The 71308-nt window shown below is 45.0% G+C and overlaps 3 protein-coding genes across 3 annotated transcripts; 1 reads left to right on the forward strand and 2 right to left on the reverse strand.

The window, feature by feature from the left end:
- Window positions 1-2333: 2333 nt before the first annotated feature.
- Window positions 2334-33269, reverse strand: st7l (suppression of tumorigenicity 7 like). Its single transcript, XM_061257209.1, has 15 exons — window positions 33101-33269; window positions 32001-32083; window positions 31598-31757; window positions 31203-31257; window positions 30896-31011; window positions 27117-27195; window positions 26427-26515; window positions 25750-25850; window positions 24794-24908; window positions 24639-24711; window positions 23192-23294; window positions 15867-16017; window positions 14920-15012; window positions 14523-14662; window positions 2334-4614 (listed from the first exon to the last, which is right to left on the reverse strand). Exons 1-15 carry the CDS (start codon window positions 33267-33269, stop codon window positions 4519-4521), a joined length of 1623 nt encoding a protein of 540 aa, XP_061113193.1. The 3' UTR covers window positions 2334-4518.
- A 688-nt stretch (window positions 33270-33957) lies between these two features.
- Window positions 33958-53779, forward strand: LOC133139280 (F-actin-capping protein subunit alpha-1-like). The gene is made up of 10 exons (XM_061258713.1): window positions 33958-34075; window positions 42991-43054; window positions 43786-43837; window positions 45457-45520; window positions 46405-46611; window positions 47353-47432; window positions 48949-49027; window positions 50351-50422; window positions 51906-51968; window positions 52355-53779. Exons 1-10 carry the CDS (start codon window positions 34037-34039, stop codon window positions 52493-52495), a joined length of 861 nt encoding a protein of 286 aa, XP_061114697.1. The 5' UTR covers window positions 33958-34036; the 3' UTR covers window positions 52496-53779.
- A 3511-nt stretch (window positions 53780-57290) lies between these two features.
- Window positions 57291-65906, reverse strand: LOC133138665 (NADH-cytochrome b5 reductase 3-like). Its single transcript, XM_061257605.1, has 9 exons — window positions 65771-65906; window positions 64169-64318; window positions 63594-63666; window positions 62879-62985; window positions 62058-62187; window positions 60507-60590; window positions 59827-59912; window positions 58931-59030; window positions 57291-57868 (listed from the first exon to the last, which is right to left on the reverse strand). The coding sequence occupies exons 1-9, from the start codon at window positions 65783-65785 to the stop codon at window positions 57696-57698; spliced, it is 918 nt and encodes a 305-aa protein (XP_061113589.1). The 5' UTR covers window positions 65786-65906; the 3' UTR covers window positions 57291-57695.
- Window positions 65907-71308: the final 5402 nt, after the last annotated feature.

Here is a 71308-nt window from a genome sequence, read left to right on the forward strand (position 1 = left end):
TACTGCTTGAACCGAGATGAGTAGTATTGATTTAGATTCATGTTCTGCTAAATCGTTTGGCTGCTTATGTGAAATTTGTTCAATAAAAGCATGTATATAATGTAAATAATGTATTTAATTTTGCTTTACTCAGTGGGCATAGGCTATTCATTGTCTGGGTCCTATCTTAGCAGTGTACCTAAAGCAGAAAGACCTTAGAACTGTGCACACTTCAATATTTATCACACAAGTTATATAGTCATCGCAATATTGGACAACGTTATCGCATGTAGCTTTTTCCCCCATATCGTGCAGCCCTAAAGACAGGCCATATTTGCAAACGGCACATTTCCCATGTCTGACAGGAAACGTATACGGCGAGAAGCTCCCTTCTTCCCTGCTCCTCTTCTGACCTCTCATCCCCGACACTAGCGTCAGGGGTTTACTGTCAGACAAAATGGCGAAAGGCCCCATTTTCTTATTTTCTCATCGGGTGGTTTACGTGTTATCCCTGTGCCCAAGTGCCAATTTAGGGCTTGGGACCAAGACACGAGCACTCCAGCGAGTTACCGACAGAAATGCCAAAGAAGCAGTGGACTCGAGGAACTTATTTTCCAATAACCTGGTTCAGGCTGGTAAACATTGGGCAGCTGCTTCTTTTCACGAAGCCCAGACCAGGCATGCCGTTGCTGAGGGAGGCAGGTCTGAGAGAGCGCACGCACGGCGTGTCACGGTCTCTCACGGTCAACCAAATAATTTCCTGAACTGATGAAACTGAAAAGGAACTCCGCACAGCCCGGGAGCACATATTGCTTTACAACATGCGCTGAGACACTGGTATGTTTTTGTTTGCTGTCCGTCTCCTTCAATACATCAACGACATGCGTAAAAAATAAAGGCCTTTTAAGCACTTACATCGCTTTCCTCAATCAAGAGGGACGTTGCAAAATAATACATTTGGTTTTGAATTCGAAATTTGAAGTTGAAGTTTCCTGCGCGTGCCGCAGTTTTGTCACATAAAAAATGACGCACTACGCTTCGAGTGCAGCGGCTACCGTTCCGCATATCATTAGGAAGCCCCAGGCATCCCGGCTACGCCGCCGAACGCTCACAAACACCGCCGAACTCCCGGGGAGAAGCGCGGCGGGCCGTCCTGACTCTCCCCCCCGACGAGCCCGGCGCTTTCACAACCCGAGCGGTGCCGCCAAACGGGTCGGGCGGTCCGGTAAACACTGCGATCGGCCCGCTGTAAACAAAGCCAAGGAGGACACACGACTCGGAAGAATGCTGTTTAAAAACATTTACTTTGAGCTGCCAAGCAAACAATATCTTTTCAGTCTTCCATAAAAATAAAAAATAAAAACCTCCTCGACATTACAAAACCTAAAAAAGAAAAAAAAAGAAAAAAAAAAAAAAGGAAAAAAAAGGCATCTAACACAGACGGGGGCGAGGTTGGGTTGCAGACTCCCGTCGCTGGCTCGCTCCCTCGTTCTTCAGGGGGAAGGGAACGGTGGCTCGGGAGGATTTCAAGAGGAGGGACACTGTGAAAAGCTGCCACTTCTGTCTTCGGCGACGTGATGTGCGGTCCCTTCGTTGCGGCTTGCCCTGGGCTTCCAATGGAACGACATGCTCGTCCTTCTGCGGTGCCACCATTTTGCTTTGACCCGTTTGGCCGCGGTCGCTGGCTCTTTGGGTGAGTCAGGCGTTCCTCTGAACGGCTTCGGTGAGCTTCTTCGTGCAGAGACCCTGTTTAGACAGGACGCCTCACCCGTCTGAAACCTCACACCCACACTCACACCCACAACCACACCCACAACCACACCCACACACACACTCACACCCACAACCACACCCACACCCACACCCACACGCACCCACCCACACACACACACACTTGCACACAGACACACACACACTAACAGACAACCACATACACACAGACACACACTCGCACATATAGACACACCCACCCGCACGCACATGCACACACACACACAGACAGACACACACTCGCACACAGATGGGCACGCACACTCTCTCATACACACACACACACACACACACACTTGCACATATAGACACACCCACCCGCACGCACATGCACACACACACACAGACAGACACACACTCGCACACAGATGGGCACGCACACTCTCTCATACACACACACACACACACACACACACACACACTTGCACATATAGACACACCCACCCGCACGCACATGCACACACACACACAGACAGACACACACTCGCACACAGATGGGCACGCACACTCTCTCATACACACACACACACACACACACACACTTGCACATATAGACACACCCACCCGCACGCACATGCACACACACACACAAACACACACACGCAGAGCAGTGTATATGGACCCGCAGTGGAGACTGTAAATCAGCATGGTGTTTTTCTCAGGGCTCACGAAACAAACGGCCGGCCGGCGGCGGCTGATGATTAAGGGGCCGGCACGAATCGGCAGGGTGGGCATTCCGGCTCGTTCCGGCTCGTTCCGCCGAAACGCAGAGCCCTCATCCCAACCCTGCTCTGGCCCGACATCACAGAACAACGGCGCTTCCAAAACAAAAACATTTTTTACTGGTAATTCGCACGTAAATCAAGAGAAAGACCCCGCAAGCCCCTCGGTCCCCACGACACCAGTATTTCACAGAGGCAGAATGAACACAGGTCAGGGACAGGAGGATGGAGAGACGGAGGGGGAGGAAGGAGGAAGGAGGAAGGCGCAAGCAGACAGACAATGTTGCGGCCATGACAGATATGAACCAACATGACACATGCAAATTCACACACACACACACACACACACACACACACACACACACACACACACACAAACAGACACACACACACATACATACACACACACACACACAAATTTTCACACATGTAAATTCACACACACAGGCATATACGCACGCGCACACACTCACACACACACACACACAAACACATACACAGGCATATACACACACACACAACACACACGGACACAAATGCGCACCCACACGCATACACACACTAGCACACACATGCAAATACACACATCCACAGATAAATGCACACCCACCCACACACACACACACACATACAAGTGCGGGCACACCCTCAATCCCCGCCATCAGTCTCTCACTATCCTCCTGACCTTTTCGAGAGTGAGGTTTCGCAAAACTGAAAATTGGTGGAGATACTTGGAGATATTCACTAAAGATGACAACTTCATCATATTATATTACTACATTCACATTTTCAAACATACCAATTAATGACCACAGCATGTGGACCTACCCGTTCAATTTTACATTTTAATGATCCACTGCTGTTTCTTTTGAGAGGCGGGGAGGGCAGAGCTAAGATGTAAAAAGTATACTGCAGAACAAGGTGGCACATTGAAATTATCGGAAGATAAACTGAGAGTGCATAAGTCCTGTTATCTTCATGTTTTCCATGTTACGGAAAAAAAGCACCGTCGTTTCAATGATAGCTGAACACTTATGATGTAGTGTAGTGTAGTGCGATGGGTAAGGAACTGCACCGCAAGGCTGTACGTACAATTCCCAGGTAGGACAATGCTGTCATAGCCTTGAGCAAATACCTTAACCTGAATTGGTTGAGAATACTGTATAAGTGGACACTATTTAAAAAAACAAAGTTCTGCTTGGATAAAAGTGTCTGCTAAATGCCCGTAATTTAATCTTGTGCATTCTTACGTTGTGAGTCCGGTATCAGTATACAAAGGACGTGACGCATTCAGAGGAAGACAAAAAGAAAAGGAATTTAACGAGCCCTTCTTCCTTTTATATACTGACTGCTGATAGCTACGACGGCTCTGGCTTATGGAGGCACGCTAAATCACCCACGCTCGCCTAATCCGCTCTGGAAGGTTCCGCGCGTGGGCGTTTGCTACTGTCGTTCTGTCGGACACAGCGGCGTTCAGCTCCCCTACGCCACGCTACGGTACGGTACAGCGCCACTGGGCCACACAGGGACCTAAAGTCCTCAGATATTACGGGCCGAGAATCTGATTCCCACACCGACGCAATGTCAATCCAAACTACCGAGGGAGCGTTTGCGAGTTTCTACACACTCCAAATACGTTTACTCCGAAGTGCACTAAAACGACTCAATTCTTTAAGCCATTCTTTAGGCGTTTGTTAGTTGTGACTTTCCCGAGGATTTTGAAATATAACGTAACTGCAATACCTGAATTTTATGAACGATTGCTCCCTCCCTCTCGGAATGCTACAGTAAATCTGACTTAAAAATCAGACACAATGAGATTGTCTGCTGTCGTGTCTTGAGGAGGCCCGTGTGCTGTTTCTGGTGGGATAGCGGGTCCCGTGGGATATGGGTACACATGGGTCCTTTCGGGCAGATGCGGGGCGTTGAGGCAGCAGGGGGCACGATGTCGCTGGGGAAGACAGAAGTGGGAACCTTTTACGTGTCCGAGGGCGGGCGGGGGGTCCCAGAATGCATTGGGGCGGAGGTTGTCTGGGGAGGGGGCGGGTCAGATTCGAGTCAGCTGATGCCAGAAGCTAGAAGGCATGAAGCTCTCCATCTTGTCCATGACGAAGCCCAGGGGTGCAAAGAGGGTGCTGAAGAACTGCAGAGGGGGCAAACCAAAAACACACACGCAGCCGCATTATTCATCCGCCTGGCCGCATCACGCCCCATCACGGCCCCTACGCTCCCTACGCCAGCCAGGACGCTTCAGCAGCTCAGTCCTGAGGAACAACACTGTGATTCCCTGGCAACAGACGCTACAACTGCCAGATACTTCGGCGATAAAACTGTCTACATTACATTACATTATAGGCATTTAGCCGACGCTCTTATCCAGAGCGACGGACAAGGAATATATACAGCTGAATAATAGAGACTGATACAGGCTTCTGTAACCATCAGGAGCAGGTAGCCCTGTCGGTCTCTTATGTAGCTCTATTTGTAATGTCTGTTACCATAGAATTACGCTGAGGCCCAATGCTTTTGAAAAATGCTGAGTAAGGGCCACTTTCCACAAACCATTTATAAAACAATGCATCATTATAACCAATGTAATACAGTTCCCAGATAATATTTATTACAGTACTTCATTAATAAGAAAAACATTACGAGACAAATATTCAGCAGACATATACATGTGCACAAGTGACTAATGAAATGTATTTAATCCAGATGTGTTGTAGTCTGCTGTAAACCCAGGAATTATACCTTTCAATTAAAATTACCTTTCTAAAAATGTTCCGTTACAAACTGAAACCTCAAAAGTGTGACTGACTGTCCAGTTAATTACAACCCCCTCTCCCCATCACCCAGCCAACCAGCCCACCCCAGTTAACCCCAACCCCAGTCCTGCCATTAAATCTCTCCAATGCAAGCACCTATTAGCAAGCTATCCTGTCCCAAACGGTTTTTAAGGTTTACAAGCTAATTCCAAAAGGGTATAAATTACTTCTGGACATCGTCAACAGTAAGCAGTGCCCTCCGCACACAACAGAGATGTCTACTGTCCTACTAATGCCCTATTATGGACTTATTTCATTAAACAATGTAGAACGGAAACATTACAGCCTGTTCATTATTAAACAGTACGCTGTAAGTCAAGACAATGGCTGCGCTCCAACAGCAGCCCACACAGTGCCACACACACACACACACACACACACACACACACACACACACACACACAGACTCGCTGTGTGGAATTAATGGAACACGCGTCAACGCCGGTACTGGGTTTTACGACATACAAAGCTTTCATTAAAAAAAAACATTAACTATCGATTTTTACCTTGGAATTGCAGTCAAATAATTTGTTACCCTGATGCAAATTCCAGCTACCAGCCGAACATGGAATGTAGCTGGAACCAGGTCCTGCTCCAGATGGGTAACATCTGGAATTTGGTGAGGCAACTCTGTGTCTGACCACATGGAAGGCCACAATGACCAAAAGATGCATAGTGCACCTCCCTAACGTGACTCTAGCTGCCAGTAAAAGACGTAAGCAGGGCACTTAAGAGATGTGTACTGCAAACAAACAGGCATTAAAGCGGTTCTACAGAATTCTTTCATACATTTTTTACTCGCTCGTTGTTGTCGACATGCACTCCGCACCCTTAAGCTTATAAAGGCTCACACACATCAGCGTTCTCTTCCTGGTTTAGTCTCTAAAACATCATAAAACATTGGCAAAAGTCGCAGACCTGGCCCCCAGAGACCAATCCCCCCTCCCTCCTCCGTCTCCTGTGGTCAGCTCTCGGTGTTAACATTTAGCAACATCATCCAATAATAAACACAAAAACATAGGACATGGCATGTGGGGAAATGGCTCAGAAAAATAGCAGTTAGACCCTAAAATATGCATACTTCTACCAAAATTGCAATTGTTTTACGAGACGAGAAAACGTGTGTGGGCATTTAATGTGAGATTCCAGAAATTGGTGCAGGTAATTGTTTCTTAATGTGTGTTAGCAGGGGGCTCTGTGAGCCTGCGGTGGTTAAAGCAGGACGGGCGTGTCTGACTGCTGGGGCTGTTTGCTGCGCTCACACATCGGAAAAATGCTTAAACTCTGACGGCTTGCTCATCCGTAAACAACACATTAATGTGTTTATCAAGTGATACGTTTCTCAGCCAAGCAGCTGGACGCTGTAGGGAAGAGGGAACCAATGGCAGCCTTGCAGAATCACTGCATTCACAGGGTGGAGGAGGAACCTGGACGACTGTGATTAGTCGATGTCCGTAGCCACTGGGCTACAGGCTGCTACAGGATGCTACAGGCTGCTACAGGCGGCTGCAGAACAATGAAGGATTGCAATTGGCAGGAATACCTGCTCTAATGTTCCAAGCTATAACACAAGCCACAAGGTAGTTAAAACAGCCTCTTATTGGAAATTCCCCATTCCAAACACACGCTCCACTGTACAGCATTTATCACCCAAGGGTACGTTTTATTGTAACTTTTATTGAAAATTTAACAACCAGTAAATTCTGATATAAAGTATAAGCATAAAGTAGAACATTACTGAATCATTTTGGTTGAAATACTGTTCACTGCAGGATTTAATAGTGGGCCATTTCTGTTGATGACATCAAGCCCAGGCCCGCTATGGACTACAAAACCCAGCATTCACCAAATGACACTGAATGGAATCTCAGCAACACTCCATTATCCCACTATGACATCCCACGTCATAAACAAATGCAACCAGTAACATCCATAAATTGTCGCTGGTCAATAAACTGGCCTTTACACGACAGCAGGTCTGCTGAAACCTGTTCCTGGAGAATTACTGTCCTGTTGGTTTTCATTTCATTTCGGCAGGCCTGAGCCTACTAACTACCAGTTCAAATAGTTCTCTAGCTGTTGATGAGGTGTGCTTCGTTTTTTGGTTGGAGTGAAAACCTACAGCAGGGATATTCAATTTTACCCAGAAAGGGCCAGTGTCGTTGGACCCTGCTCTTGCTGTTGCTCTTGGTGTGGTATGTTAGGGCTGGAGTGAAAACCTACAGGACGGTAGATCTGCAGGAACAGGGTTGGGCAGCCCTGCTCTTGCTGTTGAATGTGCTGTGGTATCTTAGGTTTGAAGTGAGACACCAACAGGAAGGTAGACCTCCAGGAACATGACTGGGCAGCCCTGAACCACACCGTGACCCCCAACACAGTGAAGAAGGAAGGAACGGCCGGCTGTTCGCCTCGGACTGATGAAGCAGGCGAACCTCTCCACCTCCCGGAGGCCCGGGTCAGGCTTGGTCTGCCCTCCGAACACTATTTACACGGTTCCAATCCTTCCATCCGGGGGGGTGGGGGGGGGGCGGCTCTGCTTTGCGTTGACGGCGGGGCTCTGGGTCGTTCGGTCCGTCCGGCCGAGAGCCGGGGCTTAATCTCAGCGTTACGAAAGCCAGGCTCCCCTGCCGGCCCGCGCCGTAAAAACGGCTATCTCTGGAAGCACTCCCCGAAACAAACCCAGCGCACGCACAACCGCCGCTCCGCATTCTTGTTTTCGGCCCCGGCTGATACCGAGGAATGCGCAAGAGCCTCGAAAGCATCTCGTAAAAAAAACGGGCGGGAAAATAAACAGCGAGGCTGTAAACATGTGGCCTGTCAAAACAACGCTAAAAAGCAAAACCGCGCTTTAGCGGCGCTAACGTCTATCCCGGTAAACATCAAAGCCGCAGGACGGGAACGTACGTCACGGCAAATGCTGCAGGATCTTCACACGTCAGGGAGAAACACGCTAAGGAGGAATGTTCGGAAGGTTTCACATGAAACCCAAGTTAAATAAACTGAAACGGAGCTGCGTTTGACGGGAAAAACCACAGAGGGATTCACGTTTAAGAAAGGTACATCATAAGTAGACATAAAGGTGGACACAATTCAGATGTGTTTCTTCTGATTAGCTTTCTCTCCAATTTGACTAGTTTCCCTAATTAAAGAACACAAAGAGAAATGTAGAAAATTGGTAGATAATGGCTGGTATATTTATTAATGACGGACATCATCCCTTTTTCCAAACAACCAAAGAAAGGGAAACTGTCTCCTGTGCGTTGTGACTGGTCCCTGACCACAGGCTCTGAGCTCTATCAGAGAAGACGGCTGTGCTAAATGTATCTCTGCAGCACACTGCCAACATGCCCCTCTGGAACACAGCTCTAAGGAGAGCAGATTAGGGTGTCTGTAGTGGCACTGGAGAAACAGAGAGATAACCGCTCTGTTTATGGGGTGGTTGAGGTTGGTCAGACAGGAGGGAGGCGTGGGGGGGGGGGGGGTACTTTGGGGAGGCCGGGCAGAAGAAGAGAGGCACTACAAAGTGTCCCGGGTTGGAGAGGCGGTCTGGGATAAGAGATAAGTGCCCTCTGCAAGGGTTCGGGAGAGAGCTCCCTTCACTTCAAAAAGGGCACTTCAGCGGAGATGGGCGAACAGTCAATCAACCTGTCAGACTTTATCGCCCTGCCATCCAGAGCGAGAGCGAGAGCAAAAGAGAGAAAGAGACTCAGGCCAATAAAGCACATTCAGTTCTCACATTCAAGCTCACACTGACCAGCGCTGAATACGCACACAGCACCCAACAATTAGGGTTCAAACCTAGCAACAAAACATTAAAATAATAAAAATGTCAAAATTAATTCATTTATTATTCTTATCCTGAACAGGGGGGTGGAGCATACATTGGGCGAAAGGCAGGAACACACCTTGGACAGGTCGCCAGTCCATCGCAGGGCACACACACCATTCACTCACGCACTCATACGCACGGGCAATTTAGACTCTCCAATCAGCCTAACCTGCACGTCTTTGGACTGTGGGAGGAAACCGCACCTGGTACCTGGAGGAAACCTGGAGTACCTGGAGGAAACCCACGCAGACACGGGGAGAACATGCAAACTCCACACAGAGAGGCCCCGGCCGACAGGGATTCGAACCCAGGACCTCCTTGCTGTGAGGCGGCAGTGCTACCCACTGCACCATCCGTGCCACCAAATGTCAAAATTTCCAGCGAAATCTAACCTAAATCTTGGAAACTAGGTCAAATAACAAAACTAAACAAATAAACAATTGAATAAAAGCCTAGATTAACCCAGTTAACTTTAAATTGTGTAATCTATTATACAGAAATGAGCAACGTTCAGACACACTCAGCACATCGTCAAATGCCATCATTATGCCTCGTCACAGAATCTGGTCAGCACAAGAAGACCTGAACGGCTAAAGCGAGCAGGCCCTGTTCTCACTGTCCCATGGGAGGAGACACCATGGAATAAGAGGAGAGAAACTAAAGTAGAAGAGGAGACACCATGGTAGAAGAGGAGAGAAACTAAGGTAGAAGAGGAGACACCATGGTAGAAGAGGAGAGAAACTAAGGTAGAAGAGGAGACACCATGGTAGAATAGGAGAGAAACTAAAGTAAAAGAGAAGACATCATGGTAGAAGAGGAAAGAAACTAAAGTTGAAGAGGAGACACCATGGTAGAAGAGGAGAGAAACTAAGGTAGAAGAGGAGACACCATGGTAGAAGAGGAGAGAAACTAAGGTAGAAGAGGAGACACCATGGTAAAAGAGGAGACACCGTGGTAGAATAGGAGAGAAACTAAAGTAAAAGAGAAGACATCATGGTAGAAGAGGAAAGAAACTAAAGTTGAAGAGGAGACACCATGGTAGAAGAGGAGACATTGTGGTAGAAGAGGATACACCATGATATGAGAGGAGACATTGTGGTAAAAGAGGAGACACCGTGGTAGGAGACGGATGCCTTTACCTGCTCCAATTACCTCTTCCACAAATTCACGAGCCAAATTCATGGGGTTCAGTACCTCCCAGAAGCAGATGAAGTAAAAATACATATGGGAGAAGTTGCTTTCGCGAGACAGGAGGTGGCCCTATGTGTCTCTGCCTGTCGTAATTAAAGAGCGTGCGACTGAACAACGACTCACATTTACACCTCTCCTCGCTCATTTTGAAACGCAGGTGCAAGTTCTATTACATTCTATATCCCTGTGCGCTAATCGAGGGCTGAGAACTGCTGGTTTCCCAGCCTCCCTTTACCTGGGAGTCAGGAGTGAAGTCTGGCCAATCACTTCCCTGGGAAGAAAGAAAACCAGGGCTGGATTTGGATTCTAGGGCCAGATTGGATGATTCCTTTCTTTCAGGATGGGCTGAGCATATCTGGTTGTGTACAAGAGCTGGGTTGATTATCTTCTTTTAGGGGGTCCTTTGTTAACGACACAATATTACAGCGCTTCTGCAACCCAAGTTATGTTGTCCGGCTGCAATGAAAATAAAGAATAGGCAAATCTGAACTTGATTTGAGAGAGGGAGGGAGGAAAAGGGGAAGATAAATGAAAAAGAAGTTTTAAGGACGTGCGAGGCGGGACGGCGGGATGTTCTCCCTCCTCGCGTGCGCCGTGTGGCGGTTATCTCTCTGCGGCCGCACGCAACGTGCAGCGCTCGCCGGGGTCTATTTTTAGCGCAGCGGCGGGGGACAAAAGGTCGCGGCGCCGCTAACAGCCGTGCAGATATGCGAGCTTTCGGGACGCGCCGGGCAGGGGAAAACTCCGAGGGGGAACGGGCCGGGCCGGGGAGAGGGGTCGTGTTGCAACCCGTTCCTCTTTTGTTTTGTTTACTTTTGTTCCAGTTTGTGATTTTTCACAGATTCCTGGACGGGGGGGGGGGAAGACAAGCCTGGGAAAGGCTGGAGAGAGGGCCGTCGGCTCCGGGGACGGGGGACGGGGGGGACGGGGGGGACGGGGGGGGGACCTCGCTGGGCGTCCCCTTTGTACGAGGCCCCCTCCCGGAAAACCACGAGGGCCACTTCAGGTCCGAACGCAACCCGGCCCGAGAGGGGGCCTGTGAAAACAGATAACGCCGGTCCAGATGTCACAGATGCCAAAAACTCCCTCAGACACAGTGGGGCCCCTCATCTAAAACTGCACCAACAGCTTTTATACACAACCTAAACACATGCATCTAACGCATTTATACACAACCTAAACACACGCATCTAACGCATTTATACACAACCTAAACACATGCATCTAACGCATTTATACACAACCTAAAACATGCATCTAATGCTTTTTATATACAACCGAAAATGCCTAGCTCACACATTTATACACACCCTAAACAAGTATATCTTATGCTTTTATACACAACCTAAAAATGCATGTGCAACAAGGTTATACACCACATAAAGACACATCAAACACTATAAAAAACTATGTAAAAAATATACATCTAACACTTACACATATCTAACACATTTTACACAACCTCAAAGCGTACAAAACTCTTTTATAGGCAACCAAAGCCCATGCCGTAACACGTTTTCAACCTAAACCTGTAAATTTACCCTTTTTTACAGACACCTTAAACATACAAATCAACAGTTTTACGGACAACCAAAATGCTGGCATCTAACACTTATATATCAGACCAAAACGCTCCATAAACAGTTTTATAGACACCTGTGACATGCCGCAGTTCTGGGTTTTCGCTATAGTTCACCGCATGGAGAGAGAGAGAGAGAGAGAGAGAGAGACAGAGAGACAGAGAGAGAGAGAGAGAGAGAGAGAGAGAGAGAGTGCACTCACACCAACGCAAAATAAATAACAAAGTCTTCGCCCTTCCCTTTCACGTGATCCGGGCAAAAATAACAAACTGAAACAACAAAGACGGCAAACTAAGGAAGCAAAACCGAGCGACAGCTTTCCAATCGGCAACAGGACAGTGGCTCTCTCTCTGTGCTCCCGGTCGCAGCCTGTACTGTAGGGAGGGGCACACCTTTAAGCAACAGGATGCTCCAGGATCATGCTCTCAGGTGCTGGGGCCTGTGTTCTCTATCAATTCAATGCGCTTCATTGGCGTGACACATTTGCACAATTGTACTACCAAAGCCGAGAAAAATGAACACGGCATTCCATTACATTACATTAATGGCATTTGGCAGACACTCTTATCCAGAGCAACGTGCAGTTGATTTTAGACTAAGCAGGAGACAATCCTCACCTGGAACAATGCAGGGTTAAGGGCCATGCTCAAGGGCCCAACGGCTGTGCGGATCTTATTGTGACTACACTGGGGATCGAACCAGTGACCTTGCGGGTCCCAGTCATGTACCTTAACCACTACGCTACAGGCCACCCTACAACTACAGGTTGGCAACAAGTAACAATAATCTTAAATCTGAATAATCTCCCCCTCTCTCCCTCTCTCTCAGTAGGCATAGCCGAGACAATCTGATTTCCCACCGGGCCGAACTGTACTGAAAACATACATCTGACACTCCCCAAGACAAGCTAAAGAGATACATGTAACACTAAAGATTACACAATCACAAATAATCTGAACATTTTAGCAGAAGAGGGGGTCAAATAGCAGCTTTCAACACACTGAAGCTGACAGGAGCCACAGATGCATCATGGGAGACGTAGTAGGGAGCCAGATAGGGGCCGACGGGGTGGTGAAACAGCAGCAGGCCTTTGACATAAGACATGAGGATCTTATCACACGAGGATCTCTGCTGTTTAAGCTCATTGTCTCTTCTGAGAGGGGAGAGAGTGGAAATGGCATATTTCATCATAACGGATGAATTTTGTGGGGTGGTGGCAGTTAGGAGGGAGGGTGGTGCAGGAGAATTTGAATGGAACGGTTGTTCAATAAGTGAAATGGAATAATGCCTACACTGCAAAAAATGCCTGTCTTAACAAGCGTTTTTAGTCTTGCATTAAGACTTATGTAATAAGATCTTTTCTCCTCTGAAGTAGAACATACTAGCTTGTTACCGTTTGCTTGTCAAGTGAAATTATTTCGTCCCACTGGCAAATCTTGAAATGAGTCAAACTTTCTCAACTCGTTGGCAGTTTTTCATGGTGTCATTTAGCAAGAAAGGAACAGAAATGAGATTTCAAGTAAGGTACTAATATGTAAGACTGACATTATTATTTTTTGTCGTGTACAGAGTGGCGGGTGGGGGATGAAGTGTCTTTCAGAGACACCCAATCCCAAAACCACCACTTTGTGTGTGAGTGTGTGTATGAATGGGTGAATGAGAAGCATCAACTGTACAGCGCTTTGGATAAAGGCGCTACATAAATTCCAACCATTTACCGTGTCAGTTGATGTCAAATGATATAAAACGGTAAATGTTATGACAAATGTCACTCTGGTGAAATGTACTGATAAAAGTATATGATTTTACATTTCATATAATCTGTTATGCCATCTTGTGTGTATGACAGTGTTATGTCAGCCTTATGGATAAACTTAGAGAAAAACGGACTGGACTCAGAAACAAAGTTCACGACACGTGAAAAACATATTTCTGAGATGAAATTGCTTAAAAATGAGAGATGGCAGAAAATGTTTGTCCGTGACCATCGGAGAACCTGTGAACACACCTGGAATGTGGTCTACAGAGTCCTAGACGGATGGACTGAGACCTCTAAAGCAGCACTTCAGCTCTTACATCTGGGCGAGACCTGGCCCGTTGCTTCTATCCGGACACAGAACCACCTTCACGCAAATGCATCCGGGCAATACACGGTGCGTAATGTGTAAAACCCACATCTGCACAATTTGTTTTAAATATCGATACACACTCAAGACTCAAGACACATCCACGTTGGGTTTTTTTACAACTACTGACAGCGCTTCGATAAGACTTACTAATGAGAATGCATTTTCCATGGAATTTAAATGTGTGTACGTTCAGAAAATCCTGATGATAAAATCAATCTCTGCATGCAGAACTTGAACCTGGTGTAAACTGGCAATAGCTATAATCTCTGTATGCAGAACTTCAGCAACATGAACCTGGTGTAAACTGGCAATAGCTATAATCTCTGTATGCAGAACTTCAGCTACATGAACCTGGTGTAAGCTGGCAGTAATGATACTATGTGACATTGTCCCTACTCAAATAAACAAAATTAATAATTAAAAAAAAAGATAATTTGACCAGTGTCGTAATTTCTCCAGCAGGGGGCAGAGTGGGAGTCGGGGCTGGGGGTACTCACGGCTTTGGCGAAGACGCCCATGAGCTCGGGGAACTGGTGCGTGAGCATGGCCAGCATGGCCGTGAAGGAGCACAGCCCCGCGGTGAACAGGATGAAGAAGGGCAGCTCCTTTTTCGGGTACACCGACACTTCATGGAACGCTGGGGCAAAAGAAGAAACCGGAATAATCCTCTCGCCACCGGGAAATCCACTGTAGATTGTTACGTTTCATGGTTCAACGATATTTACAACACAACTCTTCTGTATTTTGGTTACTAATGTTTTGTCGAAAACTGACTTTCTCTGGTAGCAGCACTGTGTGTGATGGACTGTTTCTCTAGTAGGAGCACTGTGTGTAACTGGCTGTTTCTATGGTCGGACTATACGTTGGGTAATTTGGGGGATCATGGGCACTTACAGGGCAGCAGCTCCCTGTCTGCTGTCTCTGTGCAGCCAGGGTATGGATAAAACAGGTGTCCCTTTTCTAATGGGTACGGAATCATCCGGAAGGCTGGGGAAACACAAAGCCAAGACAAACCACCACCGTGTTAGACGAACAGCTCTGCCCACGTGTAGAATGACTAAGACCATTTACCTCATACTACAAATGAGTAATTACATGTAATTACATATTACATTAAACTGACTGAAACAAAACTAGCAGGCAAGCACAAAACATTTCTAAATTAATTAGATGAGAGCTATTGACCCACGTATGCTTAGATGGTCAAATATAGCCATCTGGATAGTGAGATAGTAAGAGAATCTTTGGTAACGCCTATAACATAACGTTAACGTCAATTTGTTAATGACCTATTATTTACTGAGGAAGTGCCAGGTACTTACTAGGTAGCTATTTTGATTTCAGAGGCAAGTACAATGAAACTAAGCCAAACTTATTTACATCATACGTCCTGACTTTGTAAATGATAAATGGTTGGAATTTATATAGCGCCTTTTATCCAGAGCGCTGTACAATTGATGCTTCTCATTCACCCATTCATACATACACTCACACCCCTACGGCGTTTGGCTGCCATGCAAGGTACCAACCAGCTCGTCAGGAGCATTTGGGGGTTAGGTGTCTTGCTCAGGGGCACTTCAAAAATACCCAGGATGGCACCGAACCGGCAACCCTCCGACTGCCAGACGACTGCTCTTACCGCCTGAGCCAATGTCGCCCCACATGTTTCATAGTACTTACTACTGAAATCAAAGTAATTACCTAGTAATTACACAAGTGGCTGTGTATTTAACCAGTAAGTACTAGGTAATTAACGTGCTGTAAAATAAAGCGTTATCTTTGGCTGAGGCGTGAGGTGTAACGGAAACAGGAAGTGGGGAACAGGAAGTGGTGGTACGTACTTCCCTCCCAGGTGCAGTGCAGCAGGTTGAGGGCCCCCTCCACCCTTTTCCAGTGCTGCAGGTGGAAGAAGGCGTAGGCCACAGCCTCGCTGTCCCCCCGCTTCAGAATGTGCTCTGGCGGCAGGATCAGGCTCTTCATTTCTAATAAATACTGGGAGGAACGGAACAGGGCTCAGAGTTAACGCATACAAAATAAGAGTAGGTATGTCAGGGTCCATGTGTGGAGGACCACTACATCCAAATTCAAAGCATCTTCATCCAAAACAAGATGGTGGCGCTTGGACTTCTGCCCTAACCTTGGCCGTATTTGGAATGGGTCCCTATACACTACATAGTCCAGTATTTAGGAGAGCGGCCATTTTGTAGGGTGATTGAATTTACACTATAGAAATAGTTTATTCAATATTCCCCACAATGCACCAAGACACAATGTAGGGTACAAGCGATGTAGATTTCCCTCTGTAGTGTATGGGGAGGGAGTGAATGAGAGCTATTCCGAAAGCAGCCTGTGTTTAGCACTCGCTACTTATTTCCTAGCAGTGCCTTGTGTCAGGTTAGCATGTTACCGCCTCACACCAGTGATGTTCTTATCCAGAGCGATGTACAATAAAATGGAAAACCATAACCAGGGACAAGCGCTGAAAGACCGGAGAGAGAAGTTCAGTTCCATGTGCTAGAAGTGAGAAAATAGGTAAAAATCTGAACCCTTGTAGATTAACCACAATACAAACTGACCAAGAAGTAGCAATAAAACAGTTTTGGCAAGAAGTTTTGTTAAGTATAACACGAAGAATAGTAAAATAAGTATAAATAAGTGCGATAATTACAATAGATAGCTTACATGGCAAATTATATATTACAGGGAGGTATGGAGGGGAGGGGAAAGGTGCAGCATGAAAAGGTGCGTCTTGGCAAAAACACTCAAGTGTAAAGCACCAGTCACCCAGTATTTCTGGTAACAGCACTGTGTGTGACTGACTGTTTCTCTGGTAGCAGCACTGTGTGTGACTGACTGTTTCTCTGGTAGCAGCACTGTGTGTAACTGACTGTTTCTCTGGTAGCAGGAGTGTGTGTAACTGACTGTTTCTCTGGTAGCAGGACTGTGTGTGAATGACTGTTTCTCTGGTAGCAGCACTGTGTGTGAATGACTGTTTCTCTGGTAGCAGGAGTGTGTGTAACTGACTGTTTCTCTGGTAGCAGGAGTGTGTGTAACTGGCTGTTTCTCTGGTAGCAGGAGTGTGTGTGACTGACTGTTTCTCTGGTAGCAGCACTGTGTGGGACTGACTGTTTCTCTGGTAGCAGCACTGTGTGTGAATGACTGTTTCTCTGGTAGCAGGAGTGTGTGTAACTGACTGTTTCTCTGGTAGCAGGAGTGTGTGTAACTGGCTGTTTCTCTGGTAGCAGGAGTGTGTGTGACTGACTGTTTCTCTGGTAGCAGGAGTATGTGTAACTGACTGTTTCTCTGGTAGCAGCACTGTGTGCATCTGACTGTTTCTTTAGTAGCAGCACTGTGTGTGACTGACTGTTTCTCTGGTAGCAGGAGTGTGTGTAACTGACTGTTTCTCAGGAAGCTGGAGTGTGTGTAACTGACTGTTTCTCTGGCAGCCGGAGTGTGTGTAACTGACTGTTTCTCTGGTAGCAGCACTGTGTGTGAATGACTGTTTCTCTGGTAGCAGCACTGTGTGTGAATGACTGTTTCTCTGGTAGCAGGAGTGTGTGTAACTGACTGTTTCTCTGGTAGCAGGAGTGTGTGTAACTGGCTGTTTCTCTGGTAGCAGGAGTGTGTGTGACTGACTGTTTCTCTGGTAGCAGGAATATGTGTAACTGACTGTTTCTCTGGTAGCAGCACTGTGTGCATCTGACTGTTTCTTTAGTAGCAGCACTGTGTGTGACTGACTGTTTCTCTGGTAGCAGGACTGTGTGTAACTGACTGTTTCTCTGGTAGCAGAAGTGTGTGTGACTGACTGTTTCTCTGGTAGCAGGAGTGTGTGTGACTGACTGTTTCTCTGGTAGCAGGAGTATGTGTAACTGACTATTTCTCTGGTAGCAGCACTGTGTGTGACTGACTGTTTCTCTGGTAGCAGGAGTGTGTGTGACTGACTGTTTCTCTGGTAGCAGGAATGTATGTGACTGACTGTTGTCGAATGAAAAAATTAAAACAAAACACACCGGCATTACCGCTCCAGGTGAGTGGAGAAGGATATAGACACAGACCCCCTCCAGCATGCAGAGGGGGATCCTCAGAGCTCTGCCGAAATGTTCGGGGGGGGGGGGTTTGTTTGCAGCCGAGCTGGTTCACAGCAGCGTGAGCCTCAGACTGACACTTTCGGAGGGCTACAGGCTTCCTAATCCCCCATAATCCCCCTGGTCCCCACTCCGAGGGGCCCGCACCAGGGGGGCGGGGGCGGGGGTGGGTAATGGGGGCTGCCCAGGAAGAAGCCAGCGCTGATCCAGGAACGGCCGGCGCAAAGGAGCAACGCGGCGACCATGTTTTGCTCGGTCACACAAGCAACGCTCTCTATACATTCCCTTTTCCGAGCGGAGACCATTTGAACATTACTTGACAAAAAATAGTCTGCATTCAACCACCAGAGAATTTTCACACATTGAGGATAAAGCCTTTCAGCAACGGACTCTTTCAGTGCCAACCTGTCAGTGCTGGGGCAACATTAGCTCAGGAGCTAAGAGTAGTTAGAGAGTTGAAGTGAAGTGTCCCTGAGCAAGACACCTAACCCCCAACTTACCCCTACGACCTGGTCGGTGCCTTGCATGGAAGCATTTAACCGTTGTTGCTAAGTAACTGTCGTGTGTGAATGGGTGAATGAGAGGCATCGACTGTAAACCGCTCTGGATAAAACCACAGTCCATGACCGATGAAACAGACCTCACAAACCCGCGAGAAGCAAGTGTAAATTGTAACCGCGCGTGCCTACTTATGTGAGGTGGCCCCACGGGAGAAAAACACCCGGGAGCGAGCCTGAGCTCTCCGGTCTTCGTTGAACGGAAACGCGTAGCGGGGCGATAGGACGCCGTTGGGCCCGGGGCGGTGAAAACCTCCCCCGGACGGCCGGGAAGTGAAAACAGCGGAGGGCGGCGGCCCTTTATGACGTCGCTGATCCACCGTTGCCGTGGCGCAGAGGCCGGGGGGGCGGGTCGCCTTGGCGCTCGATCAGTCGAGCGGGCCTGGCCGACGCGGGAGAGAGCTTTATTAGAACGGACAGGGTCAGAGACCGGGGGCGGCGGGGGCGGGGGCGGGGGCGGGGGCGGGGGCGGGGGGGGGTGCAGGGCTCGGCGGAGTCAAACCGTCAAACTCTCAAAAAGACGCAAGTGCAGATTTAGCACCGTCCCCCTGCGTGACACCTCCTGAAGGGTTGCAAGGTATGAGGAAAATATGTGATATGCGATAATGTTGTTGAATACTGCAACGACGATATGACTTCATCAACAAATATTAACGTATCCACAGTTCTAATGTCTTTCTGCTTTAGGTACATACACTGCTAACATAGACCCCAGACAACGAATAGCCTATGCCCACTGCTTAAAAAAAATAGATATACATATTATTTTCAACATGCTTTGACTGAACAATTTGCACATGAACAGGCAATGTAACAGAACGTCACAGTAAATAAATACTATTCCTGCCAGTTCAAGCAGTCTGTTGCGATGTGTTTATCTTGCATGTTCATATCATGATGGCGATAAACATACAATATATCGTGCAGCCCTACCAGCCATAATCTTGCCAGGCCTGGTGTACCCCCACCCGCCCCCACCCCAAAACCCTGTCTGGTCTTCAACAGTGATAATCTGGCAACCATAAATCTGTCTCCTTTGATGCAAAGCCATTGGGAGCCATTTTGGGATGTGGCCCAACCATTTGTCTTTTCAGCAAATCAGCAAAGACTTCCCTTGAAGGGTCGTCCCCGACAGTTTGGGGGGAGAGGGGGCATCCCGAAAAGCAGTGCGGGGAGTTTACGGTTGCTTTACATCAGAGAGATGGGTGTTTGGATACACTGATGGATATTTGCTGAATTTGCTGAATGGTGGTGGAAAATAAAGGTCGCTCCGGAGGACTTCCTACAACGTGTTTGGCATTGCTTCCACATTCCCATCCCTCGTTCCCAACACCACCCCTGCAACGAAACAGGAAATCTGATTCCATACGATGAATATTAGAACAAGGGTGTCCGATCTCATCCAAAAAGGGCTGACGTGGGTGCAGGTTTTTGTTTTAGACCAGCGTTAAGCAACCAGATTCTACTAATTAGTTCAACGTGGTCTTCAACCAACTTTGAGAAGTAGAATTGGGTGTTTTGGTGCTGGGATAAAACAAAAACCTGCACTCGCCCAGGCCTTTTTTCGGATACGGTCGGACACCCTTGTTGCAGGACCCCCCCGAAAGAGGGCCCGGGACTGGGGTTTAATCGGGGGAGGTCTGCAAACTGTGTGCAGATGTTAACCACGGTTAGAGTTCAGCAGCTTAGTGTTGCCCACCATCGAGGATTTCAGACAGAACAGCAAGAAGATACTAATATATCTTTTAAATGAATGCTTCAACTACCCAGTGATTATTATGAGTCCATATAAAATTCTTAACAAGGAATTTTGTGGTAAAACAAGATAAATGAGATGAAAGGTTTGACTAGGGTGGAGGCTAGTTTGAGTGTAGGTTGAGTGTGTGGTTTGTTGACGCTGACTCCCAAACATTTAAACAAAGGCCATCACTGGAACATAAAAACTTTTTTTAAACAAAAACCAAATAATTTATTTGATTAACGACACTCCATGAAGGAAAATAGGCAATCGTGAAATCTTCTTCGACAGGAGAAATTATTTTAGAGCGTCTGCTGACAGCTGCTGTATAGAGATTTAAAAGAGATTCAAAGTGTCAAATCTTGAGTCCAGGGCATTGTGAGTCTCTGCGGTTAAGAGTGTCTGCTAAATGTCAGTACGGCAACAAGTGCATGTCGACGTGTGTAAGCATTGTGTGCGTTTTTCTACGTGTGCTTGTGCGAGCATAAGTGTGTGTGTCTGGGTGGACGCGCACCACTGAGAGGATAAAACCCTTAATGTTCCTCGAACATGATCTGAAATATCAAACAGGGAGCTGTCACGATACGTCACAATTGTGTTTGGTTGCCTAAAAATGTCCTCTTTCATCGAAACTGCAGTAAGCCACATAAGTACTTTTAGTGTTGCTGTAATTCTGTGAAAATCCAAATAAAATTGGGATTAGGGGGTTGCTCTGTGTGTCAAAAACCCAAAACCGAGAGCATATATAATCCCCTGCAAAGTGGCTAATAAAGTTAGAAACACTTTGCCAAACAAAAAAGTCACCTTGTGAACCCTGCAGGAATTCTCGCTTTGATCTTCAGTCAGATCGCTGCTGCCACTAACAGCCCGGAGAGACAGTTTCCTGATATACAGTGTGTTTTAGTGCAGAGACTGACACCAAAGGGCAGCGGCGGCCATTCCGGGGCAGCCGAGCAGCCGGGGCCATGGGAACCACTTCAGAAAATAATAATAATAAAAGAGAAAAGCGTCTGTTTGGACAGTTTACCATTAAAACGACGAGTTTATTTTCCACAACAAGGGGTGTAGGTAAGAGAGGGAAGACAGGCCGCAGACCGGCGTGTTTGTCTTTGCGATAAACACCTTGTAGTGCGGCGAGCTCTGTTTATGAGTCAGCCGTGGGGCAGCCGGTGGGTAGGGTTGACGAGGAGTGCGCTTAGTATTATGGGATGGAAGACAAACACGAAATGCGCCGAGGGGGTCGCTCGTTCGCCCGTCGGACATCAAAAGGCCCGGCCGAACGGAGGAGCTGGGGGTAAGGGAGGGGTCGGGGTGCGATGACGGTCCCAGAGAGACGGAATCCCGCGCCAGGCGCCCCGCCCTAATCCCCGTGGGAAGAGGCCGGGGGGGGGGGGGGATTTAGACGCCCGGTCAGGCGGACTGGCGGGGAAAACACGCCCGAACTCTGAGCCCCCCCCGCCCCCCCGCCCCACTAGTCCAAACCCGAGCTGGTGCAAGCGGCCGGCTCAGAGGTGGTGGATTTCAGTTACAGCAAAGACCGTACGCTGGTAACCCACCGACAGAGAGAGAGAGAGAGATGGAGAGATGGAGGGAGAGAGAGAGAGAGGGAGAGCGAGAAGGAGAGATGGAGGGAGAGGGAGAGAGAGAGAGAGAGACTGATAGATGAGATACTTGTATGTTTCATGTTTGCTTTGGCAATATTTACCTGTCTATTTCCTGCCAATAAAGCTCATTAAATTGAATTGAATTGAATTGAGAGAGAGACTGAGAGCTGAGAGAGAGAAAGAGGGCGAGAGGGAGAGAGAGAGAAAGCGAGAGAGACTGACAGCTGAGGGAGAGAAAGAGGGAGAGGGAGAGAGAGAAGTAGAGGGAGAGAGATAAAGAGAGGTAAAGAAAAAGAGGGGAAGAAAAAGAGGGGGAGAGATCTTTCTATCTTAATCAACTATGTGTTACCTATGATGATTCTGTTCATATTTTATAATATTTTACCTAGTTGTTATTACTACCTGCCTTGGCAATATCGTTATGATTACAGTCATGCCAATGAAGCTTTCTTGAATTGAATTGAGAGGAGAGAAAGTGGAAACTCCGGCTAACTCAGTCATCCTGCTTTGCGATACAGGCCCCAGATGGCTGCTGGGAAATAATCTCTCAGGTTTGGTCTGCTACACCCTACTCCAGCCCTGAATGGGGGGGCACTGTGTTGCAGGCCACAGCCTGAACGAAAAAAAAAAGTACAAAAATCTAAATAAATTAATTTAACAGTTACACAATAGCCTTTTCCCTCGCTGTACACGCACAACATTACAATGTGCATGATACCTTTCCCTCGCTGTCAGTGGTATTTGCTGAGGTACCCTGCTGTTTGATTCCTAAAGCAACAACGACACCTGCTGGCTGACAGAAGTAGGGCAGGTAAGCAGGTAAAAAAAAAAAAAAAGGCAACGGGGAATTTTGTCCAGGCTGACCATGGGCAAGTGAGGGTTGCCAGACTGACGTTGGGCACGTGAGGGTTGCCAGACTGACGTTGGGCACGTGAGGGTTGCCAGACTGACCATGGGCACGTGAGGGTTGCCAGACCGACATTGGGCACGTGAGGGTTGCCAGACTGACCCTGGGCATGTGAGGGTTGCCAGACTGACGTTGGGCACGTGAGGGTTGCCAGACTGACCATGGGCACGTGAGGGTTGCCAGACTGACCCTGGGCACATGAGGTTGCCAGACTGACCCTGGGCACGTGAGGGTTGCGAGACTGACGTTGGGCATGTGAGGGTTGCCAGACTGACCTTGGGCACGTGAGGGTTGAACTCCACGGCTCTGTGTATGGCCTCCACGGCGTTCATCTCCGCCGTGCTCAGGCCCCGCCTCGACGCCGCTTCTGGCGAGAACCTGTCATGGGGCGTCATGGCAACCGTTAGGGCGGGGGGGCACTGGAGGGCCGGTCTGCACACTGCTTTTTGTTCCAACCAATTGCCTTGTTTTTAATTTGCGGACAGCTCTATAAATTACCCTGGTTCAAGCCTGTATTTGAGCACAGTATAATCATTAGGATACACTTGCAGTCTGCAGCTGTAGCCAGTGATCATACACACTTCAGATAAGACATGATTGACTCAATTAAATAATTAAGACCAGAAGTTGGCACAAAATCCTGAAACGGATGGGCCCTTGTTGTGCACCCCTGCGTTATGGAAACCCCGAAGTCATGGGGTTTCAGCCCCGACCACACCATACAATACCACAAACATGCAGTCCGTATGTATTTGGACAGTTGGTACAGTTTCTGTTCCTTTGGCTCTGTACTCCAGCACATTAGATTTGAAATGAAACTATAAATATGAGGTTAAAGGGCAGACTGACCCTTTTAATTTGAGGGTATTTACATCAATATCCGGTATGGGTGACTCTTTCTTTCTTTTGGTCCCCTAAAATGGGGGGGGGGCAGTATGTATAAAAAGGTGTAATCCATACACGGATGACTCGATGTGGATGTAAAAACCCTCAAATTAAAGGCGAGTCTGAATTTTAACCTCATATTAATTCTTTAACTTCAAATCTAATGTGCTGGAGTACAAAGGCAAAAGAAAAGAAAGTGATCCAGTGTGCAAATACTGCACTGTAGACACCACATTAAACTCCGGAGCACTCAAAATGTAATTGCAGATCTGCGACTTCATTTAACAGATGAGGATCTGAAGATGACGCTTCAGTGTGGATCATTTGTCGCTGTCCTGTTCTGTATACATGCAAATACATGTTTGTCCGGTTTCAAGGATATAGCCTAAAATTAGTTTTGCACAAAAAAACTTAATTTAATTTTAATTTAGTCTTAGTCTAATTTAGCCTTTCCAGTACTCTGGTCTCGGACTCTGAAGTTGCCTGGGTCACAAAATTCGGTCATGCTTTATTTTACAGTCAATTACCTAGTATTTACTGGGTAAATAACGGGTACTTATTTGGTAACTATTTTGATTTCAGAGCTAAGTGCTATGAAATAGGCTTACATAGTATTTACATATGGTACTTACTTTGTTTCATAGTACTTACCACTGAAAGTAGTCACCTAACAATTGCTGTGTACTTACCCAGTAAGTACTATATAATTAACGGGCTGTAAAATAGAGCCTTACCCGAAATTCTTTATTGGTCACGGCACTAGCGTTTTTTCCGGCACCTTCCGGCTCAGTTGTCAACCCATGTCAACAGAGTAAGAAAAAGGGGAGGCACACTTACTTGTCTGATACGGCCCGCGCTTTGAGCAGGGCCGATGTGTAGCATATAGTGGCAGACTTTGGCAGGCTAATATCTGCAAGAGCGAGAGGCCAAAAATAAGCGCACGGTTCGTCTTTTCCCAAAGCCAGGCGAAGCGTAGTTTGGGCAGGTCTTACCGTCGTATTTGGCGAGCACAGCTTGCACGTCGGCGTATGCCTGCATCTCCAGGAGGGCCTCCAGGAGGTTTTCGTGAATGTTTAACATTCCCAGGAGAGGGAATTCCTTCATTAGCTGGGGAAAAGAGCGGAGACGTCACTGAATGCAGCTGCTGTGTCACTAGGTCTCCTCACGTCTGTTACACTGTATTTACGTCAATTACACTCGATTTACAACAACATTCACATTAACTTGAAATTTTTCAGTCACGTTAACACTTATTAACCCTTTCAGTCATAAGCCCAGAATGAAGTGGCTCCACCAAAATCGCAAGGGGAGAAAAGTTGGTGAGGTTTTTTTTAATAGGGGTTCTAAACATTGGTATTTATAAACTGTAGACCTTAAGGGGTGGTTTTGGCTTTGGTTGAGAAAAATGAAGAAAGTTTGGTCGGGCTTTAATAGGGAATCAAAACAATAGCACGACAGTCATTTTGATCGGTTGAGAGTGCTGTATGGATTTTTTTTTTTTTACATAAGCTTTTCTTCTGTAAGGGCAATAGTTACCTTTCTGCTGGGGGCTATTATTTGAGCTGAAGGCAACAGGCAAATGCAAAGTTTATTTGAATTTAACTTATAAACCCTATAAAATGATGAGTTCAAACACTGTTTGCTGTAGAGTGTAATTCATTCATCACCACCAAACACAAGTGAAATTTCAGCCATTGCGGCTCTCTATCGAACTACAACAAATACGATGAAGAGCCAAAATGGCTGACATGTCACTTGTATCTTGCGCGAATAAAGTAATCATTCTCCTGTACTGTTCAGCAACGGTTCAGTCTGAGATGTAGGGAGCACGCGTTCATTCTTCTCTGTGGCTACAGAGGTTCCTTCCTCGCTCAAATGTAAAACACATCGGGTCGAGCGCGTGCTAGTCAGCTCACAATAACAGGATACGGATAGCAAAGACACTCACGTCTCTCATCATTTTGACGGCCTCTTTGATTCGGCCCAGCTTGCGTGCGCACATGGCTAATCTGCGCTTGATGTAGACCAGCACATTGGTGTCTTTGCCAGCTGCGGAGAAAGAGAAAACATTCAAGAGGGCTTCTCCATCAACGCAGTCAACCTACCGTTTCTATGGACACAAAACAAGCAGACGGCTTCCAACAAAATGGGGGGCCAATCAAAAATGCATGCAGAGAGAACATTTTTAGAATCAAAGAGCCATTTTTATTATAGTTTTGTAATTACAATCAAAATGGTTTACTACTAGCCACGTTAGCAGGTTGGTTGTTAATGCCCTTCATACCCAACAAGAAATCCTGTGAAAACCTATACGTTGCCTTTTTAGGGAGTTGTCACAATATCATTGGCTTGTATTTGCAGTTCTGGTCTCACTGAATGATGTCTTATGAAGCCAATGAAAGGAAAGCTAGTCGTTTAAATGGAGGCTGTGAAGGGGGATAGTTTTGGGTGTGTCTCCCTGTATGGTCTCAACACTGTGTAGCTGTGCAGGGGATGCAGTATCTGTCCTGCCCCAACACCTCCCCCTGACCCAACAGCTCCCTCTCCCCTCGACCCAACACCTCCCGGCATGGAGTCCCCCAGCCCCCGGCCCCCGGCCCCCGGCCCCCTGCCCCCCAGCCTCACCGCTCCGGAGGGCCTGTTTGAAGAGACGCTCTGCTTCTGTAATGGTGGTAGCCTCCTCCTCGGCCAGGAGCACGTAGGCCGTGGCACACCTGCAGGGGGCAGCGGCGAGGTGCTTCATTTCATTTCATTTGTAACTTCGCTGACACTTTTATCCAAAGCTGTTTACAGTTGATTAGACTAAGCAGGGGACAATCCCCCCCGGAGCACAATGCAGGGCTAAGGGCCTTGCTCAAGGGCCCAGCGGCTGTGCGGATCTTATCGTGGCTACACCGGGGGTGGAACCACAAACCCTCCCAGTCTTGTACCTTAGACGCTAGGCTACAGGCAGCCCAGTGTACCGAGAGCTGCAGGTTCAAATCCACATGCTGCTGTGCCCACAGCGCTCAACCTGACATACTCTGTGAACAGGGGCTCACACAGCACACTGAGACGACATGCTGGTTTACACACAATGCAACTAAAAAGCCATATAAACTGTGTGTGTGAGCATTTCATATGCACGCTCTCTGCCATTGTAGGTCATTCTCATAAGATAAGAGCATCTGCTAAGTGAGTGTGTGTATGTGTGTGTGCGTGTGTGTGTGTGTGTGTGTATGTGTGTCTATATGTGTATGTGCTTGTGTATGTGTGTGTATGTGTATGTGAGTGTGTATGTGTATGTGTGAGTGTGTGTGTGAGAGAGACACTTACTCGTTGTTCAGCTCAATGGCCTGATATGCAGCTTTGATCCGGGCTTGTGGGTTTCTCTCCCTCCATGCCTTCTGCATCACTGAGAGAGAGAGAGAGAGAGAGAGAGAGAGAGACAGTGGAAGAGAAAGGAAGAGTGGAAGAGGGGGAGGGAGGAGAGAGAGAGAGAGAGACCTGTTTCACACACTTCTCTCAGGTATATGTGTCAGTCAGACCATAAAAGGTAAAAAAAAACTATGCGACCCATGACTGTTCTCACAAGCTTGGCCGCTCAGTCCGGGGCCCAACAGTGTTCAGCAGGCGAGGCGTGCAGGCTTTCATTAACATGTCCGGAGGGGAGGGGAGGCGGGGTCACAGAGCGAGGGGGAGGCGGCTGGCAGTGACAGGCAGGTCGAGAGCCCATGATGTCATTCTGTGACCAGTTAATCACTCGGATGGCAGCACGGTAATTGCAGACTTCCTCCCGTTCCCCCCCGTCCCCCCATCATTCCACACAAACCCAGGCTTCTAATCAGCACGGGTGCCAGCCGAAAACTTTATTACCCCGTTACACAACGCCCGCTTACCAGCCCGGCCGTTGAGGACTGCAGAAAAGGATTTACCGTTTATTCTTTTTAAGTGTGCCCATATGGTTTATTGTATCATTCCCTCCCACACACACACATTTCACATTAACTATTTCCCTCTTCGCCTCAGCTGATGTGTGGTGCGCGTTCTGGCACAAAATGGCTGCCGTGCATTACCCAGGTGTGTGCTGCACATTGGTGGTGGTTCAGGCAAGCTTCCCCCTCAGCACTGTAAAATGTTTTGCGCAGGGGCGTAACTACGGGCGGGCAGTGACCACCCAAAATGGTTGCCTGCCTACCCTGGAGAGACCCGCGAGAGCGCAGAAGTATTCCGCAAATTGGCAACCTGCACTACAGCACACCACTTTCACTTTTAATATACATTTCCTTATTATCATACATCTGTCTTTTTGTAGCCCTTTTTTATTATCTGTTCAGAGAAAATTTAACCCTTTAATGCTTATTTCACGAAGGTGTTTTGTGTGATTTTAATGCCCCAGAAAGCAGGGAATAACTTACTGTAAGGTGCAAAAGCTTAATATTCTACATAACCAACCTAAACTCCCCTTGTCCGCATGTCCACTAACTTCCTCCTTTGACTAAAATAAGGCTAAACAAAACTTAAAAACTGACTTGCTTGACCAAGGCTAATCTATCTATTTAATGACAAAAAGATATCAAAAACCCATATTACCCATGTGAAATTGCCTTCTTAAAACTCATTAACAGGTTGCACCACCTTTATGATTTGCATTTATTTTATTCTGAAATATATATATTTTATCTATCATACCCAAAGCTAGCTTAACCTTCTCTGGAGAGTCCGAACTTGATTCAGATTGAACTTGTGTGGTGTCATGAGAATTCCCCAAATTCCAGAACGAAAAGTTCTGAAAGTTTCCTGGAAAATTCCCCACCTTTGCAACTCTACTCTCGACCCTCTGTCACACGTGACTGGGCGCCCCTGATTTAATACTCTGGACCCTCTGTGACAGGTGACTGGGCGCCCCTGATTTAATACTCTGGACCCTCTGTCACACGTGACTGGGCGCCCCTGATTTAATACTCTGGACCCTCTGTGACAGGTGACTGGGCGCCCCTGATTTAATACTCTGGACCCTCTGTCACACGTGACTGGGCGCCCCTGATTTAATACTCTGGACCCTCTGTGACACGTGACTGGGCGCCCCTGATTTAATACTCTGGACCCTCTGTCACACGTGACTGGGCGCCCCTGATTTAAACAGGTCAGAAGTGCATGCGCACAATCGGGATCAGATTAACATTGGTCAGATCGACTCGCCACTGCAGCCATTCTCACAAAGAATCGGATCAGCCGACCTTTGTATTATAGTCATAGCGGTTGGTAAGGTTAGTTTAGTCTCTGATTTTACTTAGGCTATGTGCCGTCGTTGCAGTGGTAATGCCAGACATTCAAAGTCATAACATGTGCAACATGTGTAATCTAACTAGTGAGCAATTAATTTAGTAATTTATATTCAAAATATAAATAACTAAATAAATAAATATGTCTAGTCAACAAATTTGAATTGAATGTGTGCAGTCGCTCCCCCCCACCCTCACCCAGGCGAGACTTCATTCAGGTGAAGAACTGGACTCGGGGTGTTGCCCTTCCCTTCCCCTAACTCGCTATGCTCCAGCCCGTGACCCTATCAAAACTCAATTAAATCCCTGACAGTCAAATCAGTGTCTGCCGCTTGCCTCTATTAACCTCCGTGCTCCGGGCGTGACCCCTGAACCCCCTCACATTTATAACCCGCCCGGACGGGGAGGGGCTGCGGAATGCGTGCGGTTGCCCTGGAGAGTCTGCTCTAAACCCGCGCCAGAGGGGCAGAGAGTATGGGAACACGGTTCCATAACATAACATAACATAACTTAACGTAACTTAACGTAACTCAACGTAACCCAACGCAACGTAAGATAACGTAATGCCAAGAACAGACCATTCGGCCAAGCAATGCTCGCCAACTGCTTAGTTTGCCTAAATGCTAAAGAGTATCTAGCGCCGTATCAAGCCTAGTCTTGAAAACCCCCAGTGTTTCTGGCTCCACTACATGTCCACACAGTGACCAGCTATCCCACACAGTGACCATCTTTAGGGTTTGCACTAAAAAGCAGTAATAATAATAATAATAATAATAATAATAATAATAATAATTTGTTATTTATCTGATGCTTTTATCCAACGTGACTTACAGTAGATTAGACTAAGCCGGGGACAATCCCCCTGCAGGGTTAAGGGCCTTGCTTATGGGCCCACAGCTGTGTGGATCTTATAGTGGCTACACCAGGGCTTAAACCAGCAACCTTCCAGGTCCCAGTCATGTACCTTAACCACTAGGCTACAGGCTCCATACAGTAGTTTCAAGAGCATACTGTCTTTTAAAATTCGGCAAAATGCCCTCCCATTGAAAGAAGCATGCTCTTCTTGTGACATATTCCGTGAAGGCAAGGAAATATGGAAGTGTGTATTTAGGGAAAAATCACTATAAATGTAGGCTAAAAGCACTACCAATCCACAATACAAAATTAATAATTCCGTAGTACAAAAATGATGTGCCCATTCCGTTGTACAGAACAATGCTACAATTTCATAGGACAGCACAATACTCTACCATTCCATAGTATAGAAGGATGCTACCATTCCGTTGTACTGATAAATTCTATGAAATGGAACAAGCAGACAACAGTTTGAGGACTTGAAAGACTGGCTCCCTCAATCCAAAGGGTCAACTGGGAGTTTCTACTATATTCCCAATTCTGGATATGTGATCAACCTTTCTTATCAGATAGGAGAACAAGCATTTGCATATCTAGAGTCAGTTACATACAGTGGGCTCCAGAATTATGGGCACCCCTGACCACCACTGTACAAAAAATGCCTCATAAAAGTTAATAATATAATTTTTGAGATAAACTGAAAAGGCCAACGTGTGGAAAACAACAGTACAGAAACCTTCAACACACTGGTCGTGTGGCCTGTCTAACCTCGGCCTTGACGCACACGTCCATCTTATATGCAATGTCCTATCTCTCACTTACAGGATGACGCAGGTTTTGTTCATCAACATTACGTACGTAACTACGCACACGGAACAAGCCTGAACCCATCAAATGAATTCATAAATGGCAAATGAATGAATAAATGAAAACAGAATGTTTCAGGACACTGAGGGTGAGAGAAAGAATACCCACCGGCGTCCTCGGGCTTGAGCTGCTGTGTGTCGCAGGTGAAGAAGGTCTGGTGGTCCTGTGCTGACAGATTCATGTCGTAATATGTCAACGGCTCTTTTCCTGTCACCCACGTATACCTTGGATGGGGGAAAATAAGAAAAAAAAAGCTACTTTCTGACAACTAGAAAAGGGCTGCTTGTGCCTTTTTGGGGCTTCATATGAATATGAATCTTATGAATGTCCCCTTAAGGTTTGATAGTGTAGATATATTGCTAGCAGTATCATTTTAGACGAATAGTAACTTCACTTTAATTACAGCAACACGTACCTGCTGTATTCTGACCCTCTGAATAAATTTAATGGGTTCCTCCACACTTTGCACTCTGAAAGACATGAATAACCATCAACCACAACAGCTATTCAAAAAATGCAGAGATATCGACATGTAAATCAAGAAATATATCCTTTGTTCAGTTTATGACCTATTTAAAATGTAACCGGATTCTCTTGCAATAAAGCATGCTGAAACGTATGCCGAAATAAAGTATTTTAATGCAGCCAATGAAGGCAGAAAAATGGCTACAGTACTCCATGTATGTGGCAAAAGGGAACTGGGTTCATCTCCACCGCCTCTCAGAGTCAGACTAAATATAACGTGATAACAATACATAACGAAAATGTGTCAGTTACGATTGAAAAAGAGCTAAACAAACTTCAATGTACCTGACACGCTGGGTCTTGGTTCAGCATCTCCGTTGACAGAAGAGAACAGACCGGCTGAACTACTGTTCTCCACGCCACCCAGCAGAGGGCGCAAGTGACTCACAGACACCTGTTCAATGAATGAAGTACCGTACTTCCGGAAGTACCACCATTCAAATATCTGTCAAAACAGAAGAGATGTGGAAAAAGAATGAGCAGCTGGATTTTGCCACTTTCTGTATCTGTTACACGTTCTAGATAATGAATAATCAGCAGGAGAACTGTAGAGAAAAAAACAGTGAATAACTAAAGATCGATCAAAAGCATTTTATCAAGTTATCCATTACCGGAGCTATTTCGCCCTATCACTTGAACCCACAACCCTGATCACAGATGTTTAACTGACGTTGCGGTATAAACTCACCAAAATGAGGCCAGAAATTAGCGACGAGGTCCCAGTAAGTGCCACATAAAATTTAGGCGTCAGTGTATTCAGGAAGACAGAAGCTGCAAGGGGGGAAATGGTGCTCTGATCATCACATAATCTCTAGCGACTTAATTTCACATGTATCGTTGTCCTGGTCACTTGTCGGGGGTCACTGCCAAGTAGTTTCCATAGTAGTCAAATATATAAGTTATGCCACTGCCGGAACATATCAGAGTTGGATGTAATTTCATACAAACCAGTGGCATAAACAACACGTAAATGAACAGGCAATTTAAGCATTGCATTGACAGCTTGTTGTAAAATCTTAACCAGCTATTTAATACGCTTTTATAGCAATGCTTTAGTAGATCAGTGTTATGTTCATTTGTCTTAAACCGTCAATTAAATTGCTTGTACAAGTTACATTCTAGTTCGAAGCTATTTGCTCTATTTTCCATAAGTGAGAAGCTATCTCGCGTTCTGTGAATGCTAATCTGTTAGTTACTCGTCTCCGTGAACTACTCTCCCATTCGGGTTATTTTTCCAAGTTAGTTGTGATTCCAAACGTTTACGTCTGCAAGAATAAATAATATTTAGTTGATGACTTAGCTCTTTTTATGTTTGCTGTCAGACTTGCAGAATTACTCTTGCACGTTTCTGTGACACAATGGTACCGTTAATGTCATACCATTTAAAATTATATGCAAGACAAACGCAACCATTAGCTAGAGATATTTTATTGAGCGAATCAATCATCAAGGAACAGCTGTCTAGCAAACTACATTTGTCATAAGCTAACGTTGTCGCTATGAATACAGCGGAAAGGGTCACAATTAACGTTAGCTAACGTACCGGTAGCTAGCAATACAACGACCCCCCAAAAGCATTCCGACTACTGTAAGCAAAAGCTCACTTTATTACAAAAACGAGTTTTATATCAAATCTTACGCTGCTTTCTGTTCATTTAAGCAAATGTAGCTGTTAACCATTTAGCAGGCAAGCAACTAGACGAACGCTGATCAACAAACTAGCTGCAGCTAGCCAACTAACATTAGCTAGCCACCTAGCAAGCGTTGCAGCTATGCTTACACTCTTACCTGTGGCCAGAGTTTCCTGGAGCTTCAGTGGGCTCCGAAGCACGTAGATCAGAACTAGGACCATGGCGAACCAAATAGCCCATATGTACGTCCATGACCAAGAAAGCCATGATTTTAATTTATCTGTAAATCCAGGTGATTGTGCGGTACTGTTACTGGTGTCCGCCATTTTTGACTGGATGACAGTATAAACACAAGAATTATGGGATGCTGGAGGACTGCCATTTGGAACGATACGTTGTAACATAATCCAGAGAACATAGGTTCTAAACCCGACTTTGGGAAGTGCCGAGTATACCATGACTGTTGTAGCGGTCATAGATCATGTTATTTAAAATAACGTAATATAGCACGAATGGGATAAAACCTATGACCCACTATTTCTCCACTAAAAAATCAGACTCAAACTATCCATATAGTAAATGCTAATGCTATCTTTGATTTGGCTTCCGAGAGGCTCTTCATTAGATACGTGCTGTACTTTAAACCTAGTCTGTAGCTATGTGAGATATTCTGTGTAATAGCTAAGCACTATGAGCTTGGGCGAATCGTAAAACTTATTTGCTAGCAACAGCCCTCCTATTTTCCCTAACGATATTACCATCATAAATAAGATAGACATAACGTTACTTGATTTTATATTGTATTAACTAGCTATTTAAAGAAAGTATGTCTACCATCTACATTGTTCCAACAAGCACTTATTGTGTTACCAAATTTTGCGCATCTCCTCCATGAAATTATGTAAAAAAATAAAAATAAAATAAAAAGACATTTGATCAGTGGTATCAAAAAGGTGAGCAGCGCTGGACTGGTGAGCTATGTAACGTTGAGTTAATTGCGGCAAACTGTTACCGTAACACCGTTTCGGGAGGTGAAGTGGCCATATTATTCCCACAATGCAAGGCTGTCTGGGGCTGGTCCACAAGAGCCAAGATGGCCGACTTTGAGCAGCAGCTTTCGGATGAGGAGAAGGTAGGGACCTTGTTTTTCAATTAACTGCACGCTATGTAAATCAGTTGCTTGTTTGAATGGATTGTGGCATCACGTGCTAATTCCAGATATTCTGTGTGGCGGTCTGCTTCTTTCTTTCTTGTGTGTGTGCAGATGTAGGGTTTAGCTGCAGGGAGTGAGCCAGTCAATCAGTTAGTGCTAACTGGAAAACTAATGTTATCGCTGCTTGGTAGTGACAAGCCGAATATTCCAACGATAGCCTTCGTATTTAATGTTTGCCAGTTAAATGGCTTGCTTGTGTAGGGTAGTCTTCAAAACCAGTCTAGCCTTCATTAATGCACAGTGGCCAGCCCAAGTACTATCGGCTATCAGGTGTTCACTTGATTTGCTAGCCAACTGCTAGCTCGGCAAGTTCATGTCCGTACTGAACGGCTGCGTTTCATTTGGTGTGATGAGGCTAACAACTATGTTCCGAATGCGTTGTCTGATGATGGCTAACAATCGCACATAGCTTTGTCCCCAAAGTAGTCAATCGAGTGCAAACTAGGGATCCAACTATATATTAAACATCGGTGTTCATTTATCATCCATTATCATCATAACCTGCCTGCAGCTTACCGACCGAGCTGTCGTTACTTCCTGCTTTGTGAAAAACCTCTCCCTGTTTCACAGCGCGTTAGCTAGTTTATGAAGTTTATAAAGTAAACGTCGACTCCCTCCTAATAAATCGGACATTTCTGGCGTTATTGCCGTTTACTCTCTCTACTGCTATGTTTTGAATATTCATATCACACAGATTGCAAATTATAGTTCCCTTGCTAGTTAAATTAGGGGATTTCAAGATGAATAGCTACGTCATAAAATTAGGGTTTTCTGAAAGGCATGTTACCAATGTCCATTACAAGTTGCATGATTGCTAATATGGTTGAATTTATGTGCAACCTAGAACCGCTGGAAATAGTCAATGGCTCGAAGTACTCCCATAACTAGTTGGCTACAGTGTTTCAGATTGTAGGTGTGTGGTATGCCGCTGACAAAGATTTTATGAATATACACCAGTGACCACTCTATTATTAAGTAGACCCTTACACCAGCTTGTTAATGCAAATATCTAATCAGCCAATTATGTGACAACTGAATGCATAAAAGTATGCACACATGGGCAAGAGGTTCAGTTGTTATTCAGACCAAACATCAGAATGGAGAAGAAATGTGATTCAAGTGACTTTGATTGTGGAATGATTGTTGGTGCCGGATGGGGTGGTTAGAGTATCTCAGAAACTGCAGATCTCCTGGGATTTTTTTGCACAACAGTCTAGAGTTTATAGAGAATGGTGTGAAAAACCAAAGAAAATTCCATGAGAGGTCAGAGGAGAAGAGCCAGACTGGTTCATGCTGACAGGAAAGCTGCAGTTATTCAAATTAACACAGTGGTATCAGAAGAGTATCTCTGAGCACAGAACACGTTGAACCTTGAAGTGGATGGACTACAGCAGCCGAAGACCAATTAGTAAAAAATAAAAATAAAATCAGTTCCCTGAGATCATATGCTTCAAAGCACATTAATCAGAAAAACAATATGGTACTCACTATACTGTGCAAAGCTCTCCTGGCTTTCTTATGAATTTGCTTTGTTCACAAGGATCAAGGTCATTATATGACAGTGTAAATAATAATACTAATCTACCAATCTAGATGTTTTTGAAATATCTTAATATTAATATTTTACTTAATATTTTAAGTCAGTATAACTTCATAGGGCTGACTATAATTGGTTGTGTTGAATTCAGCAGTTTCCTTTTGGGATGAGGCCGATTCAAAGGAATGCAGGAATGTCATGTCATTGGAGTGCAATGTTATTTTTATTTTTATTTTTATATTAAAAAGCAGATAATGTAGATTGTATTCTAGCAGGAGCACGATTAGGTTTTGGTCACATTTTTCACACAGTCCATTGATGTGCTTTCTGAAGAAATTTATTCATTGTGTGTAGAAGCGTGGGCTAAAATTGGCCAAGTTGAATAATAGGCTGTGTACTGTACACAATAGGCATTCTTGTGACTAATTGCTGGGTGTTGTTTTCAAAGGAGTTTACCCAAAATGTCTGCTGTTTTGCTTTCCCTTATACAAACATTTACATGGGAAATGTAGCGATATCCCACCCTGTCTTGGACTTTCGCCAGTGTGGTCCAGCCGGGCTCACTCATGAGACAACAACATTCTGCACATGGCTTCGTGGTGAATCCCCAACCACTGGAAACTTTCTTTTGTTTGGTACATTATCTGGATTTATATCCTGATCTAGCTATTTAGTCAGGAGAAATCCTGTTTGGGTTTGCTCACTGCCAGTCACACTTCAAAATGCAGAAGGCATTGTTTAGGCTACTGGTTTGCAAACACTGCTTCCAGTGAGGAGTCTGTAACCTTCTCCAAGATTATCTTGGGTGGCAAGCGGTTGCCTTGTTTTAACTAAGGTGACACAAGAAGTTTTCTGATAGAATATAGGTCTACTTTTAAGCCCAAGGCAGCTGGAGGCACACCTTTAGAAAAACAAAATTGACATTTTTTAACCTGTTTGTAGCTGAACGATGCATCCACCACTTCCTCCTGCACTGAGGGTCACCTTGTAATCATGGCCCTCAAGGCCTGAGAGCTGCTGCTTTACCTGGGAGTCTGGTGTGAAGACAGTCTGGCCACTCAGTACATTCCATTCCATTACATTACAGGCATTTGGCAGGTGCTCTTATCCAGAGCGATGTACAGTTGATTAGACTAAGCAGGAGGCAGTCCTCCCCTTGAGCAATGCAGGGTTAAGGGCCTTGCTCAAGGGTCCCATGGCTGTGCGGATCTTATTGTGGCTACCCCGGGGATCGAACCACCGACCTTGCATGTCCCACTCATGTACCTTAACCACTACGCTACAGGCTGCCAATAGCCGCCACTATGTTTCTGTAGCTAACACTAATTATTTGGTTAATTTCCTGGGAGAAAAGAAAAGAACCTGGGCAAGATTTTGATTCGAGAGCCAGGTTTGATGATCCCTGTTGTGGAATAACACTCTCAACAGTCAACCTGAAATAATATTGGTTCAACATAATTCATATTTCAGTGTCTGCTGAAACATCTTTTGAGAAAACGAGGTTGGAAAAATACTCTGCAAGATGAGCCCTATGTCTTGCTGACTGAAAGGGAAGCCATTAAGTTTTAAATATAGAGATCAATAGGAATTGTTCTTTGAGGGAACGGCTTTTCCCATTACAGAAAGTACTTAACACTGCCATTTAAGAGGTTTAAAAAACCACCAATTAATCAGTGTCTGATGGAATGATGCTTTTACTGATAAAAATTCCCCAAAAAATCCAGACAAAAATTCAGGGAAATAAAGGTTCTTTAAAAAGAAAAGGATAGTAATAGGAGCTGATGCCGAATAGTTTGCATTGGACATTAAAACCAGTGTCCCAGTTTCCTGGTTTTCACTTGGGATAGTAAAATAGAGATGGGACATTGAGCTGTCACCATAGTGCGTGACTACGGTTACCAGAAACCAGAGAGGAGGTCCACCAATCACAAGGTACAATGTTAACCACAAGTAGATGGTTGGACACTTACTTCCAAGCAGCTTACTGGCTAACACGAGCCTTACTCCTGCTTGAAGTGAATTTGAATGACCTGTAATTATATGTGCGGAGAGGGGAATATTGGTAGTTTCTCACTCAGTGTGATTTAAAATTAAAATTGATATTAATCGATATAAATGACTAATTTATATTCTAATGAAGCGTCTGCCAAATGCCAATAATGTAATGTAATGTAATGGTCTAACCCTTAAGTCTCACTGGCTGGGCTGGTGTGAGTTTTTTTTTTTTTTTTTTCTTCCATTCATTCCGTTTATTACAATTGCATACAATCACTAATGGTAACAGGATATAGGCTAATGTTTGAAACCGTTAAAACTCATAGTTCTATCTGCATAACCTATTTTAACATGTCACTACTTTAGCAACAACAGTTCCTTATTTTGTGTGTGAGAAAACAAGCGTTGGGGGACCTCGTCTGGAAATCCATATAGTACTATATTTGGGCATTTTACATAAGTGTGCCTCTCTACCGACCTTCAAAAGGAAATGGACTATGTTTACCATGTTGACACAGGGTCAGCAAGGTTTGATAAAGAGACAGTGCTCGCCAATAAACAACTATTGCTCCCATTATTGCATTGCCACCTCATTGGGATGCTCCCAGAAATTGAAATAGTATTGGGGTTTCATGGGTTTTCCCACATACAGTGGTGTCTTTAGACTAGTGTTTGTTCTAAACTGGAATGCACATGAGATGCATGCTGGCTGGGTAACTAGCCCTTGGACTCCTGCTGAAGATTGATGTGGCTGTGGCTTACACACTGAGAATCTGTTGCTGGGCTGCCATGGTAATGTGCAGCTGGCTTTGCACAGTGCACTGAATTGCGGCCAGTTCATTTAGAGTCCCGTTTCAAAAGGCTAAGAGTCACTCGAGCAGTTGACGTACTGTGCACTGGGGGGTTACGGAAGCTGCAAATTGCAGATCTTGCATTTGTGGGAACAAAATGTATCAGATTTCTCTGAAGCCCACAGCAGAAAACCACCTTGCCTGACTCAGTGGACATCTGAGCCAGGCAAGAGCAGTTTAGAGGACAAGAAGACGCGCAACCTGTTCTTGGGGAATGCAAAATGAAGAGAAATGGCAAAATAAATATATTGTTTGTTCACTGAAAAATAGCCACAGCCACAACGGATTGATGTTGGTGTCAAATTCGGTTTGTTTATCTGCAAACAAGGCTGGCAGCCTCCAGCATTACATGCGTATGTCGTGTAGGGCCTGATGTAAACAGGCTTGGTAAATGTTTCTTTTTGTGCATCACTAGTAATCGCTCATGATTGAAGCATGATTGGTGAATTCCTGTTATTTCCTCTTTCATGTTGCGCCTGTAGCACGGTGTAACCTTTTTAGCTGACGTGACATTTGCTCCTTGCCTGTAAAAGCTAAACAGCAGCTAGCCAGTTAGCAGAAATGGGGGGGAGGGAGAAGCTGGAGGTCGTAAGGCAGGGTGTCAGTCTACGCCCAAACGCCTCCCCGCCCCTCAGGAACCACCTAATTTGCCTGTTCTGACCAAAAACCCACAGCACACAAGTAGACACTTTTTTTGCTGTGAGGGTAAGTTAGTAGTTTCGTGACATTTGGGACCACATGAAAGGTTTAAAAAGGGTAGTCACATTGTTTTATGGATTTTTCCTTCATGGTTCAGTAAAGGCCATTGTACGCGAATGTAAGGTTGTAACTTGGAGGTCATCAAGTGACACAAAGCCTCTTTGGACAGGAGATTCTTCGGTGGCTGGCAGGGTCACCATTGGTCCAAGTGGTTCTGATCTTCGGCTATACGTAGCCAGTGTTCTATGTGGGGAGAGGGCATCATCTCATTCCTGGGCCGTGGAAAAAGCTATTCACTAGAGAAGCCATCCATCCATCCATTCCATTTTACCAAGCAATTATTAGCAGATTTCACACATGGAACGTAAAACTTTGCAGTATTCACACTTTAAGGTGAAAGCTCACAAATCTGTGATTGGAATGTTCTTAACTGAGCATTAAACTAAATGTGCATAACTGAATTATTAATATCAATATTTATTTTGTTGCAGAATTTAGAAAGAAACTAGCAAGTAGTAAAGTAAGTATTAAGTATTAGTAATTTGTTTGATGCATGTCTTGGCAAAACAGCAGCTTTGCTCACATTAACGTTGAAACAACATTTTCGGAAATGTTAGTCTTCTTGGACTTGTTAGGCTACAAAATGCTGGGTTAACTTCATCAGAGAAGGCAGTCACTCTCAGTCACACTATCCTAAAACGTCCCACTGATCTGTCATGCTCGGTTTGCTTCAGCAAAGATGGAGTCCAGGCTTTTCACAGTGTAGGAACTCACCTTGGTTGTAGTGCAGTCTAAAAACACTGTGTGCTTAAAGGAAGGGCACAATGTTCTCTCAGTTTATCAAGGTAACCTATGACACAGGTCTACTTTAGCTTTGCCTGGGATTCTGTACCTTCTAATACTATCTGTGGGTTCCTCCGTCAGGTGAACTGAGCAGCCTTCCAGCATAGTTTTAAGAACTTTAGACACTTCAGAAGACATCTACCACAAATAAATAATTAGGCCAATGCCATCAGTATGATACTCTTTCAGTACGTCAATGGTGTCGGAGTGTCCGTCAAACGAAAGCAATTGGCAACTACTCGACCTTGTGAATATCGTTCCAACCTACACCTGCGCAGCATTGCTGTCCAAGCGAGGCGCTGCTCCCCGCCCGTTTCTCTCATGCTGTCCGAGCTCGCAGTTTGAGCGTCGAAGATGCCGTGAGCCTCTTCTCGCCTTCAAGTGACCCAGGGAGCCCGCTGCGCGTGGACCGGAGGCAGGAAGTCTGGTTTTCTTCAGAGAAACGCTCGCGAATCTGCAGACGAGCTCCGAGAGAGGAAGGGGCGGAAGCCCAGCTTTGTAGGGCATGGGGGAGACTTCCTGTATGTAAATGAGCCTGCAAGGGGACACGGCTGTGCACCTGTGTTTTTAGCGCCTCCCGCCCTCCACTCAGGAGGCCGTGTGCTCTTCACCGACAACCCGAGCGCACAGGAGCATTCAACCCGCCAGAGTCTCTGTTAAACAGAGGGGGCGGCCTGTAGCGTCGTGGTTAAGGTACGTGACTGGGACCCGCAAGGTCGGTGGTTCGATCCCCGGTGTATAAAATCCACACAGCCGTTGGGCCCTTAACCCTGCATTGCTCGAGGGGAGGATTGTCTGCTGAATCTGTTAGTCGCTTTGGATAAAAGTGTCAGCCATATGACAATGTAAACAGTTCTTTCGGTGGCCAAACTATTGAATACCACTCGACCGATTTTAACCAACTGTAGTTGAGGAGTGGCCACTTGAGCTACTGAAACAAGAGCGGAATAAGCTTTACCTATTATTGTTCTTAGTTATAACTGGCTTTAGGAGAGGCAGGTTGACATGTAGGCCATGTCTTTGTGCCTGAAAGGTCTTTTCCCAGCTATCTCTTTCAATTTAATGGTAACTGGAGAAATGGAACTCATTGCTTCAGTATTAGAAACCCTCAGTTCACAGGAATGCGTTCATGAGGCCAAGAGCAGATTTGATAAGATGTGATTGCATTGATTCAACTGATACTTGAATCAAGGTCTTCCCAAAATGCACGTCTAAGTAGACCGCAGGAATGAATTTAAGCTCTTCTCCTTTTGACATTATTCTGACCCCTTGACCTTCCAAGTAGACAGGAAGTATATGGTCAGACCCATGATGTGGTCTGCCAAAGTAGGAACATGGGTTGTGGTGAAGAAGCTGACTCATTTTCGCAACGACATTGATAAAACGTGTAAGAATTCATTCTTCAATACAACTGGAGAAATACAGTGCCCTCCATAACATTTGGGGCTGCGACCCGTCATTTATTTACTTGCCTCTGTACTCCTTAATTTGAGATTTGTAACAGAAAAAATAAAAAAAAGTGGTTTGAGTGCACATTGTCAGATTTTAGTAAGGGGCATTTTTATACATTTTGGGTTCACCATGTAGAAATTACAGCAGTGTTTATACATAGTCCCCCTCATTCAGGGCACCGTAATGTTTGGGACGCAGCAATGTTATGTAATGATGGAATGATGATGAAATATTTCTACACCTAAGGAAAGCTACACAACATGGTTAATGTCAGGTTAAGGGGAGCTGCTTGCTTGCTGCAAATGCTGCAACTTGACGACCATGCTAACCTTGTGACCCGGTACCATCTGAGCGGTGTATCGTAGCTAGCGTCGGCCTCCCTGTCTGAGATAAATCTTCCCCCCCCGCTGTTCCCTGCTCTTGCCTGCAGTGCCTCTGCACCAGAGGCTGTTTGGCCGTGTGCATAGTTTGCTTACACGGGCAGTTATAGCGCTCGCTAAGAAAAGCTTGCGCCAGGTTCCTGCCATCTAGGGAATGGACCAGTCTATACTCTCCCTCTCATACCAGCGGCTAGGGTTGACCTCCATTAACCCCTGCACTCACCCTTCCCTCCCCTGTCGGAGGCAGTGGGTGGTCTCCATGGATACACGCATATTACCGCGTACGTTTACGGGGCTTGCATAAGGAGACGCGGGAAGGGCCCGCTCGCCCTGGTTTTTTATTTATTTATATTTTTTTTATGAGGGATTTTACAAGTGCACTCGAGCAGCTGTGTTTTTGTTTTCGTCCCGCTTCGTGTGACTCGGCAAAATGCACGAACGCGCACCCCTTGCTCATGCCTTCTGCTAATTGCCCTGTTTGCAGGGCTGTTTCCACTTCCTGTCGGGCTGACTGATTCGTTTTCATTATCGCCCGGTTAATTGCTCGCCGCAACTCTGCAACGTGCAACACCCCTGCACAAGCAGATCTGCAGAGAAACTGTAACGGTTCATATCTCACACCTACTGTAGTGCATCCCCTTTTATCTTTCCTGCTGGGAGGTGAAAGATTTTACTCTGGCCATACAATGGCGGCGTCCTACTTGTGATTAAAATTGACAAAGCTCCTGCTTTGCAATTCGAGTTTTGTCCTTGTGCGATTAGCCACGGTATGGTTTGACGCCTCCGTGCCCTGGGAATAGACAGAACCTCCCGCACTGTGGCCTGTATGCTGTGTGTGTTTGGTGTAGGGTTTCCTTAACAGGGACACTCCATGGCAATGGCAGGTTAGCTCCGTTACAGAGGAAATGGATGATGTACGGCCCCCGCCCTCCAAGAGAACTGAGCTTCAGGCAGGATGCCTGTGTGTGTGAGAGTGAGAGTGAGAGTGAGAGTGAGAGTGAGAGTGAGAGTGAGAGTGAGAGTGAGAGTGAGAGATGGTTTAGATCCTGTATCTCATGTCACTTCTTCCTCCCACAGGTCCGCATAGCCGCCAGCTTCGTCACCCACGCTCCTCCTGGCGAGTTTAAAGAAGTGTTCAACGGTGAGAAGCCTCCAGCGGTCCGTGCCACAGCCGAAGATCCGTCTCACAGCGAGGCTGTGTGGGACTCGGATGCGTAGGCCCGAAATTCGCTTTGACACATAACCAATGTTCAGTAATTAAACTGACACTTTAAATTAGGCTCAAGTGCTTTGATTTAAGCTCTGAATGTGCACGTTTTTATAAAGCTGTCCCCGACTTGAAATTACCGTCTGTAACCCAGAGCTGAAGCTAGGATCTTAGTGCTGTCTGTCTACTGAGGTGGTTTTTGGAGTTGCATGTTTACTGAGGATGAATTGGCATCTGACTCACTTGTTGTAGTATGTGTGTTTACTGAGGATGAATTGGCATCTGACTAACTTGTTGTAGTATGTGTGTTTACTGAGGATGAATTGGCATCTGACTAACTTGTTGTAGTATGTGTGTTTACTGAGGATGAATTGGCGTCTGACTAACATGTTGTAGTATGTATGTTTACTGAGGATGAATTGGAGTCTCTGATTAACTTGTTGTTGTATGTGTGTTTACTGAGGATGAATTGGAGTCTCTGATTAACTTGTTGTAGTATGCATGTTTACTGAGGATGAATTGGCATCTGACTAACATGTTGTAGTATGTATGTTTACTGAATATAAATTGGAATCTCCCGCACTGACTGAAAGTGCACTCTCTTGTCTGCAGAGGACGGTGTTGTGTTCCTGGACTGAGTTTGTGCTGTGTCTTTGTGTTTGTAGATGTACGGCTGCTGCTCAACAATGACAATCTTCTCCGAGAGGGGGCAGCCCAGTGAGTACTGCTTCATCACCCCGGAAACACCCTTCCTCCTCCTCTCCCTTTTCTTTCACCACAGAAGGCAGGCGACGCATACGTGTGTGGGTTTATACATTGGGCGTTCGTGAAGTAAGCCTCAACTCTGGTTACGGCTTCCTCTGCCCTGGCACAAAGTCCTCCCAGAATAAGTTGCGCTGTTAAAATGGTGAACGTATTTTCCCTGTTTTGGGCTGTGGGAAATTTTCCCAGCGGAAAAACTAAGGATAAAAGCGTGCGGGTCCGTGGGAAAAAGAATGCTTGCGGAGCTGCCCGGTTTTCTATTTCGTTTCCCCCCGGGGTGCGACTGTTGTCAGCAGCGAGAGGCTGTTTTATGCCGCGTGTTTTCCGGTTTAGCATCTTGTCCTCTGGCATCGTTATCCCCCCGCTTTGTTTTCCCTCCCCCCGGGGGTCTGTTTTCTCTGGAAGCGTGTCGTGTTTGTGTTGGAACGCCGTCTTCTGGTTTACAGACCCATTAGCGCCCTTCACACAACAGCGATAGCTCCTCTCCCAGACGGCTCTGAGCCGGCCTCTCTCTCTCTCCCTCTCCCTCTCCCTCTCCCTCTCCCTCTCCCTCTCTCGCTCCCTCGCTCCCTCGCTCTCTCCATCGCCGCTCAGCCCCTTGGCAGAACCACTTTTTGACTGTGATAATTGCTTGTTATCTGTCTGTATATGGGTGGGGAAATATTTACTTTTAGATTGACCTGACAAAGATCCGCTATGGGTTGAAACGTTGTTTGATACTAATAAAGAATTATATTGAGTTTGTGTGCGCCAGCTCTACTTGAATTATAATTGCTACTACCCTATTTGCTTGCATCCTGGTCGATGTGCCCATTTCTATTATACTATTTTACCGTTATCTGTATGTAACCTTCATGATACAATGGGGCGGCATTGGCTCAGTCGATAAGGGCAGTCGGAGGGTTGCTGGATCGATCCCGCCCTGGGTGTGTCGAAGTGTCCCTGAGCAAGACACCTAACCCCCAAATGCTCCTGACGAGCTGGTCGGTGCCTTGCATGGCAGCCAATCGCCGTTGGTGTGTGAGTATGTGTGTGGATGGGTGAATCAGAAGCATCAATTGTACAGCGCTTTGGATAAAGGTGCTTTATAATTGCCAACCATTTACCATGTTTATTTGTTTTCATGCTGCCTCTTGGCCAGGTCTCTCTTGTAATGGAGATTTTTCATCTCAATGAGACTTTACCTGGTTAAATAAAGGTCAAATAAAAAAATTCAAAAGATACGCACCCCCGACCTTTGTCTTCATCTGCCAGAGGCTGGCGGACATGTAATTTGAAAATGTATTTGGACAGTGACACATTTTTGGTTGTTTGTGTACTCCAGCAAACAGACTCCAAACAATTGGGGGCACCATGTATAAAAACAGCTGCACTTCTAACACAGATCACCCAATAGAGTTGTAAAAACCCTCAAATGAAAGCTGCAAGTCTACACTTTAACAGATAGTGGTACACAGGCCTTCAACAGCTGTCTTCCCCTGCCAGAAGCTTGCTGAAATGCGCAGTAAAGGCGAAACGTGAGCTTTCTGTTGTAGCCGTTTCTTTGCCTCATGTGTGTTGTTTCTATCCAACAGTGCCTTCGCCCAATACAACATGGAGCAGTTCACCCTGGCCAAAATCGAAGGGTATGACGATCAGGTAAGGCTTCCATAGTGTGTGGATGAGCAAGGCCTCTCGTTTCAGAATGTCCACTCAGAAGGACTTGGTTTTCGCTGACACTTTCACTGCTGAAAGGCCCAATCAACTCTTATATACTACTGAATCGAGAAACACCACAGGACTGATGGCAATGAAGAGAAATAACGCTTTCCATTTCAAAAGGCCAACAGTGCATGGATACTGAAAAAGCAGTCTATATTCGGTTTTTAGTTTGAAAAAAACAGTAATAACTTCCTTTTTTTGTTTGTTTGCATTGGTTTTTATTGTTTTTTTTTGGAGGCAATGCAGTGTATTTTACTAAAGCAGGATAATTTCTTTGCACTACAAGCAACCGCAAATGCTTATAATAAATTGATTTATTTGAGTTCATAATTAATTGATAACTAAGTAGTCACTACTCCTTTTGTTTTGCTGTTTGAATCATGTTTTTAAATTCAATAACAATTCAGCATTTATTTTCTTCTTATTTATTTTTAAAGACGCATCAGCCTGATACTTCCTTTTTTTGATCAAAATATATATTAATTTTTAAAGAAACAGCACTGGACCGGCAAGGAGCAAGGAGGATGACATGTAGTTGCATGCTATTTGCATGCTATTTGGCAAATTGTGTTGCTAAATATACAGATAATCTCTTGGTAAAATTGTACGGGTAAAAAAAAATTCCATGCCTGGTACCACTGAGGCCTTCTCTCTGTAAAATTTAGCAGTGCTGTATTCCAAATTGACTATCTCTTAAAGTTAGAATCCAGTACCTCTGGAAGATCAGGTATAATCCATAATCTCAGAATATCAGCCTCTTACTTTTTAGTAATTTGGTCGTTTTCTGACCGTGGGCGACCTCCGCCTCTCCGCCTCCCCAGGTCCTGATCACGGAGCACGGGGACCTGGGGCACGACCGGTTCTTCGACCCGCGCAACAAGCTGTCCTTCAAGTTCGACCACCTGAGGAAGGAGGCCAGCGACCCGAAGCCCTGCGAGGGCGAGGCGGGCCTGTCCCCCTGGAGGGACGCCTGCGACTCCGCCCTGAGCGCCTACGTCAAGGAGCACTACCCCAGCGGCGTGTGCACGGCAAGTACAATACATACAGAGCAGCCCAAAGGTGTGTGCACGGCAAGTACAATGCATACAGAGCAACCCAGTGGCGTGTGCACGGCAAGTACAATACATACAGAGCACTACCCCAGCGGTGTGCACGGCAAGTACAGTACATACAGAGCAGCCCAGCGGCGTGTGCACGGCAAGTACCAACCCTCCTGTGCTCAGTGCATACAGAGTTGACCAGGGGTGTGTGCACGGCAAGTACCCAACCTTGCCTGTGTTCAGTGCATACAGAGCAGCCCAGTGTTGTGTGCACGGCAAGTACTCAACCCGCCTGTGCACAAAGCATACAGAGCAGCCCAGTGGTGTGTGCACGGCAAGTACCCAACCCTGACTGTGCTCAACGGGACAGCCTGATTCTGGGTGGTACGTGACTGGGACTCAGAAGGTTGGTGGCTAAGATCCGCACAGCTGTTGGGCCCTTAACCCCGCTTTGCTCCAGAGGGGGATTGTCCCCTGCTTAGTCTAACTGTAAGCCACTTTGGATAAAAGCATCAGCTAAATAACAAATTATTTTATTATTTAACTGGGACCAAGCCAAAATAAGGAGAGGAAGCAGAGACAAAATTATTTTAAAAATGAGTGACTGATATCTGAGATATCTTCCTAAAACAAGCAAAGGCAAAAGTGGGATTTAAAAAAATTAAAATAAATGAAAAATCTGTTCGTCATTAATTCATGCCGTTTCATCCTGTTTCTTGTTTGCTGCAGGTTTATGGGAAAACGATCGATGGTCAGCAGACTATCATCGCCTGCATCGAGGGTCATCAGTTTCAACCAAAAAACTTCTGGTGAGAACCCAGAGGCTACAAGAGCACTCCGAGATGTTGTGTTTGTTTTTAAATGTATTTTTAAATACAAATGATCATTTAACCTTACGCAGCCATCTTGTGAATAGTGAATAGTGTTTGTTTAGTACATTTGCTTTAACTAAGAATTATACAATGTGAAGAGTGAGTTTTCTGATCACTTTGGCTTTAACTTTTCTGCTGTTTACTGGCAACAATATACAGTGCAGTCCGTAAGTATTTGGACAGTGACACACTGTTTTCGCTCTGTACTCCAGCAAACCCAAGCAGTCTCCTAAAACTGTGGGGGTATATGTATAAAACCACTGTACTTCCTATAAGGTTCACCCAATATGGAGGTAAAAACCCTCAAATGAAGTCAGTTTTATTTCAACTGTTTCTTTGCTGGGGTACAGAGCAAAAGCAACAAAAACCGTCTCCCTTTCCAAATACTTTGACTGCACTGTATGGGAAACCCATGAGCAGTCTATCGCGGGAATCTCCGCCTAAGCTGTTGAGATCTGCCTGAGGTTAATTCATGAAGCTACTTGCCTAATTATGAATACCCAATGTAAATCTTCAGAGAAAACAAACTTGTTACGAGAAGTTTGCAGTGATCATGAATACTAATGTCAGTAGCTTGCTACCCCAGTTCTTACAAAGTGCCCTAATCAGAAGATAAAGATTTTGCTGTACTAACCTCAAGGTTACACTGACCAGTCACCTGTACAGGGAGTGAAAACGGAAGAATTGTGGGTAATTCTGACTTACCATGCTCTTTATGACTGATGCAGCTATGCAAGCACTGAAAACATGGTCTGTCCTTTCTATTGAATAAAATCAAATTGAAATTTGGACAAAATGGGCATTTGTTTGCACACCTGCCGGATAATACAATGTGGGAAATTCAAATGTTTGATATAAAGAAGGTGGAGAATAAAATCAAAGAGTTCACGAGGTTAAAGACTGGCTCACGGAAAGGGACATAATGCTATTCAGAAAGCTGTATAAACATTCCAAACGACCTCCGTTACTGACGCGTTCGCATCCGAGGATCTATTGCGCAAGCACAGCAGTTTACATTTTTGGAAAAACCTTGAAAGGTTCAGAGAAGTCCTGTCTAAAAAATAGTCATTACTGTAACGTGGCTTTTGCTGTGACCTTGCAGTCTTTTCTGTGTGTTTGTCACCTTGCAGTTTCCTGTCTGTGACCTTACCATTTCCTGTCTGTGACCTTACCATATATGTTCTTTCCCGTGTGTGACCTTGCCGTTTCCTGTCGTGGCCTGAAGGCGCTCCGTGTGTGACCTTGCCTTTTCCTGTGTCTGAACTTGCCGTGTCCTGTCGGGCGTCTTGCCGTTTCCTGTCGTGGCCTGAAGGCACTGTGTGACCTTGCCATTTCCTGCCGTGGCCTGCCATGTCCTGTCGGGTGTCTTGCCGTTTCCTGCCGTGGCCTGCCATGTCCTGTCGGGTGTCTTGCCATTTCCTGTGCGTGACCTTGCCGTCTGTTCCTCGCTCAGGAACGGCCGCTGCAGGTCAGAGTGGAAGTTCAGCATCGGACAGGGCATGGTTCAGCTGGCGGGCGTCCTCAAAATTCAGGTGAGCCTCCGATCCGCCGGGCACCGTCCGGTACAGAGCACAGCGGTGCACATCCGCCGACCCCCGCGATACTCCTCTCTGCTTCAGCACATACGGTGCGGATGTGGAACCTCATTTTCCACACTCATGGACGAGCACATAAGTGAACTCATGGAGGACAATTCGGTAGCACTTTACTTGAACCCCTCGCCATAAGGCTGAAATAACACTGTCATACACATGACCTATGACAGCTGTCAGGAGACTCCATAACGGATTATGTCAGTTTGTGAAATTATATAAAGCTGTCATACTATTATCGGTAAATGTTATGACAGATGTTACCGTCATGAAATTTACTGATTAAAAGTATGACAGTTATATTTCTATGCCTGACATATATATTATGTTGTGTCATACATTACACGTCAGCCTTTTGCCGAGGGGTTCTAGTTAAGTGTTACTGAAAATTTTAGCAATTGTTATTTGTGCATTGCAACCTGCTTTCCAATATTAATCAGAGAGATGGGTGTACAGTGCAGCTGAGTCTCTGTATAGCTTTGCTTTTTTTGGCTTGTACAAATGACACAATAAGTAATACATTAAATTGGTTAAAAACAACATTACTTAATGGAAAAGCGGATCTATTCATTTCTGTGCTTTTTCTTTTTTTTCATACCAATAAAAATACACTTGGGATTTCAGTATGTCCTTGACTCAAGCTTGGTTGAAAATTGGATTTCAGTAGCAGAAATGGTTTATACTTTTGTGTGCATTCGGGAGTATTTCCAGCCTACGGTGCAGCAGCACACGTTTGTTGTTGTTCTCATGATTGTGTTTACTTGTTTCATTATTACCAGGGTTGTGTACGCTTTGATGGTTTTATAGCTACTTTATAGCTTACGTTTGGCTACGTAAGTGGTTTGTTGCTGTTCCTGCATAAGTGTATACTTTACTATGCCTAGCGTTGTGTTTCCTAAAACAGTTTTATAGATACAATCGTGTGTCATGAGATTAAAAGGCCCAATTCCGGGGGTGTCTCGGTGGCGCAGCCTGTAGAGCACTGACCGCATGTCTTCCCCTCTCTCGCTCCCATTCTTCCTGTCTCTCTATACTATATACTGTCCAATAAAGCTGAAAAAGGCCTAAAAAATATCTTTAAAAAAAAAAAAGCCCCAATTCCTTCTTTGTGGTCATTCGGTGCACTTGTCCCCCGGGTTATGGTTATGCACTTTGTTATACGTCACTGTGGATAAGATTGTCTGACCAAATGCCTATACTGTAAATGTAATGTACCGTTTACTGTGTGAAAGTGAGTGATCCTGTTCTTCCCCCTTGCTACAGGTGCATTACTATGAAGACGGAAACGTCCAGCTGGTCAGCCATAAGGACGTGCAGGAATCTCTGACCGTGTCCGTGAGTATGGCGGCACAGAGCGTCCGTCTGTCCGTGTGTGTGTCCGTCTGTCCGTCTGTCCGTCTGTCCGTCTGTCCGTCTGTCCGTCTGTCCGTGTGTCCGTGTGTCCGTGTGTCCGTGTGTCCGTGTGTCCGTGTGTCCGTGTGTCCGTGTGTCCGTGTGTCCGTGTGTCCGTCTGTCCGTGTGTCCGTGTGTCCGTGTGTCCGTCTGTCCGTGTGTCCGTGTGTCCGTGTGTCCGTGTGTCCGTGTGTCCGTCTGTCCGTCTGTCCGTCTGTCTCCGTCTGTGTCCGTCTGTGTCCGTCTGTGTCCGTCTGTGTCCGTCTGTGTCCGTCTGTGTCCGTCTGTGATTGGCTGTTGCTGTGCTGGAAAAAAAACCGCTCGGAAAGTGATCCCGTTCAATATCGTTCATCACTCTTGTTATTGCTGTGGTGACTCCATCAGCCACTCGAGTTAAAACGTTTTTTCACAACAACATCTACAGTTATCGTTATAGTTATCATTCCTGGTGTGGATGTACCCTTTCAGTCACAAGCTCAATATGAATTGGCTCCACCCAAATCCCAAGGGGTTTTGGCTTTGGTTGAGAGAATAGAGAAAACTTGGTAGGGTTTCAGAATCTCAGCAACAGTATAGCAGCCATTTTGATTGGTTGAAAAGGTATAAGGTTCCGTATGGCACTCTTGGGACTGAAGGGTTAAGAGGCGCGGGGGGGAATCGTTTCCTCCCGCATAACTTGACGCCCTCAAAGGGCGTACAGGGCAGGCCCGAAGAGTCGTGCAGCTGCCCCCGCCTGTGACCGTCAGAGAGGAAGTGCTCCGTTTGCGGTCTGTTCCGTGCCAGGTGCATTCTGCCTGCCTGTGCCTTTCCCCCAGAATGCACTGCACTGTCTTAGCAAGTCTCTTCGTCCTGTCATAAGAATACGAAGATCTTAAAGGTACAATAGGTAAGATCTGTGTGTTAAAACATTGTTACAAGATACAAGCAATCCCTTCCGATCATTGAAAAAGGCTCACTGACATGATGAATCACCATCTGCCTGTGTTTATAGTCCTTAAATTCAGGCTTCAAAATATACAGTTGACGTCCCGACATTCTGTACCAAAACATTGTATAATTGTGCAATAATTCAAGCTCATTGGTTGAAAATTGATTCTAATTGCCACAGCCAATAGCGTTTCAGCGTCGTGTTCAGAGAAGAGGGTGGAATAAACAGTGTTGTGGTTTGATGGTGCTTGTTGCTGCTATTCCTCTCTTGACTATTAGGAGTCCGAAATTACCTATTGTACCTTTAAGATTTCTCTCGTAGCAAATATTTGTTTGTTTTAAGTTACTGTTTGCTCGACTGTTTGTTTACCCCGTTGGCACATCTTGAAATGAGTCAAACTGTCTTGCCTCATTGGCAAGATTAATACAATTTTAAGGCTCAATATAAGAATATGATGGGGTTTTTTGGAGCCCTAATCCCTCTGCTTCATTTTGCCAGAATGAAACACAAACAGCCAAGGACTTTGTGAAAATCGTAGAGAATGCAGAAAACGATTACCAGGTAAGTCAGTGTATCAGAGCCATTCAATTCAACCGTTGATTTAAAATGTTTTCATATATAAAAAATAAAATAAAAAAACATGACACCTTTCTCACAGTAGGATTTTCGTTGGTATATTGTTTGAATTTGTTTGCGTTCATAAAGTTCACCACAACTTCAGAGACACTTTAGTCAGATAATCATGTCTGAATAAGTCTTCGGGCATGCCCTTGAGTAGTCAGATGTTGTGTTGTTCCAATATAGACACGATTTCTTCTTGGTTTAGACTGGGAATATACTTGTATAATATGATCGGGGGGGGGGGGGGGGGTGGTGGTGTGCCGTAAAGCTCCCAGAATGCACAGGGGGAGGGCGGGACTGAGCGACGGTGTTGTTTGGCCTCTCAGACCGCGATCAACGAGAACTACCAGACCATGTCGGACACCACCTTCAAAGCCCTGCGTCGGCAGCTGCCCGTCACCCGCACCAAAATCGACTGGAACAAGATCCTCAGCTACAAGATCGGGAAGGAGATGCAGAACGCCTAGAGGAGCGCACGAGGGCCCCCCGCTCCTCGCAAACGGAGGGTCCGCGAGGTCGCCAAAACGAGACGGGGAACGGGCGGAAACGGGAAGCGCGGTCGCAGAATGTGTGCTGTCATGTTTCGGGTGGTTTGTTTTTGTTTTTAAAAGGTCAAAGGTCAAGTCTGGTGCGTTTGGGGGAATAAAGAGCAGGGACTGCTTCACTTTGCCCCGACTAAGGGAGGGCGCTTTGCTTTAAAATAAGGTCGTGCAATGAGGGGGAGGGATATGGCTTTTCTTGCAATCTGAACCAATTCCTCTTGCCCCTGAAATTACAGAAAGTTGTGAAATATTAATTCTTCCCTTATGGAAATGGCATATATTTGAAAATATTATCGATCTATTACAGCACTTAACGATACATTGCTGCCTATACAAAATAATTTAAACTTTAAGGTATTGTCATATATACAGCCGTAAAATACAGTATCGTGTTTTCCATTGTTTAACAGTGTAATATCACAGTGTAACGTGTTTCCATAAGGATTGTGAGGCAGCTCCAAATGCCACTCTACCCCTCTCTTTAGACTGCCTCATTGGAAGGGCCCTGTGCTCCTATAGGTACCACATGGAGGTTGGGGTGAGGTGGTGGTTTTGCAGAGTGAGTTTTACCCTCCAAAAGAGGAAGGGGGGGAAAAAAAAGTTTCTTCAAAGTGGGCTGTGTCGTTTGCTAGAAATCTTTCCCATGGAAAAGATTTCCATAATAAAGCCTGGTTGCACGCTATACATGCAGAAACGGTATAGAGATTTTGTGTGTGTGTGTGTGTATATCATACATGCATAAATATATACACTCACACATTTATGAAACGACATTATGCAATTGTATTTTATTCAAAGTCTTAAGCCAGCAGCGCCCCAATGTAACATACTGTACCCTGCGAGATTGTGCTTTGTTTACCTCTCTGTATCCACACACGCCCACAGTAACGAGTGCTGACACCTGAAATGGTGAAATAACAAATACTTGTCATCTATGCATCCTCAAACTACCATGAACTGGTCACCACTGATGCTCACCAGCTGTGTTGCAATGCTAATCGAATGCTTGTACAGAAACCGTTGGGTGAGAAATTTCCGGCAGGCTACTGCCCCCTTCTGGTGTAATATATATTTGCAGTTGATAGTGGTTAGATCTTGTGATAATGTCGCTGTCGGTGTCCTTCCTTTCCCAAGCTTTTATTGCCGAATATTTTTACATAATGTAAGAACAAACGTGTAATTCAAAGAGAATAAAGAATTTGCACCGAATTATGTGCAGCTGTGATGAATGCAAAAGCCCATTTTCAAACGGGTATATATATGGAAATATTGTTCAATTGTTACAAACAAATGGTTGAATCTCTACCTACCTACAGGGGATTTTCTGGTTCTTCTCAAACTTATGGAATATTTGGACGTTGTGACAAAGCTGGCCCCATACAGAATAATTTACAGCCATCTGAGATCATTCTTTTTTTAAAACAGTCATTTAAAAATGACAAGGGACTGCATAGAATGCTCTGCATATAAGAGACCTCAGCCCTACAAAATGGCCTCCTTCCTGCTTATCACACACCTGCTTTAAAGATGTTAATCGTAATTTCCAACAACTATCCTGAATCAGTCACACGTTTAGACCATCAGCAGTTCTTGGTACACTCAGTGGCGGCTGCTGGTGATCCTTGATGGGGGTGCTAAAAACCAAAAGTCTAATACCTATCAATAACTCGCACTTCAGCATTGCATTTGAAAATATGCCAATCGAATATATGCCATTTGATGAATACTTTCATTCAAAGCACCTTACAATACCATAGGCTCATACATTGTTCAGTGTGGCTGGCATCAGTGAGTGGGAATTGAATCCATCACCTTGGCAGTGCTAGTGCCAGACGCTACCAGTGGAGCTACAGGGGTACAATATAGGTCTGTTGGAGTAGTGGTTCTCAAACTCGGTCCTGGGGGATGCCTGTGTATGCTGGTTTTTGGTGCAGCCAATATTTTGATTGATTAAGGTGGTTGCACACATGGGTTTAAATTATTATAATTATTGACTTTTTTTTCACAATCTTATTAACAGAATGCAGGTTTGTCTCATCTTGGCTTTGGCTTTTTTTTCTTTTTACCAAATTGATAGTTTTAGCAGCCAGATGTCCATACTTTCTCAAACTAGGCGCCTATTGATTCACGTCCATCTTTATTAAAAAAAACCCCTCTATTTTTAACCTCGATGTAATGGTTCACCATATAGCACAATAAGCATAATGAAAATATGTGACTTTTCTTCTTCATGGCATACATATATCTGGCAAAGAGGGTAAATAATCCTTCAAAACATGAAGAAAGCTATTAAGAAAAATTAACAGGTTGTTATAATTCTAGGCTTACAATTGTGGTTGGAACGGAAACCAGCATACACGGGTCCCTGGATGGAGTTTGAGAACCACTCTGTTCGAGCAACAAAACTATGAAACCAAGCCTTGCTATAGTGGGTGCACTAAAGAGAAAGCACCATAACTGAATGCATGTTGTTTTCTGTCGAATAGTTTTACTCTCAAACAGAACTGTGCAACTACTCTTTGTGTATGTCATCATACGCAAAATGGTCCATCCAACCATCATAATATGTCAAGTAGGTATTCTGTAAATTTTTGTGACAAGGTATTGATGTAATGTCAGCTAAATTGATAAATTGCTTGGTGAATCCTGGATTTACCAAGGGAAGTGTCACACATCCGGGATCAAAATTACTGTAGTACACTTTCTGAACTACAGTACTACACTTCGGAACATGGAAAAAAATATTGAACAGGGGCGAGTGCCTGCTCATCCAATAGGAAGAGGAGTAAGGATGCGTGGTGGGACGGTTAAGAGAAGACCACAAAACAGAGGAAGAGGCAGAAGAGGACAAAGGCACATGGTTGTCTCCGGTGAAACGCGGGCCACCATTGTGGACCATGGTCTTACAATGGTCTTGCATGTCGAAGAGCACAACCTAATGTGGACCGGCCCAGTGTCAGCATCAAAAAACTTCCATACAAACATAGTTAATGCATGTTTGAAGTTCATAAAGAATACATGAACTATCGTTTTCAAAAAATGTTTTGGCAAATGCACCGACGGTTATGAGAACACAATGGGCCAAATCCATTGAGAAAAACTGTAAAGGCCTGCACCTACTTAAGATTTTCCGAGAATTATCCAATTGTGTTGGAAACATTACTTAAGCTATAGCTTTTGTTAAAAAATGGCTGATTGTATGAGACTTTTTGTTTTTAAGGTTTTGGATTTTTAGTTCTTGGCATTTTGGGACTATTATTTTTAAGGCATATAGGCTGCATTTCCCCCAAATCATCACCGGTTACCACACAATAAGACAATACAACACAAAAATAACACAACACAATCCAGTGGGACCAACATTATGCCAGTGTTTGGCATCAGAACCATCCTAATTATGTTATGATTGAAGCACCTAGTCTCTAGTCTGCTAACTACAAATTTCCAAAAAATAAACATCCATCGATTCATCAGGCAAACAATTTATTGGATTTCTCTTCATATTTGCATGGCAAAAGCATGGGTAAATCAATCAGACATTACTGCAGATTTGCCTTTAGCAGAAAATAAAGCACTGTTGCTGAAATGCAATGCAACCTGCTACATTATTTTGTGGTGCAATACACAAATAACCACTCAATTGCTCATTTATTTTAGCCAACGAAGGATCCTGCAATACTAGTTGCTAATTTTTCCAAGTAAACATTTTGTGCACTGCATATATGTATTATGAGATTATAACACTTACAACACAAAAGTTGGAATAATTCATATTCCTATCACAAAACAGAACTGAAAGGAAATACACACGTTCAGTGAACACACTAAAACATTATACACTGTAAAATCCAAAACTGTAAATCAGTATGTATTTCAGTCTTATATCTGGATTTAATCTGGTCTTATATCTGGACTTAAATTCTATTACTTTTTTACAAAATAAAACACAAATATTTCCTATGAGGAAGATTGGCTCGTTTCACGATTTGCCAATGGGGTAGGAAAATGTCACTTTTCAAGCAAACAGTAACTTTAAACAAGCAAATATTTTCTACTTGAGAGAAAAAATATATTTTTAAGTCTCATTATAAGACAAAAACACTTAAGACAGACATTCTTTGCAGTGTACCTGCACTTCACCAAAGAGAAGGCACTACAGTCTTCAGCAAACACTGAACCCTCGATTGTTAGTTTGCGGTGTCAGGCATCCAGGACAGTCATGGGGGCTCCATCTGCACTGGAGGTCTTTGGGTGGGGAGGTGTAGGTGTCTGTGGTAGAGGTCTTTGGGTGGGGAGGTGTAGGAGTCTGCAGTAGAGGTCTTTGGGTGGGGAGGTGTAGGAGTCTGTGGTAGAGGTCTTTGGGTGGGGAGGTGTAGGTGTCTGTGGTAGAGGTCTTTGGGTGGGGAGGTGTAGGAGTCTGTGGTAGAGGTCTTTGGGTGGGGAGGTGTAGGAGTCTGCGGTAGAGGTCTTTGGGTGGGGAGGTGTAGGAGTCTGTGGTAGAGGTCTTTGGGTGGGGAGGTGTAGGTGTCTGTGGTAGAGGTCTTTGGGCGGGGAGGTGTAGGAGTCTGCAGTAGAGGTCTTTGGGTGGGGAGGTGTAGGAGTCTGTGGTAGAGGTCTTTGGGTGGGAGGTGTAGGAGTCTGCAGTAGAGGTCTTTGGGTGGGGAGGTGTAGGAGTCTGTGGTAGAGGTCTTTGGGTGGGGAGGTGTAGGAGTCTGTGGTAGAGGTCTTTGGGTGGGGAGGTGTAGGAGTCTCTGGTAGAGGTCTTTGGGTGGGGAGGTGTAGGAGTCTGCGGTAGAGGTCTTTGGGTGGGGAGGTGTAGGAGTCTGCGGTAGAGGTCTTTGGGTGGGGAGGTGTAGGAGTCTGTGGTAGAGGTCTTTGGGTGGGGAGGTGTAGGAGTCTTCAGTAGAGGTCTTTGGGTGGGGAGGTGTAGGAGTCTGTGGTAGAGGTCTTTGGGTGGGGAGGTGTAGGAGTCTGTGGTAGAGGTCTTTGGGTGGGGAGGTGTAGGAGTCTTCAGTAGAGGTCTTTGGGTGGGGAGGTGTAGGAGTCTGTGGTAGAGGTCTTTGGGTGGGGAGGTGTAGGAGTCTGTGGTAGAGGTCTTTGGGTGGGGAGGTGTAGGACTGCGGGTCTAGTAGCTGAAGCGTTGGCTTGGCTGGTAGCCTAGCGTGTCCAGGCAGGGATTGCAGGTGAACTGGATCATGGGAGGTGGACCACACATGAGGACCAGGCTGTCCTCGCCAGGGGCGGGGAGGTGCTCCTGAATCATGTCGGCGTTGACGTATCCCTGGCTAAATTCCCAGTCTGAGCGGAGAGGAAGAGAGCAGGGGGTGACGGAGTGATCGTCTGAACCCATCACAGTTCCCGGGGGCCGGGTTTGGGTTCAATCGGAAATGTTTTGCTACGGTTTCCGGGTTGAACAATACGTTTCCCTGGCAAGGGTGTGCAATGTTCTGCAGCAGGCTCTGAGGTAGGTTTGGTGGGGGTGTTGGGGGTTTAGCCCAAATCAATAATGAGTATAATGCCTGTGCTTTAAACGCCAAATAGCCTTCTCAGACGCCATAGGAGCAAACCGTACCTACATTAATTCAGCGCACAGTTTCAGTTTCGTCACCGTTTCAGTTGAAATAAATGTTTTGCTACGTTTGTCAGGGTGTTCAGTCTGGGCACCTAATCACCCACCCCAGTTCAATTAGCTCAATAATTCCATCCCTCTCCATGGCAACAAAAGTGTTGTGAGCATTCCGCTGTAACCACGCTAATACAAGTTCAGTGAGCATTCCGGTGTAACCATGCCAACACAGGTGTTGTGAGCATTCCGCTGTAACCACGCTAACACAAGTGCAGTGAGCATTCCGGTGTAACCATGCCAACACAGGTGTTGTGAGCATTCTGCTGTAAATGTGGCTGCTGTGCATCAACCAGGTGGGTGGTGGTTAAAGGAATACTCCAGAACTTTCCTCTATATGAGAGATTTCATGTCAAGAAACATCCATGACATTAATCAATTTTGTTTGTACCTTGAAAGCGGCAGTCCAGAAAACTTCAAAATCGGGGCACCAGTGAGGTTTTATGATGTCACAGGTGCCCACAGAAAACTACAGGTTTTGTAAAGGCCTTTTAAAGGGGCCTTCCGAATACAGACAGAATACGGCACGGATTCTGATTCTGCTCGTTTGGATCATGCCAATCACAAGATCCAGCTTAAAAAATGCCAAAGTAAGGCAAGTTCCAACCCCCTTCACTATAAAACGATTTGACACTGTGATAAGGAATGTGCCCTAGAAATGCAATCTGTTATCATTGCCAGGTGTGTCACCACACACAATGCAGCACGTGTCCCAGGGCATGCCCAGATGTTCCTACCTTTCGGGGCTTGATCCACAGTGAACCAAAACTTGAAGCGGTCAGGGTGCCTGGCCGCAATCTCCTCCAGCTCATCACGAAGCAGGATGTCCTTCTCTGTCTGCCAGCCATACACACACACACAGACAGACACAGACAGACAAATACACACAGACACGCACGCATGCACACATACGCATTCACACACACACATGCACACACGCGCATTCACACACGCGCATACACACACATACATACAAACGGTCAGATAGGACGGGAAGTCCATTTTAAACAGCTTACAATTTTTCTTATATACAATCCATGTATATAGCAAGATATTTATTGGAGAGGTTGGTTGCAACCACTGCAACCACTGAGTGGCCAACCCAGTTCCCTAACATAATAGGACACTTCCAAAAGTCCAAACTTCCCATAGACATGACTACTGCTATAATCTCTCTTACTAATACCCGATAAAGACCCAACCTCCCCATCAAGTTATCGCCCCCTATCTCTCATCAACAGAAATCTCTAGACTCCATCACCTCAAAATTCTTCTGGAAAAACAAGACACCTAGAATCAAACTAGCCACTTTATAACAATCCAAACCTGAGGAAGTCTGGCAGCATCAAACTTCCTCCATTACTTAATTTACACAACAGTTCGCTATAAACGCTTGCCATCCTGAACGCACGTCAGGACTCGACGCCAACGTTTCTTCCAAGGAGCGCATGTACTCCCGAGTTGAGAATGCTAATTAATAGATGCGCTCTTAAATTAATTGATTAAAATCCAGTTTGCACACATAGGTTTCAGGAGCTCCTAAAATGGGAGCACTTGTAGAGCCCTGCCTGGAGTCAGTTCGCCTGCTCAGGCTGAACGTGAAACTACCGAACAGAACAAAGTCACGTGTCACCTGGTTTGCGAAGAGCAGGCTGCAGCTGGTCAGGTCGGTGGGGTTCTTGACGATGGCCCGGACCAGCTGGAGCATGGGGGTGATACCTGCACGGGCAGAAAGCAAAGCAGCGGATTGCACAAGCTGTTCAGTAATAATCACATCTCTCAGACCCACATTAGAAAATTATGCTTAAACTGCACAATTTTATTTGGGTTGAAATGAAACCTGTAGGATGGTAAGTGTCCAGGAACAATGTTGATTACCACAGCTTTAAATCTCCCACTATATACATTGAGAGCATTGGCTCAGGCGGTAAGAGCAGTCGTCTGGCTCAGGTGGTAAGAGCAGTGGTCTGGCAGTCGGAGGGTTGCCGGTTCGATCCCGCCCTGGGTGTGTCAAAGCGTCCCTGAGCAAGACACCTAACCCCCAAATGATCCGGACAAGTTGGTTGGGGCCTTCCATGACAGCCAATCGGCATTGGTGTGTGTGTGTGTGTGTGTGTGTGTGTGTGTGTGTGTATGAATGAATGGGTGAATGAGAAGCATTAATTGTACAGCGCTTTGATAAAGGTGCTATATAAATGCCAACCATTTATATACAACTCATGGATGCTATTTAAGAAGGAACACCTTGATTGACTGGTTAATACGCATTTGTCAGTTCGTTTGTGCGAGTTCCCAGGGAATGCATGTGCATACCTGTCCCTCCTGCGATGAGACCCAGGGATTTTGCCGTTCTTATCTCTGCTGGGGACTTCTTATCAGGCTGCACCGCGAACTGCCCTGTGAAGGGAGGACAGAGGCCGGACTGAGGGCGACACACCGGGACAGCATCGTGACTTTGGAGTCGTAAGGTCCTGTCTGCGTCCTGAGTGGTTTCAGAGACATTGAGCTTCAAAGATACCTCCAAGTGAATGGGCTCCAAGCAGATACCGCCTTTTAAATTGTGCATTTTTACACACTTTTAAACAATATTTTACACAAATATTTAGTGTCCTATAAACAATGTATCTATGACAGCAACTCATTAGAAGGTCTCTTAGTTTTTTTCCTACATCAATGCACATCAACCACAGTTAAAGCTGAACATGACATTATTTCAGATTATCATCATCATCATCATCATCACTAGCATCATTTTAAAGTGCCATTTTGCCGGGGTGTTCCTTGGGTCTCTAATGTGGTTGCTCAGGGATTACTTGTCAGTTGCTAGGTGGTTGCTAGGTACTTATAATAGCCAATCACAGATATGAGGTGCTATTCCACTATGAAAGGCAACTGGTTTAATGGAAGTACATGAAGAACATAAGCATTGTATATTCTATAGAAGTATAGAAGTTGCTAGGGTATTACTAGTCAGTCGCTAGGTGGTTGCTAGGTTTTCAAAAAAAGCCAATCAGAGCTGAGTCGAGGTGCTACTGCATAATAAAAATCAGCTAGTTTAATGAAAGCATATAGGCATTATACACCAAGTAAGCACTTTATTAGGTCTTTTTTATACTCAAGTGTTCTGCTGCTGTAGCCTATCCAGGATTTATGTGCTGTGTGTTCAGAGATGCTCTTCTACATACCACTGTTGTAACGTGTGGTTATTTGCATTACTGTTATCCACCTTATCCAAAGCGACGTACAAAACCGTGCATATCAAGGTGATACAACAAACATCTGAACACACCAGATAAGGTACAATTCATATAGGATTGGTTGTTAGGATATTATGAACGTATGTCTATTCCACAAGATAGATGGGCTAAGTCTGTAACTACCATACCCAGAATACTACAATTTGCAAAATTACAGTACAGAGAAATACAAATTCAAAAGTCCTAGCTTTAGGATAGTATAGAGGTTATTCTGTTTGGCATAGAAAGTGTTTGCACCCTATGTGACGAAAAGGCATTACATGCTATTTATGACACTTTTATCCAAAGCGACTTACAGTTGATTAGACTAAGCAGAGCACAAAGCCCCCTGCAGCAATATGGGGTTAAGGGCCTTGCTCAAGGGCCAAACAGCTGTGCAGATCTTATCATGGCTACACTGGGGCTACACTTGAACCACCAACCTTCCAGGTCCCATTTATTTACCTTAGCCACTAGGCTACATGCTATGCCCATTGATATCCATCAGTTTTCCGCAAAAACTACTGATGTTGGGTAGTATACCACTGTCATGCAGTCAGTCAAATTTGGGAGAGGGAAACAGAAACAGCAACACCGATGCAGAAATCCCACGCGTAATGATGTGTACCATGGCCCTTGTACTCCATTAGTCCGCCTGGTCCTCTGAAGTCCACCACATCTCCTGCCTGCAGGCTCTCCAGGTACTGGGACATTCTGCCCCCCTCGGGAAACTTGGGGTGGACATTCTTGAAGTAGATCTGCAGGGCAAAGTGGTCTGGTTTCACTGCAATTCTTCAGTGTACTGACAGTGCCAAAGTCATCCCTTGTGCTCAATGTGGTTATGCAGTCTTGTTAGCTCATCAAAAATCTCAGAAGTTCTGGTTTTCCACCCACCCTTCACCTGGGAGTCAAGACAGTCTGGCCAATCAGTAGCACTAATTGCTACTATCAGCTAATTACTTGGGGGGGAAAAACCAGGGCTGGATTTGGATTCGAGGTCAAGATTTGATGATGGCTAACCTAAAGCAAGGGGTTTTTTGGACTTAAAACAAATGGATGAGCGGAGAATGATTAAAGATTCAAATGGAATGAAATCCAAACACCATTTGGCCTTCCATAATTGGATTTTACCTTTACTCTGCCCCTTGGACCTCGTGACTCCACTCCTGGAGGGCCACAGTTTCTGTGGTTTTTGTGGCTTTGTGGTTTTTGTGGCTTTGTGGTTTTTGTGGCTTTGTGGTTTTTGTGGCTTTGTGGCAGCCAAATTAGGTCATGTACGTCGGCCGTTTTGGCAACCAGTGACAAGAACATGAAATATTTATTTGCTGAAACACTAAAAACCAGAGAAGGCCCAGTAGGACTGCAGCTTGAGATCCCAGCTCTGCCACGTTCAGTTATTCAATACTGGAGGATACTGAACACCGTCCAGTTCTGAGACCATGGTAGTACCTTCACAACAATGTCCACAAATCCCTTGTCATCATCGCTGGAGACAGGGGTGTATGGACGCACGACAAGGTTTCCATCGATTCGGGCGGACAGATACACATGTTTACCTGGGGGTAAAAGTGGGTGTTGAAGTTAAACAGGTGACGATGGCCCAGAATTGAAAACAGAAATGTCAACTTTTTCTCAAACAAATGTCTGCAATTAGACCGTTAACAGTATGCAGAGATGTTCTTACAACAAATCCCAAGGTTAGCCAGATGAAATACATGCTAATTGGTTGACAAAAATCATAATAGTACATAAAGCTTCATTCATTCATTCCTAGTGTTCAACAAAAAAGACTTTTGCTGATCTACATAATGCCCTATTAGCAGCAGCAGCAAAAGTTAGCTTCTGAGGAAATGGCAGTTATAGATCCAGGATCCCTTCAGTATATAAACCAATACTGCATTTATAACTGAAGATCTAATAATAGATCATAAAAAGCGGCTTATTTTTAACCCCTGCCCTCACACTGCAACCAGTTTTTCCATCTGAGAATGATTTACTATATATAAACAAGAGTCATGTGACATGCAATTATGAGTAACAATGTGAATTTCCTTTGTACAAGCTCATAAGAAAAGATATGGGTGCAGGAGTATTTCAACACAATGCAAACACAAACGCACCACACCCATAAACATGCGTTGGTAAGCCATACTGAGATACATACCAACAGGGAGGCCTAATATGTGCTTTGGAGAAGGCAGGGCAAAGCGAAATCTACGCGTGTTGTGACTCAGAACCTGAGAGGAGTCAGACAGGAGGTATAAACATTAGCAACAGCACTGTATATTCCACATTTTTCCTCCACAGAGAAACTTTGTGTATGTTAAGCAAGAAAATATACAAAAGCCTCGTCTCCATTCATCATAAAATTCTAGCAGCATACAACATCTAAACTTGTTCTGCTCGTTGGAAAACCTTTAAACAAAGCAACAATAGTGAATGCCAATATGGAAAATACCACAGTCAGAAGGACCTCATTGTTTACATTTGTCAACCATTAGGCCTCCATAAGTCATTCAAATGGCTATTCCCTCAAATTAATTATAATAATTATAATTTGTTACTTAGCTGACGCTTTTTATCCAAAGTGACTTGCAGTTGATTAGACTAAGCAAGGGACAATCCCCCTGCAGCAATGTGGGGTTAAGGGCCTTGCTCAAGGGCCCAACAGCTGTGTGGATCTTATCATGTGGATTGGCCGGGAACAAAATGCTTGGGTTGTTTTTGAAGTTCGGCTACCTCCTTGTCGATGAGCCTCAGCTGGTATTTGACGGTGGGGTCGAGCAGTGTGATTGGGGCGTTCTTCTTCTTCCGCAGAAAAAAGGCTCCCAGGAGCAAGCCCACCGTGGAGAGCGTCACCACCCCTGCTGCCACCAGCACACCTGCAGTCTGGTCAAACAAACTGGACTAGTGCGGTATAATGCCTCGCCATATAGCATTCAACTTGGCTTATCATATTTCATGAAACTCTGACAAATGCTGGCATGGGGATAATAACTTCTACTAGAGCTTACAACGTTTAGGTGCTGCCCACCTCCTTAGGATCCTGTCAGGAACAAGGAAGGCCTCATTTACGGTGTCATACATGTTTATAAAAACTGACTAGACATGTACTACCAGCTCTGCATGCTGTGATAATCAGCACCAACAAACTGCAATAGTAACATTCCAATGAGAAGTTGGATCACTATGTCAGAATGAGTGGGATCGCCACAGTCAGAAGTCCATTCGCCAGGCACATTCCCCTCCTATATTTGGTCAGAGCTAAGCAAGGGGGGCCCGCCAGCCAAACGCTGAGTGACTCATAGATTCTTTTCAGCCGGCCAATTTTGCCCCAGCCCAGTTCGCTTCCTCGAGACCTCGCTTCCTTCTGTTCTCAGCCACCGTGTGGACCCACCCTTCTTGTTTAACCGTGCCTATTGTGTATAATGGTTCACAGTGCCTGCATTCTGTTTGCTGCCTGAACTGACAATTCGGTTAAAATGTATCCATATGGATCTTTCATTGAGCTTTTAAATAAATGCCGTTGGTTACGGAATATTACCCGTGCTACTCCTCGTTAAAATGTAGTTATTTGAACTTATGGCTGGTTGAACGTAGACACAATAGAACCTGGACACACAAATACTTCATGCTGCATTGAAGACCAAACCAAATACAACAATTAATATAACTTTGCAGAATTTCATAGATGCTCCAGGGGAAGCCCACTCCTTCAGCAAACTTCAATTGCATCGCTCAGCGGGCGTGGCGGAGTAACTAAACAAACAGCCAAGAATACGAGAACTAGCGATACAAACAACAAAACTTACAATCAGGAGTTTGTTAAAAAAGCTCAGGGGGTAATCTAGCTAATTGTTGTTTCAGACCTGTCTAGGGATGCTGAAGGTCCTGGTGTATGCTGTATCATGCCAAATGCAAACATTAGTGAGGACACCGATTTGACACTTACCTTAAGATATTAGGCTCATGAAAGTTAGTCATTTAGCTTACTTGGCTGCACAAGTCAGCTAGCCATAATATTAAAAATTCATGAGATGCGATTGCTCAAAGAATCTGTTTGAGCCGCAATGCGCACACTACCTAGCAAGCAAATAAATAGCCTACGACAGTTACCAGGGTTGCTATTAAGTCGGTGACGTTTGCCATAATAAACTGCCTGAAGTTGCTAGTTGCAATTTCTAACGAGTCAAGTGAAATTGGTGAGTGGTGGATAGCTTATTGGATGACTGTGTCCAGTTTTAACTCAATTCGGCTAACGTTGTCGCAACTGCATTTCAGCTCAAGTGCTAATGCCCAAAAATCCATATTTTATCTCAGTTAGATCATTTGTAAACTCACCACAGCGTATCCCATTATCAGCGCGATGTGTGGTATAGAAGTCACTTCAGCAAGATTGAAGCGAGTGGCTGCAGCCTGCCGTCAATACCACTTTTAGAGGGCCGAACATTTCCTCCCCGAGATTATTTACCTTTCTCTTTGGTGACGATGCAACAAAGATCCGGTCAGTATCAATAGGCAAAGAGTTTATAGAGTTCCTGTTTATGGGTTTTTAAACAACCTAAGAAAACACAAGAAAGGCACGAAAAAGCATGCCGAATTTGTGTGTGACGAAGGATCATTTTAGATCTTGAGCTATACACCTTTCTGCTACAGACCTGCCTAATAGGTGCTTCTCATGTTTAGTGGAATTATTAACCCCTTAAGCAATAGTATGTAAGAAATATCCACGTATGGCATGAATAATAATGTTAATATTGTGCTTATTGTGCAATATGGTAAATGGTTGGCATTTATATAGCACCTTTATCCAAAGCGCTGTACAATTGATGCTTCTCATTCACCCATTCATACACACACTCACACACTCACACACTCACACACACACCGACGGTGATTGGCTGCCATGCAAGGCACCAACCGGCTTGTCAAGAGCATTTGGGGGTTAGGTGTCTTGCTCAGGGACACTTAGACACAGCCTGGGCGGGGAATCGAACCAGCAACCCTCCGACTGCCAGACAACTGCTCTTACTGCCTGAGCCATGTTGCCCCTATTGCAAACGATTACATTAAAATGGTAATGAAATTATATGAATTAATAATTTGCTTTGTCTTTGTCTTGAATTCTTCACTATCAAATTCTTAGTTAATTTTAGTGACCACGTGTCCATACGTTCATCAGTTAGGAGCCCATTGACTCAAATCAATTCCATAATTTGATTTAATTCTGTTACCTGCTTTATGCAATTTTTTCCAATATTACATTATTGGCATTTGGCAGACGCTCCCATCCAGAGCGACGTACAGTTAGACAATCCTCCCCTGGAGCAATGCAGGGTTAAGGGCCTTGCTCAAGGGCCCAACGGCTGTGCGGATCTTATTGTGGCTACAACGGGAATAGAACCAGTGACCTTGCGTGTTCCAGTCATTTACCTTAACCACTATGCTACAGGCCACCCCAATATATCATAATAAGCAAAACATGAGTGTCAGACTGTTATTGTTCATGGAATGTTTAGCTACTTGTGATATAATGTGGCTTAAGAGGGTAAATAATCTATCTAGATAAGAAACAAGCATACATTACATTGCATTACATTAATGGCATTTGGCAAACGCTCTTATCCAGAGCGACGTACAACAAAGTGCAAAGTGCATAACCATAACCAGGGAATAGACAGGACTAGGGGTTGGGAACTACTTTTCTATGATGTATGCATCCTAAACCACTGCACTCAAGGAAATGTGTATCAGTACGACAGTGTGAATGCTATGACATTAATCTTTTCATGACCAGTCTGAAAACATAAGTTGCCACAAACCCTCAAATGGCCTATACCAGTTATTTGAACTATTTACAGAAAAAATGATTGTAAAATATGTTGTGCAATAAAAAACTTGTCAAAATATATCAAAAATATCCTTCAATGCACATCAAAAACTGTCAGAGCCAGTTGATAGCATACCAAAACTGAAGTGTTAATACTCCCAAAATATATCCCTTTAAGACAGGGCTGCCCAACCCTGTTCCGGATCTACGGTTCTGTAGGTTTTCATTTGAACCCTAAAAAATGCAGCGTTACATTCAGAATTGCTGGTTGAAGGTACATTTAATGATGTAGGCATCTGAGGCTTCAGTGAATACTGCAAATATGTCATGCTGATTGGGAAAAAAATTATATTTTTGCAAGCCAAAATATGTGCCAGTCATTCACTCAACAGAATAATGAACATGCCTAAAAGCTACTGAGCTTGGTAGACAGAATTAGGCCTATCTGTAACTTTGTTTCAATCTCTTGAATGTCCTTACAATAATTATGAAAATTGATGTAGTGCATTGCAAATGCGTGTAATGCGCAGTCAGCAGTTTAATGGAGTGATGTATGACTGACATTTGAGCATCAATTGGCCTATGGAGAAAATAACAGTGTAATGGAAGAACATTCCTTAAACTACAGGACAGCAGTTTTAGAAACAAGGAGAATAACAGCATACAGCATATTTGTTTTCATTGCAGCAAAATATGTAGTGTAAAAATATTAGTCTGTTGCAGATGCATGGAAAAAGACAGGAAGTAGGCGATATAATGAATTGTTTTGAGTTGCAAACTTTGATTTGTCCTGTCGGAACAGCCCTTGGTTGCTTGTACAACCTGGTCAGGACCAGGTTTATGTAGTCAACAACTTTAGTATCCTATAGGTCACAAGTGGGCAGTTCCGGTCCTGGAGTGCAGGTTTTTGTGTCCACCAGTTACCCAGGCTAAATGAGCTCATTGGCTGTATACACCAACACCCTGCACTCATATCACAGTAAAACATTTCATATAGGAAAACAAGTATTTGGCTGTCATTCATGTGCTTATCAAGAAATTTAGCTAAAACGTCAGATGGCGTAAATGCAAGAGCTAATTAAAGACCAGAAGTTCGCATGAAGACCAGAAATGGATACAGCCCTTGTTACCCACATCTGCTATATATATATCTCAAACTCAGTGCCATGACAGCCGTGTGCATGCTGGTGTTTATGCCAGCCTCAGATCTTGATTATATAATTAGTTCAATTATTTGGACAGCAGGTTTGCACACATCTTTTAGGTAGGTTTCCGCACATTACATTACATTATTGGCATTTGGCAGACGCTCTAATCCAGAGCAACATACAGTTGATTAGACTAAGCAGGAGACAAGCCGCCCCAGGAGCAATGCAGGGTTAAGGGCCTTGCTCAAGGGCCCAACGGCTGTGCAGATCTTATTGTGGCTAGACTGGGATTAGAACCACCGACCTTGCGTGTCCCAGTAATTTACCTTAACCACTACGCTACAAGCCACACCTATAGTCAAATTTGTCATTTGTGTTGTCCAACTGGTACATTCTGTGCTTTAATGCAATTAAAAGCAATGGCTGAGATTTGAATAAATTAGCTGCATTAATGGTTCGGAATTAAAACCTGCTTAAAGTCTTTTGTTGCAGTGAGTTTGAGAACACTGCTATAGGCGATATTTAAAGCAGTGTAATTGGGATTAAGGCAGGTTGGTCATGATCTACATCTAGGAAAAATGTATCCAAAATCCCTGTGCTCATCTCATTGAAGGCAGGTTGCCATCGACCCGCTTCAGCAGGGGTGCATAACTCTGGTCCTGGACGGCAAGCTGGTTTTTGGTTCCAGCCCCTTACTTCAAGGTATTTGACTGCTCTATGAATGTTGATTCGCTCCTGTACCGGAGCGCAGTACAATTATCAGGATACACTTGCAGTCTGTAGCTGGTGTATATACTACAATTGTCTAAAGACATTTAGCTGTGGAGCAGAACACACCATTTCAATTCCAGTAGAAACTTAATACGCTACTGTAGTCACAGTTGTTTAAAGTATAGTTTCATCCAGACCACATTGGAGTCAAGCACATCCTAAATTTAATTTGTTAAGTTAATGGGCACACTGCTTTAGGCCATTGAATGGCAATGCCCTTCCTAACCCACAACCTGCTGTAGGCCTGTTAAATCCTGTGTTACCACACCAAAGAGCCCATCAGAATAGTAACTTACCATACCATCTGCCTTCCCCTGCACCAGTTAGTTGACAAGTTAGGGTTAGCTAAACTGATATAGCTCTTATTCACAACTTTTGCATTTAGCCAATTCTGAGAAGGCATTTACCCATTCTCTTGAAGTTAAGTCTGCAAAATATACCAAACCAGGAGAGAATTGGTTTCCACACCCTGCTAGGAAGAAACTTTGATCATCATACAGTAGTTGTGGATGACCATAGCTTAGTGATGTGCAAAACAGTTGATGCTTGTGCAGACTGAGCACCTCACATACCACTACATTGAATAGCCAGTTCCAGCAACCCAATTGATAGAACATGCAGGAGTCAATACACCTACGGTACAGAATTAAATTAAATCGCCACACAATGCACCATTGAACGACATTTGAAAGGGATTTATTTGGAGATCTGTAGTCGAGCCAGGAACATCTCATTAGCAGGCAATTGTCCAGCTCCAAAAAACACAAGGGTTTAAGCGACCCACCTGCCCACCATGACCAATATTCCTAGTCGCTGGTTGAATCGGCACTGAAATAGTCAGCTCCTGACATCCTCATTTTTAGAGCCATAATGTCGCCAAACCACGGGCGTTCCTTGTTCTCTGGGATTTCATGGCCCGTTTCGGTTCTAGGACCCGCATCGTATTTGGCTGGCTCGTCGTTCTTACGCTCGATGAGGTCAGTGTAGTCTTCCCCGCGTCCGAGCGCACGACCGTAGTCTTCACCCGCCGGACGTTCCGCCTCGAGTCTCCCGTCAAATTCGCCAAACCAGCGCTGCTCCTCTTCCTCGTGTTCCGGGAGCCCACTGCCTTCGGAGAAGAGTTCAACACCACCAGGTATGAATCTGAAACTGCCTACAGCGACATCACCTTCTACGGAGTCCACACCATCGAACTCTGCGTTTCCGTAATCAAAATCATTAGTTCCCTCATCCACTGGTTCAGGGAACGCGAACTGGCTCTCGTCCTCGAGGAGTTCACGGTCACCGAGTGCAGGACTATCCTTATTGAACAGTTGACCAGCAGCAATGCCACCAGCACGTCGAATGGGGTCTCGACGTTCAGTAGTCGTTTGGAAAGGCCCTGCTTGAGCAAGACCAAGTAGCAGCGAATAAAAAATAAATCTCACCATCTTGAATTTTTCCTGCTCGAAAGTACCGTTCGTAGTAAAAATTCAGCTCCATGAGCCCCTTCCACAGGTGGCCGATTTAAATTCACTGATTGGTGAAAAGAACCAATCGCTGGGCTCCTCAGCAAGACGTTTGCACGTGTAAATAAAATTGGTTGCCTATTCCGCAGTTTCGCTCGACTTTTGGCACCCTCATTCAGTATACCTGCGTGTTCTCATTTCGCGACTTTCAACCCATTTCTATTACTTCTATTTTAATTCCAACCAAATCTTAGCGATTTAAGAGAATAGAGAATAAAATAGTAGCCTATACACGCGCATTTATCTGTCATTGAAAAAAAGGTTAGTCTTTCACGTTCGATCTGGTCGATTTTCGTGGCTGACTGAGATCGTTTAACCCTTGTGCGGCGGACATATTTCTGTTACTCAGGACCTTTTCGCGGGTCTGGTGGACCCATACCATTATTGGGGTCTTAAAACAATACAGTCATAACAATTTATGTAAAAATACTTCACAGATGTTGACCTTATCTTAATTACAAGCAATATAGACCATAACATATAGGTAAAGGTACACAGCAAACCTTATACTTATAAAACATATAAACCTCATACTTACAACCTTCGGGTCCAGTGGACCTGAATAGCCTGTATGTAATGTAAATGTGTAGGGCGGTGCACAGTGTGTACTCAATGAAAATGA

Source organism: Conger conger, chromosome 10 (assembly GCF_963514075.1).
Source record: "Conger conger chromosome 10, fConCon1.1, whole genome shotgun sequence".
NCBI classification, from domain to species: Eukaryota; Metazoa; Chordata; class Actinopteri; order Anguilliformes; family Congridae; genus Conger; species Conger conger.

What these genes read in the sequence shown, in the direction of transcription:
- LOC133138665 (XM_061257605.1), bottom strand. An exon ending in AATGGAGTACAAGGGCCATG is followed by an intron (nt 60,591 to 62,057) that starts GTACACATCATT and finishes CTCCCTTCACAG; the next exon opens with GGCAGTTCGCGGTGCAGCCT. An exon ending in TGTGGATCAAGCCCCGAAAG is followed by an intron (nt 57,869 to 58,930) that starts GTAGGAACATCT and finishes CTCTCCGCTCAG; the next exon opens with ACTGGGAATTTAGCCAGGGA.
- LOC133139280 (XM_061258713.1), top strand. Translation starts at nt 34,037, where the DNA reads ATGGCCGACTTTGAGCAGCAGCTTTCGGATGAGGAGAAG. An exon ending in CTCCGAGAGGGGGCAGCCCA is followed by an intron (nt 43,838 to 45,456) that starts GTGAGTACTGCT and finishes TCTATCCAACAG; the next exon opens with TGCCTTCGCCCAATACAACA. An exon ending in TTTCAACCAAAAAACTTCTG is followed by an intron (nt 47,433 to 48,948) that starts GTGAGAACCCAG and finishes TTCCTCGCTCAG; the next exon opens with GAACGGCCGCTGCAGGTCAG.
- st7l (XM_061257209.1), bottom strand. Translation starts at nt 33,269, where the DNA reads ATGGCGGACACCAGTAACAGTACCGCACAATCACCTGGATTTACAGAT. An exon ending in CCAGGAAACTCTGGCCACAG is followed by an intron (nt 32,084 to 33,100) that starts GTAAGAGTGTAA and finishes CCCCCCTTGCAG; the next exon opens with CTTCTGTCTTCCTGAATACA. An exon ending in TCAACCCTCACGTGCCCAAG is followed by an intron (nt 16,018 to 23,191) that starts GTCAGTCTGGCA and finishes CGTTCCTCCCAG; the next exon opens with TATTTATTAGAAATGAAGAG.